Source organism: Pezoporus wallicus, unplaced genomic scaffold (assembly GCF_028554395.1).
Source record: "Pezoporus wallicus isolate ANWC-B61680 ecotype Strahan unplaced genomic scaffold, APGP_CSIRO_Pwel_v1 contig_6936, whole genome shotgun sequence".
Lineage (NCBI taxonomy): Eukaryota > Metazoa > Chordata > Aves > Psittaciformes > Psittacidae > Pezoporus > Pezoporus wallicus.
Window position 1 is genome coordinate 1 of NW_026642285.1, and position 72,089 is coordinate 72,089.

The following is a 72,089-nucleotide window of genomic DNA, read 5'->3' on the forward strand; positions in this document are numbered from 1 at the left end:
ATGGCCCCAATCTCCAATCAGGGGCCATCGGGGCCACACAGGGCTCGTGGAGGTGCCAGGGGGAGCGCAACAGCTCACGACGCTCAGACCCTGGGGACGAGGAGCAGCGGGGTGGCCAAGGTCTTTTGTCAGCAGAGAATAGGGGCAGTATCACCTCCTTGGACCTGCTGGTCATGCTCCTTCAGCTGACAACTGAATTAAGTTTATTTTGACGCTCAGATCATTGCTAATATCTCTTGAGATCAAGGTCATTGCTTTGCTTTTTCATAAAAATACACGGAAAAGCAAAGTACACCTTTTAAAACTTCCAGTACAGGAGAAGATTATAATGCCAAATGCAAGGTCCTACACCTGGGTTGGAGTAATTCCAGGCCCAGCTACAGTTTGGGCAAAGAAGATATTCAGGGCAGCCCTGTGGAGAGGGTCTTGGGGGTGTTGGTCGATGAGAAAATGAACATGAGCCAGCAGTGTGAGCCCACAGCCTAGAAAGCCTACTGTATCCTGCCCTGCATCAAAAGGAGGGTGACCAGGAGTTTGAAGGTAATCCTGCCCCTCTGGTCTGCTCTCATGTGACCTCACTTGGAGTATTGTGTGCAGTTCTGGTGTCCTCAACATATAAAGGACATGGAGCTGTTAGAACAAGTCCAGAGGAGGGCCACGAGGATGATCCTGGGCTGGAGCACCTCTCTTATGAAGATAGGCTGAGAAAGTTGGGGCTGTTCAGCCTGGAGAAGAGAAGGCTGCGTGGAGGCCTCATAGCAGCATTCCAGTATCTGAAGGGTGGCTATAAGGATTCTGGAGATGGACTCTTCATTAGGGACTGTAGTGACAGGACAAGGGGTAAGGGGTTAAAACTTAAACTGGGTAAATTTAAATTGGATATAAGGAAGAAATTCTTTCCTGTTAGGGTGGTGAGGCACTGGAATGGGTTGCCCAGGGAAGTTGTGAATGCTCCATCCCTGGCGGTGTTTCAGGCGAGGTTGAACAGAGCTTTGGGTGAGATGGTTTAGTGAGAGGTGTCTCTGCCTATGGCAGGGAGGTTGGAACTAAATGATCTTAAGTTCCTTTCCAACCCTAACGATTCTATGTCATATTGACACAGGCATCCTCAAAGAGGCGAGCAATCATTTTCCCATTGAAATATAACCCATCTGCAGCAATGACATTCATGTGGAAGAGAAGAACTAATATATCCCTTAGTGGACTGCATTTGTATTTTAAATTTCCACATCAGCCCTCCAGCACCACGACCTGGTGAGAGGTGGCAGCAGCTGGAGCAAGCCTCAGCGTTTTTGCTTCGTTGCTACCCACAAATCAAGAGCGGTCTCTTTGTTCAGTCTTTAGTTAGTGAAAATGTTTTAAACAGATTCTTTCAGCTGAGTACTTGCCTTGTTTTTCAAAGATGACACATGCTGGTCGTCAAATGGCTGATTTATAAGATTCTTCATAATTCACTAATAGGTGTATCTCACTGGTTACTTTCTACTGGAAGAGGAAGCAAGAACAGTTTTTTAAGAATGATCACACTCCTAGTATGTGTGACATTTCTTCGCAAAAAGAAAAGTTTTAATAACTGTTATCATTTTAATCAGAATTGCATGAAGAATGCAATTTAGTTCGGTAAGACCAGCTACTCACCAGTGATTTTTCAGTTGGGTCTACAATTTTTCCTATGAACGGGATGCTTTTAGTACATTGATCAACAATTAACAGCAAAAATGTATGGCTGAATTTAGTAACAGGAGAAACAGAATGAGGAAGAAAATCCGTGCCAGTGACTGCTACAGCCTCTGTGTCATTCTCATGAATCTTCAGCAGAGCCTTGTGAACAGCCTACAGTGAAATAGAGCAATAATTATTGTACGTGGAGGTCAGGGTGGGAAATGATTCATATCAGCACTAAGTTAATTCATCTACTGCCATTCACAAAAATTGCTGGTAGACCAGCAACCAGGAAGAAGGTTATAGGTCGTGGTGGTTCTTTAAGCAATGTTGTCTCAATAAGCAAGTATTTTCACATACAGTGTTCCTCACCACAAGTGTATGCAACACAGACCTTAGTGACTGCATACCTTGTGGAATTAATTGAAAGTAGAATATTCAAGCAAATTCCCAAGGAATGACAATTTCAGAGGGAAAGGAAGTTGGGCTCCAGAACTGCTCTATGTGTATCCCTAAATAGCACATGCATTACAGTTTTGCCACTAGAAATTCCACTTTGATACCTTTTTTTGTGTTGTTGTTAAATTATTTTTGGTCATTTTTAATATTTTTGTTTTACTATCCTCAATACATTAGAATTTTGTAAGTGCTGCATTCAAAATGGTTGTAAAAATGCTAGCCTTTCTCTTCACTTTGTCTGTTTCTCCTCACATTATTTTCAGTAAATGGGATGTTTTCTTCAAGTCTGGTCATTTCACATAATTAGCACTCATCAGAGCCTTCAATGGCAGAAGAAGATTTTAAGTCCTTTAAAATTACAGAAGGCACATGTTAGAAAAAGGCCACATTTTCTGCTAGATATGCTGATGCAAGGCATTCCCAGTAGAGATATCCATGGGCACTTATTTTACATACAGAAACTGGACTGTGTTTAGTTTCTGGAACAAATGCTAAGCCCATCCTAGCCTTTGCTTCAGATGGAAGACAGTATCCTTATCTCAGATCTTGGAGAAGTCTGATAGAGTTTAAAGTTTTTTTATCTGCTAAATGTTCTAGTTTAGAATATCAGTTAGCTCTAGCAACAAGTAAAATCTCACAACTTATTTTAAGGCAAGACAGTTGGGTATTGAGGAATGCACAGATCATTGTTTCTGCTGATAAACTTACTTTTGAAACCTTCACATCAGGTTTTCCTGTAATTCCAGACAGATCAGCCCAGTCAGAAAACACATTGATTACACCTGGATTCATTAACATCTTCTTTAAGTCATAGGTGGTGGAAATTGATAGTTTTGGAATATACACTTCTATCCTGCTGTTAATTAAAAAAAAATATGATAGTTATTGCAATGAAAGTTGCCTTGGACTGAAGACTCCCAACTTGCTGGTGGTTCTTCCGTGCAAAAATGTTAGTCTTTACATCTGAAAAAGATGGTAACAAACATAACATTGGAAGATGATAAGGAAGTATGGAAGGAGAAAGACATCAGCTGGGCTTTCTTGTATGATTCTGCAACACCGTCACTTGGTTGGACAGCAAACAGCAATGGTGCCAGCATGTCTAGAAATAAGGTTGCTTTATTTTTTTTCTAGCCTTGAAGGTTTTTCTTTTGGAATTCACGCCCCTCTGAGGCATCTGATTGCTACCTTGCAGTATTACTACTTTTAACACATTGTATTTAAGACAAGGAAATGGAAACACTTCACATCAAGTAGAAAATGTGTGGGGAAAAAAAGATTAAGTTTCCCAGCTCACTGAGCTCTTCCTTCATCACCAGGCAATGCTGATTTTAATTTTGGTGAAAATATCTAATCATCAAGTCTTTTGGTCTGTCCCTATATACCTATTCCATTGTTTGAATCTCCAGTCAAAGCAAAGGCTAGTAACTGTAAAATCTGATCATAGTATTCAGACTTTGGATTCTATCTACCTTGAATCATCAAACCAGAATTCTGTATTTACCATCTTACAAGTGATTTTTTCTATTGAGACACAGTGTCTTTGGTCAGGGCATCTTCCAACTCTTTCATTTTTCCTTCATCAGGCAGGATAAACGATGCTGTAACATCTCCCTTGTAAGGAATCTGCACCACCTTGCAAGAGAGCTTCCTGTCAGAGTATGCTTTATAAAATCCATCTTGAGTCATCATCTTCACTTCAGCTGAGGTCTTCTCATTCACATGGAAATAATCCTTGTGATTCCCCTTAATACTGAAAGGATTTTCCCAGTAGGCTTAAAACCAAAATAGAAAGAATGCAATTGAATGCTTGTTTCAAGGAGGATATAGTAATACGGTACAGTGATGCACGCAAGATAAACCCATATAGATGAACACATATTTGAAGATTCACACTCATATTTGAAGTATTCCAAATTTATTAAAGATCTTGTTATTTCTTATCTTTGCTGTACTGTGCTGAGTAAAAACTAAATATCCCAGGTTAAATTATGTATAGACTTGTACAACAACTTTTTATGTTGGATAAATTAAAGGAAGTAACTTCATCATATTACCTTGTATTTTATTTGAAGAAAATGAAAGCTGATCAGGATCCAGTGAGTGCCTTTCTGGTTTCAGAATATTGTTTGTAAAAGAAATTCCACAGCAGATGTCTGCCTTTTAAAAGATAGCATGGTAAGCTCCTTTTATATGCTTTTTCATATGTTCTTCATCTTGTAGCACTAAAGAAAAGCTTACATGCAAGAATAACCTGGACTTTTGGGTTCATAACTGCATTATGTTAAATGGAATAAGGCTTCAAGGGCTTTAATCTTTAAAATGTTTATTTCGTGATGTTTGTTCAACTGAATTTTCTATGATATTTTATTTTGTATTAAACCGGTTCATTCACTTAACAAATACAGAGGGATCACCGCTTGCCATTCTGTAAGTATGTTCTCTTTTTTTTAATGTTGAATAGAAAAAAAATAAAATTGGAAAATAAATAATGGAATAAACTCCACAGTAGTCTGCTTACTTTATAAGTTTCAGCTTTCCTCCTGCTTGCCCTGTAAAAATATACATTCTGTTATCATAGAGAAATGCCTCAGACCAGGGCATCTAAGATTAAGGAATCCAGTTTAACAAAGTACTTGAAATAAAATTTGTTTTACTGAAAGTTTGTCGATTTCCAAATATGTTTTTCTGGGAGGTAAATTCCAGGTATGTCCTGCATGCTGCTACTAACAAATATAATGTGTAAGAGGAAGTTAACTATTGCCACAGCAATGCATTCACAAGTTCTGTTGTGCTCTAGCAATTCCCTAAAATCTGAAGGTTGCAAATGAGTGAAATTTTATGTGTAGGAGCATAAACATATGGTAAGAAAACGTATATGTAGAAGAGGTTTCAAAGCATGAGAAATTTCAATGTTTCTTATAACTTCTAAAAATAATTCAGAAATAATGTGGAGTATTTGTTTTAGTGCAGGTGAAACTGAGGTATTGCTGTAAGTAACATCTATGTAACTTACCTTTGAAATAAATGTAGTTAACAATTACCAGTAGAGTGTTCGGATCAAGATCTGTAAGTATTTGGTTTACATTCACATGGGTTTTGTTCTTTATGTGACCATTGATCTCTTTTTTAGCTTCAGTGGAATCTTGGAAGTTACAAGAAACCACTTCTCCTTTGTACAGTTTTTTCACATCCTTCAGAAATGCTTTTAGTGGCTTCAGGTGTTTGTCCATGAACAGGGTGTTCCCTGTGCTCAGCTGCACCTGGCTGGCAGGGCAGTCCAGAAAGAGGAGGAGATGATGAAAGCCCTTCTGTATCTCCTCCTCCTGGGTGCTGCTGAGGTTAAAGGTCAGCCCTTCCCTCTGTATCCTAGAGCTAGCAGGGCAAAGGCAGTAGAGATGCTGACCGGGGAAAAGATGTTCTTGCCAGGTTTCTGGATGGCTGCTTCCCTATAAAACTTAAAGGGAAAGTCTGTGTTGCTGGGGGCTCCCTGTTGGCAGGACTCAAGAGAATCTCTCTCACAAGGATGCTCTTCCTGACAGTCAGTTACCTTGGGCTCTTCATTGTGGTGGTCGGTCTGGGTCAGGCTGTGGACAGTGATGTGAAGCGTGGATGCCAGCAAGCAGAGCAGGAGGGTGGCCTTCATCATCCTCCACAGCTACTGCGTAGAAAAAGGATGAAATGGTATTGGATGCTGGAGGTCAGCTCTGTCAACATCTCAACTTTCATTTGTATCTGCTACTATTTTCAACAACTATCTGATAATCACTGTTATCTCCTGAGCTGCTCCTTTATAATGGAAGTGTTTTTAAAATCCTTGTGCTTTTATCTATAATTCCTATGCATCTCAGCCTACCTGTGTTCTGCTTTCTCCAGCTACAAAAGTCCTTTGTTACTGCAGGAACAAACATATGGTGAAAGAAACGTGAGTATTTGTTGTGGTTTAAGCTCAGCTGTAAATCACACAGTCGCTCTCTCACTCCCCCCATTTCTTTCCCCTCTCCCGGAGGGATGGGGAGGAGAATAATCGAAAGAATGTAACTTCCATGTGTTCAAATAAGAACAGTTTAGTAACTAAGGTATAACATAAACCACTACTGTTACCACCAATAATAATAATAATGATAACGGAAACAACAAGGGAAGAGAATACAACCGCTTACCACCTGCTGACTGATAATACCCAGACCAACCCCGGCAGTGAACTAGCCCTTCTGGGTAACCCCCAGTTTACATCCTGGGCATGACATGCTGTGGTATGGAATACCTCTTTGGCTAGTTTGGGTCAGGTGTCCTGTCTCTGCTTCCTCACAGCTTCCCCTCCTCCCTGGCAGAACATGAGACTCAGAAAGTCCTTGGTCAGACTAAACATTTGAGCAGTAGTTAAAACCCTGGTGTTACCAGCACTGTTCCCAGGCCGAAACCATAGCGCTGCACCGGCTACTAAGAAGGAGAAAAAATGACTGCTACTGCTGAACCCAGGACAGTATTAAAGAAAAATATGAGTCCCAGAGAGACAGCAAGTGAAAAGACTTTTTTTTTTTTTTTTTTTTAATTTTCTGTCTCTGTGTAAATTTGTTTTACAGTGAGGCAGCTCATCAGGAGCAAATCTTAATCCTTTTATGTTTATCAGGATTATGATGTTATTAGTAATTGAATGAGGCTTATACGAAATGATAGTGCTATGTCAATGGAAAGCAATATGAGATTGCAGCACTCACAAGCAGTAGTCTTTCTCTCATTCCTGCCTCATTTTAACATATGCAAGTGACATCACAAGACAACTTGTGAAGATTTTCTGCTTCAATACTAGGTTAGATCAGAACATGTTAATTTATTTTAAATGACTGCTCATGTGACAGATGTCTTCCAGATAGATTCATCTCTGTGTGTACACCCCCTATCCTGGTGACATCACAGGTATGGGCTTGGCCCCTCTTTCCAAACTTTGTATCAGCAAGAAAGTCTACTTTCACAAGGCAAATAAACCAGAGTGGCACTGAGCAATTAGCCTGGATTATGGCACCTTGGCCATTTCTGATAACTGTGACCATTTCTTTCTTTATTGATTTCTCTTTTACTGGGTAGACCATGAACATACTTGAGTGATTTGTACTAAGATGTCTAACCTGTCAGAAAACAGGTAAGAACTATTACACCTTAAAAAATATACTAATGGCTAGAAAATCAACTCCAAATAGCATTCACCTAATGTCCTGTTGAAGCAGAACAGCCTCAAGGAAGACAATTGCGTGGATTACCTACTTACCCCCTAGTCAGGGGCAAAGGCACTGAAAGACACTGGTTTAGCAGGGCAGATGAGATGTTTATTGTGATTTCCTCCACCCTGCGTCAGCACTCTGACCACCAAGATTTGGGTGAAAAGGAGCTAGCTTGTCCTTCCGGAGCTTTGCTCTCTGATATCTGAGTAAGTAGAGACTTATGGGGGAGGTTGGCACAACAAAATTGACTTGTGAATCCTGTCTAGACCATGTTGATGTAAATAAGATGGCTTATTCACCTCAGTTTCAATTAGCTGGTTGTAAACCTTAGGGAGTATAAGTAATAGATAAAACACAGGTTTGACAGTTAGTAGTAAGAATACTTCCCTCTTTTTAATGAAATGGCTTCTAGATGTGAAAGAGCTATTTGGGATAAATCTTCAGATCAGAATTATGCTCTAGAGCTGCAATAATGTATCCCCGGAATTTGCTATTCAGTATTTCTTGACAGTAATTCTGCTGTCATTTGAGTGCTTAGAAACGAGATTTTGCCCTTCAAAGTGGATGTGATTCATGACACATGACCTAAATGCCATACAGCTGCATCAAAATCTTAAAGGTAAAGATAACTGGGTACTTACATTACATTCAGAAGAGTCTTGCTCTCTCATGGGTTGTGCTGTTTCTTCCTGCTTTACCCATAGCTGTTTTCCTCTGTTAAACATTACATGGCTTCAAATACCTATTACCGAGAACGGAAAAGCTGGATGCTGATGAAGCTGGTTTTCTTGGACATCATTATGTGTATGTTCACATCTCTCCACTCTAAAAAGAAAGCAAAGTCCATGGGGCCTAGCTAGTCATGTTATATGCCAAGGTATGCAACTCTTACGCAAATATTTATTGGAAATATCTTGTTTTGGTTTGGTTTTTTTTTGTACCAATTTGGGATTTTTTTTCTGTACCAAGGGTAGCTACTTTGCTCTATATGCTACCTGAAATAGATAATAATTCATCTGGAGATGAGTCTCATCTGGAGATACACAATTTCAGCACAGCACTAAGCTCTGAAGGTCAGAGCAAGGGAGCTGCAGCTTGTGTGTAGCTATGCTACCCAGCCGACTGAACTGCACTTAAGTCTAAACATCTCATCTTTTATTTCTGTGCAGTAGAGACCCCACTGGTCACTATTTAGAAGCCAATGAGTCCTCTTGGTCTCATCAATAAAGAGACTACCTCATTTAATTTTGTAAGAATGGTGCCTTTTAGCTGTAGTCTTGTATTCTTTCAGACACAGTGTTTTCTCACAAGCTAACAATTCTCTCTATCTCTGTCAAGGACCACCTAATTATCAAGTTCTGTGAGGAGCTTAGTGTAGTATTTAGCAATTGAAAAAGCTGTATAAAATGTGTGCCATCACTGAGTGTCCAAAAATGACACTGAACGAATCCAACTGTTGTAACATACATAAACAGTAAATCAAGGTACAGTCACAAATCTCTCAAAGAATAACAAATAACAGAAGAGAGCAACCCAGTAGCATTAACCAAGGTAGTCTCAAACAACAAGCCTCAGCCTTCTTGTAAAAATGTGTTTCAATTTTCTAGGATTATTCCAAAGGAAGGTAAGTGCTGTGAAGCTGGCTGACCAGCATTCATGGCTGGATGAGCTGTTTAGGTGTGTGGTTTGATCAGCCAGCTGGGAAAATGCCTGCTCAGTCCCTCTATGCCTCTGCTGCACCTTGCAGGACTTGTTACCATCCACTCAGGAAGGCATGGTGTAGTTCCCAGGATCCTGCAGAGCCAAGGAGTTGTGCAAGTAAAGCAGTGTAAAACATGCCTGTGCTCAGTCCCTTTCTGTGTTTCCTTAAAAGATATTTCTTTATCTACCAGGATCCATGGCCTTGGCCACACATCTAGGTTCCCTGCAGATTGTCTAAAGCCTTAGCACTTTTTTCTTCATAACACAGCTGAACTCTGTGTGCTCTTTTGGGATATAACCAAAGTTTGCAGTTAAGTAGTCTGAGTTTGTGTTTTGTTGTTTGTTTGTTTGTTTTTTTTCTCTTACTAAAGTACCAGTTGTTGCTGTCTCTTGCAAAGCTTTGTAGGTCAGGTGGAGCTTGATGGAGCAGACTGTTCTATTTTGCCAGCCACAAAACCACTTTATTTGAATTGCATTAATGTATAAGCTAGAAAGCTTAATTGCACAAATGTGGCTTTTCAGGAAAAAAAGGGATGCTTATAGTTCTCCAAAACAGTTAGGCTGTTGGCTGTTCTGTTCTACTTCATTATTCATACAGCTGAGTGGTGTTAAGCATTTACACTTCTGTTAAATATTACATGGATCAAAACAGGATCTGAGGATGCAGATAAATGCTGTTATGGCCACACAGAGCAGGTAGAAGTCTGTGACTGAAGGGACAGCTCGCTTTAATGTTTCTGCTCCTGAACAGGCATAATTGCCATAGGCTAACATGGTTTAGGGAGAAGAGGCTATGGCAGTGAGCAGCTGTTCTACCAGATGTGTCTTTAGCACTTATACCTCCTTAGCTTATTGCCAGCTAAAACATCTCCTGAGGCATGTTGTGGCCTGCCTTGCAGCTTTAGTTTCCTGACCATGCAGCTTGGACACCTGCTACAACATGCTAAACCAAGCTAACTTTCTGTTCTATTAAATCAGAGCAAAAGGGGTAATTAACATGCAACTTATTTCCCCCCCCCCCAATGAATTTGGCATCAGTTTAGAAACAGTCACACTCTGATGTTCTGAAGCTCTTTCAGAATCTGCCTCTCTTTACTTCAGCTATCAGTGTTCTCATGAGATGGTGGCCTTAAGAGTTCCATCATCCTATGAGGGAGGTTGGCAGAGGTTCTATAAGCCAACAGCTAGTCCACCACAGGGCCTGCTTCTGGAGACCATAACCTGCAAAATGTGCCTACACTGCTACTTTAATTTACGCTGTAGTTCATTCCTAAATATGTGACTGCACTCATGCTATTTTACTCTAAGTGTCTCTGGTATGAGCTGCCTAGCTTGAAGAAAATGTTTCAGCTCCAAAACATCAGTAAAGAAAGGATATGAACCCATTTTTTCATTAATTAAATCTTCGAAAGTTTCCTGTCCATGTATAGTATTAATTGATTCAGAGAAAAACTAAAATTTATGTATTTTATTGAGTTTCCTGTGTCATGTGGAAAGCAAACTTCTTACACTAGAATGGCTGGAAACGTTTTCTAAATCCATGTTTACGAACCAAAGCCAAATTGTCTTAATAATAATCTGTACTTCTTGCTTTCATTTGGCAGCTGCTTGAAAGAAAAGGTACTTGATACTTGCTGGCCAAGTCCTGTTTCTATGCATAAGCCCTGCTGGAACTTAAACAGTGTAATTTTAAAACTCCAGCTTTGAAAACTCCAGTTATGCTGGTGGAAATTTTGTCCATGGAAAAGTGCTACTGGTCCTAACCAGCTGTTGTTTAACCTTTTTTTTTTTTCTGAGTAGTAATGGTTGGCTTAAAAATGACTTTTTAAAATAGCAGCCTAAAATCTTACATTAGGCATACGAACACAGATTCTGGACGCATTAAAATGTGTCTCTCTGGCTTGCTTCATTTTTCTCATTGGCACATTTGCTAATGAAACAGTTTTGTTTTTACTTCTAATTTAAACACAGCTCATGTGCATGGTTATTCTGACCTTGTGTATTCTGTTTATGCTTTCATGGGAGACAACCATGTTGATTTTTGTAATTTATATTAAAGAAAATTCTACCCTCACATTTTTACTTGGTTATGGCTGTAAGAATTAAAGAACTGTGAACAGTTACACAGTGGTTATTCAATGAGCTGTGCCTAACAAAGTAATAAGGTTTAATTAGCACAGTCTAATCTGACAACTTGCTGCTGGCACACTATCTGTTAGTACAGCTGGCTAGTGATGCATGTATGCATTTGAGATAAAGATCTCTCCTTACAAGTTTTCTTTGCTTTTCAAGTGTTGTGTGGTTGAATTCTTGCAATTTCAAGTTGTCTTCTCATACAAACTTTGCTTCATCCCATCTAATTTAGAAACAGGTCTCAGTTAGTAATATTCTTAATTTTGAATTTTGAGAGAGGCTGGTTTTAAGCTAAACACTAGCAACGCCTATACAAAATTCATGTTTTATGTGTTTGAACATAGCAGAAGTTCAGATCACCCAAGAAATCACAATCTAGGTGTGGCCAAGATCTAAGCCAGTAACATCTCTAACATGTACCACTGTGTCAGGGTGCAAAATCCTTTAGTACAGTGCACAGCTAGGCTTCTCAAAGTATTATTAGGCATGCACAGAGATAGTCACACATTTAAGCTTACAGCATCTTCATTTATACTTTCAAAAAGATACCTTTTATTCACATGTTGATGTTCATAGTAAAAGTGCAAGATAAAAAATTACCTTACATGGATTTCCAAACCCACAACTGTAAGCAAAGTTTTCCTTATTTTTTTGTCAGATTCAGTTTGACCTACAGTCACAGTCAATGATGACCCCTGAATAGTGAAAGGACAAGAATTAAACCTATATTCAGCAAACCTGTCTGGTGGCAGCTTCTTGCCTCCCTGTGCTTCCCAGCAAAAGTCAGAAAGGCTTTGTGAACATCCTGCATCCACTCAGTAATAAAGTCTTGTTCAAATTCTGTCCAGCTGTGTTGTCCAATGGTTTCTTGCAGCAGCCTTATAATCAACCAATATGGAATAGAAATATTAAAAACTTGGGGGTTATAATCAGACAAAACATATTTCTGAAACTGTCCTTCTGTAAAACAGATTTTATTTTTATAGAGAACATAGTAAACAAGTGTGCCAGTGTGTTTTCCTCACAGGTTCTTACCCCTGTGCAACAGAACCTCAGAATAAAAATCTAGGCTGAAAGAAACCTCCAGAGATCCCCTAGTCCAGCCATCTGCTCAAAGCATGCTTACTTATATCAGGTTCCTCAGGGGCATGCCTCCAAGGAGGAGGATTTCATGATCTCTGGGCAATCTTTTCCAGTATTTAACCATCACATGGTAAAAATAAGTTCTTAGTTAGAATTTTCTACATTCAAACTTCTCATTGATCTTCTCTTCAGTTTCTGCCAGTTTCAGTGTCATGAATCTCTGTCATTGTCCAGAGATTTCTGCCCTGCCGTTTACAGACAGAGCATTGCTCAAGCAGACCTTGCTTGGCAGTAAATGAAAGAAAACCCTCATGGACCTCCTGCTCTTCTGTCTCTGTTAGGTGAGGTCTTTGTGTATCCAGTTCCACATCAATGCTTTGCTCCCCCAGGAGAGCATTGCAAAGGCACTAGAAAGGCTCAAAGGAGAGAATAAAATGTCCTTGTCCCCTTCCTCTGCCATGACCTGCTTGTAAAACCTAAATGTGACGTCAACACTGCTGGTGGCTACCTTAAGATGAGCCAGATTTCAATTACATTGCTGCTTTCCAGGAGATGTTTAGGTAATTTCCACCTGTCAGCCTGTACTATTTATGGGAGTGGCCAGTTAGTAGGTGGGAGTGAAACCTAATCACTCAGTGGACTTGGTTTTTGGCCGTCATTTGCATGATACTGAGGAATAGAATTCACATCTGAGTAAGAAAACATCATGAAAATTACCTGACTCTACATAGAATGCCATCGATATTTGTTACAGAGGTTTATTTTATGCTAGTTCAGATCTATGACTGAACTCAAAGACCAGCATGCAAGCAATGAGAAAAAAGGGGTTTAATGAATGTTTTTGAAGTAGTTTCTAAAGAAAGACTGAGACACCCACAGTGTGCCAAAAATAATTCCTCATTTTTGCCCACAGAAATGAGATACAAGGCTTTGGTCTCAGTGGTTAGCTCAGTGTTGTCAAACTCCATGAATACAGAAGCGTTTAGAGAGGCTGTTTTCCCCTTAAACTTCTCTTGACCTTTCATCCACCTTCCACCACCTAAATTCCACCTTTATCCAAAGCACACATGTCACATCCAGCTGGCTGCTTAGGAATGAAAATAGAGCTGGATTTCTTGGGAGATCATGGAAGAATACTTGGGGATCAATCTCAGTAAAAAAGAAATGGGAGATAAACATTGCCTTTACTGTTAAAAAATACAAAGATGGGACATATCAGACCCCTCTTACTGCTGCTAAACTAATTTGCTCTTTTAATTTTGCTGTGCTGAGTTAAATGAAGATGTATATCTGTGGTGCCTTCATTTGTACAGCAACACAACTGCAGAAAAGATTTTTTTTAAAGAAGCAGGAACTAAAATTATATGCTTATCCCAGCTGTGGTTTTGTCTTCCTCTTTTTCTTAATTTCTTTTTAGTGCAGAAAGTGAATTATTTCTCTAAGGAGCCTCCACATGTTACACTATCCAAAAAATGACACAAAAGTGAATCACCTCAGATTGAGTTCTGAAACTCAGATCACCTCTTTTATGATCCATAGTACTTCATTGAATGAACTGGGTGCCAATGGGTCTAAACTAAACACTGGGTTCAACTTCACTCTACCAGATCTACGGAATCAAAAGAGAGGTATCCATCAGCTCATTGAGCTTGGCAGAGAGCAGTCTTTGAACAGATTCTGAAGTGGAAATTGCTGTCAGTTAAAACAGATTTAAATACCTCTCAGAAGAGAAACTCCTTTTGCTGTCGTGCTCTAAAAATGTTACATGGCTTGGTGCAGGGAGATCCCCATGTGCTTCTGAAATAAGGAAGAAAGAGCAAGAAGTGATTGCATCACATCAGCTGCCAGCTCCTACACATGAGCTTTCCTTAGAGAAGGGAATTCAGGAAGGCTGCCCCAAAGACTCAAGGATCTGCAAAAACTAGTCAAAAGCTTAAAAAAAACCACCTTTATCTGTGTTATAAACATAGCAAAAGACAATGCAAATGTAAATTCGTTCCAGTCAACCTTTGGACTCCAAGAAGCAATAGTGCACTTGCACAGGTCTGAGCCTGTGCCCTGTGACTAACAAGCATCTGACTGAAGTAAGAGAAAATCTTCTTTCCTACAATAATTTCCTTTGATTCTCTTTCCGTTGGCATCATGTTCTGGCTTATTTATGCCAAAAGCTTTAACATCTGCTAATTAAGTTCCAGTCAAGCCTTAGAAAGACTCAAAGTCTATAATTGAGTGGTGGCCTGCCCAGACAGATAAGCTAATTAACCCCAGTGTACTGCTAGTCTGCTCTCACTCCCCTGCTTCTGTCTCATGGCAGGTTCAAGAAGGACCCCAGCTTGTACCTCTGCCTCTCACAGCACAATGGGGGCATCTTGGCCACCCTGGAAATCTCCCTCTCCCTGCCACCTGCTTTTATATACTTTTGCTTTTTTTTGCAAGGAAGCCCAGTGTTCTTCACGACATGACATATTTCTTCACAGAACCTCCAAGATAATTTCTATTTTCTCACCATTTCACAAAAACAGCTATTTTCCAAGTTCTTGCTTTGCAGAGAAGTGATTCCCTTTTATCACCACTGCCAAACCCACTTCTTTTACACAGGTGAAATAAGAAAATGTACCATAAATAACACAGGTAGCATGGTCTCTAATACAAGTGTTTTCTCATGTTCACACCACTTGCAAGATGCCCCCTTAGCCGAATTGTTCTCTTCCGCTCTTTGTTCTATTGCTTGCACTCCACACAGCATAATACAACCAGATAAGAAGTAAAAACCAATCCTGGAGACTATAAATTAGCTTCTGAGGAAGGTTTCTTCCTTTTTCTCTTTTTTCAATGAAGGCATTTAGTGGTTCAGGTGCTTTAGAAGCTGTTCTGGTAAAAATCCGAGATGCATTTTTCAATTAGCTCATAACAAACACTTACAGGTCCATTTAAACTGGACAAGTCTCATAAGAAATCTCAAAATCATCTATCCAGAGGGAACAAGATGTGAAAAATGAGGTGAAAAGCCAACAGCTCAGCTAGAGCATGGTTTGCTTATGGATCCACCCATTGCTGATGTGTGGAGACAGTGTTCTCACAGGAGAATGCATAATTAGTACATAAACTCTGAATAATCCTGAAAGATACAGCAAGGCCATGAGAGGCCCGAAGAAGCTTAAGCAAGCAAGATAAGGAGAAGCTGGAATTCACTGAGTTAATGAGAACTGTGGACTGTTGGCAAGCTTTCGAGGTCAAGTTCTCACACCTGTGCTTAACCAATTATATGTTAGTCACTAAGGGTCTTCAAGACATGTATCCAATCATAATATGCCAAATCACTGTAAGTGCATGTAAGATATAGTAAATAAGGAGTTAAGGCTTTGTAATAAATTTGGCAATCACTTGATCACATTGTTCGTCTCTGCGTTGTCCGTGACTCCCGCGTCAACAGCTGATGGTCAGTGTAACCTTATTTCTTTTCCAGCCCTTTCCCCCAGACTGAAACAGCTTATGACTGAAATTGTTTCTGACTTATGGAGCTGTTTCTGGTTTATGGCAATCATAGGTTTCTGGATATTGAAGCAGGTGGCTATTCCTGGAAAGCTGAAGTAGGTCGAGCTAGTGAGATGTTCTGACAGTTCTATAATTTCAAACTCTGAGACCATAATCTAGAAACATTTCTCAGAAGGTTCTCAGGAAAAGCATCCTGTGAACCTTTATCTGGAAGAAAGCTTCAGCCACAGTCTGGAACCAGGTAAACTTCACATGCACAGGAGGGAAGTTTTAAAGAAGTAAAAGTGTGAAAAGCATCAATACTTATAGTGATTGACTTGCCTGTGTGCATCAGCATTTAATTATCATAATACTGTACTGTCTTCGTATGTATCTTTCTAATAGGAAAGAAATTTCATTCTGTGTTTAAAACAGAAGTGACCAAACCATGTTGTGTTTGAAGAAGAAAAATACAACCCTTTGCCAAGACTTTGCAGGAGTCAAATGACCACAGACCTTCCGTTCTTCCCCACAGATATTTTTTCTCCTGGCCAAATGACAGAGCACAAGCCAGGAATCTAATATATAGCAGAATTACTGAGTAAACATTATGGCTCTCCATTTAAAAGGCCTGGAAATTTTTGTGTGAAGTGCATTCATTTTGGTCTGGTTTTTGCAGTCTCTTAGCAGCCAGTGGTATGATTAAATATACTCCCTTCCAGAAAATATTTTCTAGATCCATTCCAACAATGAAGCTGTTGATGCCTTCATACCCCCCATTCTGAGCCCAAACCATACCTCACATACGCGATTATGATGCTGGTAACTCCATCTGACATATGCCAGGGATATTCATGAGGTATGTGGGGTTACCAAGGCTCTGTGTAGGCTGCAGGAAAGCACTGCCTTGAGCAATACATCTTTCATAACGGCTTTCTGAGCCTAGGTGTTAGTGTGATTAGCAGGTGATGGACACTGGCTGTGTGGATCTCAGCCGCAGCATGTTCATAGCTGCCAAGTTTCTGGTGGCAATAGAAGCCAGGTTTTTAGCCATAAGTAATCACCAACTTCTTCAAGAGCTGAGAAATTCACATAGTATTGCCCAGAAATATCTGTTAATTACTAATTGTGAGAGAATTGCTAGACAGTCTGGATACCTAATGAAATACATGACATCTGATTTTGAGAAATCAGGCACCCCCAAGTGATGGGTATGTGACATGAATGGCACTATTTTCCCATAGGGATAACCATTTTCCTATTAATGGGAATGTGGGTGTGCTGATCAATGAAAAGCACCAGGAAAAGCATGCTGTCATTAAGGAGACACCCTTACCTCACCATCCCTGAATCATCATGGTGTCAATCCCTACAAAAACTTTATAAAACTTACTAATGTTTTTCTTTGTTGTTATGTCCTAAAAGTGGCATGCAGAAAGAGCAGTATCATACAGTACAAGAATGCAATAGGTTATTCAGTATCAAGACAATGCTAACAGTATGTGGCTATTTAGTTGTTATATGTTAGAAAACAAATTAAAAGGACCTTAATTATTATAAGAGCCTGCAATATCTCTTGTCTGATGAGAAATACTGTCTTGCAGAAACCATGACCGCCCTGGATTTGTGATAACCTTAAGGCTGACAGTTTTGGGAGTGTTGTGCAATCCTTCTGTACTTGTTATTTACCACACAAATTTGCTGCATGCTTCCAATGATGACGTTCCCTGATTGTAGTTAGAAAGAAAACCAAGTTAAGACATATGCATATGGTTGCTACTCCCTCTTTTAGACAATTCCCTACCAACTTGGTATTTTTCAGTTATCCAGATCTTTATTCAGCTTAAATTTTCTTCATCTACTTTCAAATAAATTGAGCAAAAAGGTTACCCCTCAGTGAGATCTGATTAGCAAAATGTCATTTAATTTTGGTTTGGGTTTTTTTTTCCTACTAACAAATGGAGACTATTGATCTGAGGTCCATGAAGTACAAGGAACACAGTCTTGCCTACAGAGTTGTTCGTCATTGCAAAGCTGGACTTTAGCACACTGTCCTGAATTAGCCCTGAGATTTGCCAAGGGTTTTGGAATGATTTTCTGTAGAATCTGTTTAACTGTATTGTGCTAAGACTTTTTTGTCTTATGTGTAGAGGTATGAAGCATATGTGTAGAGGTCTTTTATTTGTAGAGGTATGAAGCCAACTGTTTGTTACTAAATATTGAACAGACTAAATACAATTATGAGTAAGAAACTTCTGTTAATAATTTACATGATTTTGATGAGGGCTTTGAGAGTGAATGTCAAGTGTTAATATGGCTGGACGTTTGATATAAAAAGGTTCTTATGTTCCTTATTGGTACACTTACAGCTACAATTTACTAATGTTGATGTCAATGACTTAATTTCAAAGAAAGTAAAGATCCCCAAACTAATCAAAATAATTATATTTTAGAAATATTCAACATAACTTTCAAGTTATATTTTTCACAGGTATTTTAAGAGACTAAAGTCTAGAAATTTGCCATTTATATTTTACTTCTTCTCTAACAGTTTGAGATTCTGCTGCAAAAGTTTTAATAAATCTGTAACTTAAGCACTTTCATTGGCTTTCTATATTTTACTAAGACATACTAAGGCTGTTGATTTAAAAAAATAAAGAAAAAAATTTAATATTTACTGATTGATTTGTGTTTCTTTTCACAACTGTACAACTATTTAGTGTAGCTGATATGTTAAAATCCTCTCAGTTGTCTCGCTATAAAACAACACAATTGTAAAAAGTTAAACTCAGGAAACCTTAAAAGTGAAAAGGTAAACATATCAATTCACAATATGTTTTTACTCCATAACAGTAATCCACATCTACCATTTAGGAAGTTGACTTCTCAAACATTAGCTGCATTTTCTATGCGTCTCTATGATAGTTTAAAGCATGTTAACAGTCCCTAGGAAAGCTCTGGTCTTCCTACTGAAGAAATGCAAATTCTCCAGGGTTATAATCCCTTATTCCTCCTCTTTTCTGCTGCAGTCTGACATGTCTAGCTGGAAAGTGTAAGAGTAAACATGGCATCAGTAGGAGAAAAGAGAAATGACAGTGATGATAAATCCATAATAAGAAAACTGGTGTTATGCCATGTACTGCTTCACCATACTTTTATCTCAGGGCATTGGCAATAATAGTTGTATTAACAGGATAATACAGAGTCTTTTTGCTGCTATGGCTTCCTTGCTTAGTAGAATAAATACTATTTGTAGAGCAAAACCAACCTTCTTATCTTCATGAGGACAGCTTCCTCTGAAGAGGAAAAAGAGAGGTGAGCTAAACTAGCTGCACACATCAACCCTTTACATTGGTTGGTGTATCTTCCAGTGTCCCAGTCACTGATCCTGCAGCTTCACACCATACTTGGTTAAAAACCAAATAAATTATTGGAAATTCACTCCAGTATTAAGGGAATCTATATTTAAAGCTAGTCATTAAGGTTAGAGTATTACAGAGACAGGATTTATACCTTACACCTCCTTTTCCTTGATTCCCTTTTTCTGCTGTCCAGTACACACACCATGAGTGTACAGCAGCAGCTACATTATCTAGAGGCTTTGAGCCATCTCAAATAACCCACTGGAGCATGTCAGGAAGAGCTTCTTACAAAACTGGTAAAAAATGCTCTGACACTACAAGCTATCCCCAGCTATAGACTGGTGGAAATACCAGTGACTTTTTGGACAAAGAAAAATAGGGCTTGTTTTTTAAGGGATTAATAATGTATATAAGGATAACGGGTGAAAGATGAGCACTAGTACATAATGGTGTGCATGCACAGGTGTTTCGCTGGATCGCAGCCAGCAATGTGAATAAGTGCACGTTCTCTGGTGGATCAGTCATTTTTCAGAGGGTTTACAATTTTTCCCATGAAAAGGATGGTGTGGGTGTATTTATCCAGAATTGCCAGGAGAAAAGGCCTGTTGAATCTGATTCGAGGTGGATGAAGAAAATCTCCAGATCGCCAGGTAATCTCCTTAACCGTGGCCCCAGCTGCTTCAGTGCCATTTTCATGAACATTCAGTATGGCTTTGTGGATCACCTGCAAAGACACAAAGCCAAACAACCTCCAGATGACAACCTGGCAAGAAAAGAGCAGCCTGCCACCCTCCTTGCTCTTGCCAAAGGGAGCCCTGCCTGGAGCAAGACCCAAGAGCACCAACCTCTGCGAAGGTCATCACCAGACACTCCCCTTCCCACTGCAGCACAATCAGCTATCAGACCACTCCTGCTAGCCTCCTTCACTGCATGTGCAGGGAGTAACCCTCAAACAGCAGACAGCCAAAGAGCGATCAAGATGACTGTTGGCAAGAAACTCTGGTAGCAAAGAAACCTGGTAATTTAGCCTAGGCTTAGTTTTGCCTTTGGCAGCTTCATGTATTATTGTGAATTTACCCTACCATCTAGCTGAAAAAAAACAACTTTTTTGAAAGTACTAGAATAGCAGGAATAACAGCCTTTTGCCCTTTGTATGCAGAATTAGGGGAAATTTTACCAAAGCTAATGTGCTAGCTTTGGATAATTTTGTTTAGTAGCTAAAAGAACAGTTAATTATATATAAGTCTTCTTCCTTGTTCTCCAACTGTGTACATATAGCCTTGCAAGCATGTTTGGCTTCAGATTTAGGAAATATAGGGAATGCTTTGCCTCTAGTCTGGCAGCTGTTGATGACTGAGTGATGCTTCAGAGAGACAGGGATAAGCTTTTCATGGGATATTAATGTCAGGTTCCTTGGAATAGCTATATCCTGTGGTTACTGTGTTTCATGGGCTGACTTACTTTTGCAACCATTAGTCCAGGCTCCTCAGTAATCCCTGACAGATCAGCTTGTTCAGTGAACAGATCAATCATCCCCACTTGTTTGACTATACTTTTCACATCATATGTACCAGAAATACAAAGTTTTGGAATGTGCAGATGTATTTTCCTGTAAAAAAATACCACAAACGGGAACAAATTGTCATCTAGGTAACACTCCTCAATGGCTTCAGTATAATGACACTTCAAATTAATTTTTCTAAATGTTGAAAGTCTGCTTTCAGGGTTCAGATAGCACTTCTGATCAGGCTAGCTATCTAACGTGGAGGGTTGGAGCAAAATGAGCCTGTGTTATCCTCTGCCTCCACAGTGGGTTGGACACCACACAACTGCACCAACTCTGTGGCAAGCAGGGAGCAGTTATGTTTCTTTTTTAAAGAAATCATAACTGTCCTAAAGCTGTTTGAATATGCAACGGGGCTTGGGCCACCACAGGAGTAGCTGCAGTAATGGTGAATGAGTGAAATTCTTGCTTTTACCTATAATGGTCTCAACACCCAAACACCCAATAGCTACTTCATTATAGTTTCAAAATATCTTTATGAAACAAGGGTCTCCTATCTTCATTCTGGTGCTAAGCAACTTTTGGTTGAGCCAGAGCTTAACCCTAGGTGGATCGCAAGTTCAATGCCCTACTTGTTTGCTAGCCGCAGTTCTTTGTAACTTCCGTGCTAAGAAAGAAGTCCTGCATACAGAGGTACCATCAAGCAACCAGAGTTCAGTAGAATAATGTGGCCTTTGATGTTTTGTCTTGGTGAGATAAACTCTACTAATTTATAATATGGTCACCTTTCAGCAACAACACTTACCTGTCTCGGAGGAACTTTCCCCATTTAGATGCAGTCCTTTTCAAGAGAGCATCTTCCACTTGCTTCATCTTCCCTTTGTCAGGCAAAGCAAATAACGCTGCAGCATTTCCATTGTAAGGTATCTGAACCAGCCAACAGGACAGTTCTTCATCAAAGTAAGTTCTGTAGTAACCCTTTCGATACATCATGTCAACTTTTACAGATGTTTCCTGATCCACAAAAAAATCCTCCTGTTTTGTATATGAAGTACTGAAGGGTTTCTCCCACTGGGCTTAGGAAAAAAAGAAAAATAATTCAGCGGAATACAAAGAGGAATGGTCATGGTGAATAAAATGGGATCTAGTCCCACAGCCTTCCTTTGATTAGAGCAAATATCTTTTTCAAGCTACTGCATCCCCAGGTGTTATGCAGCTCTTTTGGTTTCTATTTCAGGTGTTTAAAGACAATTGCAGAAACATAATATTGAAAACATCATCTTTCAGTAGAGCATGAGCCTATAAAACATAAAGAATTTACCAACCTCAACAAAGATAACTGTTAAAAAAAAAAACAAAACCACTAGTCTTTCACTCAACCAGGTGAGGACACATTTATACTGATAAGGAATATACATGAGTTTATAGCAATATGTGGTATTTTCCATATACTGAACTTGTTTTCCTCCATTTAAAATATTTAATCTACATTTTCTTTCTCTTGCTTTCATTCCCTGTAATAAGCAGCAAGCATCTAAGTTACAACCTTCACACCCTTTGATATTTCTTACCTTTAAGGAAGACATAGTTAACAAGAACCATGGTGGTGAAAGGATCAAGATTTTCCACTAGTTTAGCAATTTTCCCATTTGTCTTTTCCTCAATATAACTATTGATCTGATTCTCTGCACCAGAGGAGTTAAAGCCAGTAGAAAAGACTTCAGAATCATAAAAGCTTTTGATATCATCCAGGAACTTCTGTAGTGGTTTTAGTGTCTCTTCTATAAAAAGGGCATTGCCTAGGCTCAGCTGGAGTTCAGTGTCTGAGCGGTTCAACATGTGGAGGAGCTGGCAAAAACCTTCATGTATTTCCTGCTCCTGAGTCTTTTCCAGGTTAAAGGCAAGCCCTTCCAGAATCTGCGTCAGTGTTGCTGACTTGGCACCAAGTGCCAGCATTGCAAAGGAAGCAGAGATGCTTATGGGTGAAAAGAAAATATTTTGATCAGTTGCTTCGGATGCAATCAGCTTGTAAAATAAGAATGCAAAGTCAGCATTGCTGGAAACTAGTTTACCGAAAGTAACTGGATAAACTCCTTTCCCATGAGAACTGCATTGTGGGTAATATGTCCCTTTAGGATCATCCTGCTTACTGAGATAATGAGGATGCTGACGACAGTGGGCAGCAGTATACAAACCAGCCAGCAATAAACACAAGGAGAAGATGGGCTTCATTTTCCTTTTAACTGTTTCTGGAAAACAGATAAACATAGAAAATTGGCATGGAAATGAATTTATTCATTCTGTGCATCCAGCCAAGTAAAATGAGGCTCTCAGACCATACCTGTTCTCCAAAATCACATACTTTTATATTTCACATTCTTAATACATGCCAGTGATCCCCAGAAAGAATATGCCTCCTAATACACTAGTTGTATAACCAAGTACTCTCTCAAAAGCAGTCATTTGGATCGTATTGACTTTTAAAAAATAGGGTAGGACTGAATGTTCAAAAACTTGCAAATAACTGGAAAATTATAACCTTTTTCCCAGAGTAGGTGGAGGAAATTGATTTTGCACTCAGTACTGTAGGATGGCCACTGCAGCCCTGTTAGTCTTCCTCAATTCATCAAATAATGAGAGAATGAAATGTGTTTTAAAAAAAAAAAGAGGTATAAGCACACGTCCTACTGTCTAGGACCAAAATTTCAAAGTACTTACTCTTTCTTCAAAGAGAAAATATTGGATCACTGTGGTAGCAAAGTCTATAGGCATCTTTATTGTTTCCAAAACAAATTTTTATTTAATTATGTGGAGTATCTTCTTCACTAACAGCCAGTTTTTGCTGGTTTTTGGCATGTTTTGGTTTTTTTGCATGTGAAGTATATACCTTTGTTTACATGTAAAAAGGTGTCCTTCCCAGGAAACAACATAATCCCCCCCACATATAATGTGCAAACGGTCCAAGGGCAAATTAAAAGGGTACTTACAGTGCTACAAAAAGTATCTTGCTGTGTCCATCTGGTCTTGTCTGTTCCTTCTCTTCAGTACCATTGAACAGGATTAAGCAAAGCATGCCCGTTAATCATTAAATAGATCAAATAAAAATTGCCAGAGAGGATGCGCAACAAGCAGCAATGACACTAGATACTCTGGACAGTTTGTCCAATCCAGCCACAAACTAACAGTGCTGGGTGTTGGGCTGCAGATAAGAGGGAGCAGAACAGGGACTATATCTCCTCTGGAGCAGTAACCTCTCTGTCAGGATTTCAAAAGAAGATTTGGATTTGGAAAGCCCTTCTGCTTCTGCTTCATACCTCAGTCACAGCTTTTGGTACCACCTTTAGTGGTTTGAGGTCTTTTTTTGAGGGGAGCAGGCTGCAAGTTATCAGTGAACTGTCTCTAGATTTCTTTAGAGAATATCATGTGACATTGCCACTCTAGTGAGACATTTCCAGCCAAAAGAGCTGTTCACTCATTGCTGTCGGCCATTGCTTGTCACTATTTGGGGAATTGGTGAAGTTTTCCTGGGGCTTTTTTGAAAATACACAACCACCACTACTAGGAAACCACACTTACATTGGTCAGTTCCAGAGATTGACTGCAAAGAGAGACATGAGGTCAGTGAATGTCTTGTGTCCTCAGATTAGTCTTCTGAATCGTAAGCAACTGAAAGGGACCTCAGCAGCACACAGACAAGGCTGCCTATCCACCTTTCAGCAAGTGCTAAAGAAGACATGCTGGCATCACTGGATGAATAGTCAGGGTTGAATACTGTATATAGACACATTGCTCAAGGACAAACTAAGGCAGGAAATGAAATTTTTAACAGACCTGGTTGCCCCTGTAGGACCCATCTCCATTATGTTGGATGGTTTTGTCATTCAACTTAGCAGTTACAGTGCCATTTCCATAATGTAGGTGTGAAATATGCCGTCTCCATTCCATTGATTCCACTTTGCCAGAATACCCCAAGAGGCTGATGGCAACCACCAGATTTTGAAGGGTAGTATCCATAATCCGTAAGTCACTGAACCATTGCCCAGTAACTACAAGTGCATTATGAACTGTCAAAAAGTAGCCAGCAACGCATGTGACCACTCGCATATTATAGCTTATAAAACAGTGAATAAGATGTACAAGATGAAAATGAGGAACTTGAGTATTTCCAGTTCAGCTAGCTCTGTAAACTTATACCAATTATCCTAAATTTTCATTAACAGAGATCACATCGTTTATTAGCAGTGAGGCAAAATGAAGATAAATGGAGTGATCACCTGAAGAATTATTCCTTTTTAATTGCAGATGCATACAAGCACGCAAATAGCAACACAGATGTTCTTAGCTCATACTGGCATTGCAGTAACATAGAGATTTTCAACCTATGGTCCGAGTTCATTACCTGTAGGGGAACTGAAAAGCAATCATGAAACACAAGCCAGCATATATCCCCTTGCATTCATTCCTTCCACCACTGCATTTATCCTTGAAGCACCAAAACAAAGCTGTCCCTGTAAGATTGCATCCTGTTGAGTGTCGCAGGTATCTGTTCAAGGAGGATCAATAAACTGTACGCAAGTTGATGCTTACCCATACCTAAATTTCCATCAAGAAAAAAGTCATTGGGAAGGCACCACAGCCTGCTGGAAATGCTCCCCTGCCGTAATCAAAGCTGCAGAGAAGAAATGGTTGCATCTCTGAGGATTAAGCAACCATTTTACAGAGTGGAAGAAGAGAAGCTGGGGATGAAAGCTGGTGGGTAAGTGCTGGGAGAAGGCAATGAGAAGAAAAGGGAGGGCAGATGCTAGCAGAGGTCAGAAACAAATGGGCCATTATAATATATATGCAGTCCCAGAATTGACACGAGAGGCCTGTCTCTACAGCTGTGTCATTAAATCACTGGCAGTACATGTCATGCCTATTCCCGTTATAACAGGCATTTTTATCACAGCAAGGCTGGACAATATTAATTCTGGTATTTCCTGAAGACTGAACATTTGGCCTTAAAACCATAAACTTAAACAGGGGAACTTTAGGCTGGGTACAAGAAGGAAATTCTTTCCTGTTAGGGTGGTGAGGCACTGGAATAGGTTGCCCAGGGAGGTTGTGAATGCTCCATCCCTGGCAGTGTTCAAGGCCAGGTTGGACGAGGCCTTGGGTGATATGATTTAGCGTAAGGTGTCCCTGCCCATGGCAGGGGGTTGGAACTAGATGATCTTAAGGTCCTTTCCAACCCTAATGATTCTATGATTCTATAATACTCTGCTAATGTTCTTTGGGAAATAACATACAACTTTTTACCCTTAGTCTCAATATGTTACAAGAACCTCACACTTGCAATGAAATGCTGTGGTATATCTTACCTTTAAAGAAAAACAGATATACATAACCTCTGCTGAGAATCAAAGTTCTTTCTACTTTACTTACTAATCCTCGTTATTTTCTTTGCTTTCTAACCCCAAGTATATTTACTGGCCTCACAGATTCTGGAAGTTGGGCTGTTTCAGGCTACTTTTTGATGCTATCTAAACCATATAAAGCAGGAATTTTGTATGTTGCTTGCAATAACAAAAACACATTTATTGCAGTCTATATCTTGGAGAGCATAGTGGGACTATAACTTACAGCTTGACATCACAGGATAGCAATTCGGTGATGCCATGTTGCCCCGCAAGTGGCTAACCCATCAAGAGGACTTCCTTTCCCAGGTTCCATTGTGCCACAAAAAAAAGGTATATAAAAGATAATGCACATAACTCCTTCCTTACTCTCCAAGAGAGCAAATGCTTATTCTTTTCTGTTTTCTGGGGTTTCTTGCTTTTACAGTTATACATTTGTTTCCTTTTGTAATATAGTTTTCTACTTTGCCAAGATACCAGAGGGAGAGAATACATAAATAAAAAATTCCCTACTAATTAAAAATTTCAGTGTTCTGGAAGAATGGAGCATACTTTCTCACTAATGTTAAACTTTGTTATTTTAATACTGACAATTAGCATACATTTTCCTAGAATGACACCAACTGGTTGTGTTAACAGTAAGTTCCAAAGGACTGTTATGGTTTAACTCCAGTTAGCAATCAAGCCCTACACAGCTGCTCATTCACTCCCCCAAGGCAGGATGGGAAGAGAATCAGAAAAGTGAAAGTGAGAAAACTCCTGAGTTGAGATAAAGACAGTTTAATAGGTAAAGCAAGAGCTGCATGTGCAAGCAAAGCAAAACAAGGAATTCATTGACTACATCCCATGGGCAGGCAGGTGTTCAGCCATCTCCAGAAAAGCAGGGCTCCATCATGTGTAACTGTCACTTGGGAAGATAAATGCTATATCACTTCAAATGTCTCCATCTTTCTTCTTCCAACAGCTTTATATGCTGAGCATGACATGGGTCAGCTGTGGTCAGCTGTCCCAGCTGTGTCCCCTCCAAACTGCTTGTGCACCCCCAGCCCACTTGCTGGTGGGGTGCAGTGAGAGGAAGAAAAGGCCTTGACTCTGTGTAAGCCCTGCTCAGCAATAATGAAAAATCTCTGCATTATCAACTGTGTTTCTCCACATTATCATCTGTGTTTTCAGCACAAATCCTAAACATAGATCCACAGTAGCCACTATGAAGAAAATTAACTCTATCACAGCCAAAATCAAGGGGCAACCTAGAAGATACTTCTTATTTTCCATTAACTCTAGTTTCCATTTTAACCTGCACTTCTCCATCAGGGAATCCAGATAAGCTTATTCCTTCACGCAGGTTTTGCTTCATCTGTCTTCAAGAAATCCATTCTTCATGTACAAATCTTGACAATTTTATTTTAAATATAAAAGTAGAGGAAAAGTGCACAAGATGTATTGTAATCCAGAAGGATTTTGTAGCTTGGATATGGCCTGCTCATGTGTTAGATTTGTTACTTACTGCTGAACCATACACAGGAGAATGTAATCTGCCAGATGTTCTTATCAAATACAAACTTCAAAAGGAATACAATGCAAATTATGAAGATACTAATTGGTTTTGGACTGTATTGGTGAAGAATTTCACCACCTTCTCAGAAAAGAGCATTAATATAGATGAGAGACTCTGACAGAAGGGAGAACTATAGGAATACATAGCAAAAAGCAGTGGCCTAAGTGACACACATGCCCCTCTCTGCAAGCTCCCAAGCATGTGACTCCTGAGAGCCCCAAGCTAGGTCAGGTTTCAAACTGTCCCACATGAGATGTTCAACACCTCAGAATGAGAGCACACTGATGGGGACCTGCATTTAGGAGTCTGAAGGCAATACTGGAAAGGGAACTGCGTCTTCTTCCCCTCAAGCTCAAAGCAAGGCTATTGTCCCATGGTTGTCTCATATGGCTACATAGTCAAGCAGTAAGGACACACTTGTCAAGGCAGGACACACCATTTTCCTTTTGAATGCAGCAGTACTAATCTTTTGTTTACTGACCAGGTGACTGGAGCACTGTATCACTTGATCTGGGTACAAGATCCTCAAGTCTTACAAACTATTCTGCCTGAGAGAATCAGACTCAAATCATCCACTTGGCAGAGGAATTAATTCATGCTGCAAGAGGATGATGAGAAAATGTAGGGAAAGGCAATTCCCAGCCTTCCTTCTGAGGATTTTCTGCTTAAAAAATCAAATAAGATACAAAAAACTACTTAGGTGAGATGTGCGGATAATTGTGTGTGTTTTCATCTACCTGCAGAAGACATTTATGTATATAAGCATACACACCCCTATAGGTATTCAGGATCCTGGACAAAGATCAACTAGTCTAATGTGTTAATCTAATAATGCAAGCAAAAGCCTGTGAGATAGGAAATTTAGGCTTCCCTCTGAGGACAGTTCAAGTAGAATAAGAAACAAAGGCCCTAGGAAGTGTTTTTTAATATGATACCTGATTGCACAAGGTGTGCAAGTGTTATTAGTTCTAGTCATATGAGCAGTGTGTGAGTAGTTCCGCTAAAGATAATCATTATCTGTGCTAAATCAGGACCTGTGGCAATAATTAATGCATTATGATTTGAACTGAAAAGAACCTGAAGAAATGTTATCTTGAATTAATTATGATGTTTTGATAACATAACAATAACTTCAAAACTCTTTTTAAGAGCTTTGAAGAATCATATCATTACTAGATTGTATATACTATTGTTTTAAAACACTTTTTGCTAAAAGCTAAAAAAAAAATTAGCTTTTTTACATCCTGATATGAAGTGATGTGAAAATATTTTAAGTTCACTTACAAAGATTTTGTTGAAAAAAAAACCTGAAAAATCACTTTCAAATGTAAATGAAAGGGAAAAAAAAAAAAGGATGTTAAAAGTGAGGCAATGAAATAAGTTGATCAGGCTGTAAATACCCTGGTTGAGTGATGTCAACTCTTTCAGAGAATCTGTGATTGGAAAAGAATATGCCATTAGTTATCACTATTTTATTATTATGCTATTTTTAGTTAAATGTGGACTCCTTCCAGCAAATTGTGATGAGGTAAAAACTCCTGCCTTTACCTGATCTTGAAATCTGATGGTTTAGAATTTTGCTCCCTTACAAGCAAACTGTCCTACCATCAACACATGAAATTTTCATAGTACAAACATTCATGAACTTCCCACACACACAAATGGGACTCCTAGAAAAAAAACAACTAAAAACCTAAAACTGACTCAGAGGAAACATGGCAGCACTCACTGCATTCTGGTACAGACAATACAAAACAAAGTTTCTGTAAAAAGTGGAGTTAACAAAGCCTAATTTACTAAGGATTTATGGCTTTCCTAACCACAATAGCCACAGTTTTACTCCCCAGCCTCCATGATGACTCCAACCAGGCAGGATAGCAGGACTGGGGCCAGGGCTAAAGCTAGGGCAGAGTCTTGGACTCCCTGACATGTGCTCATTGCCTGCTGCAATGAAATTTCAAGCAGCTGAGTCCTGCCTGCCTTCCCCACAGCAGGGATCACAAAGCTGTATTTCATCGATTTTCACAGTGTAACAGAATGGGTTTTCAATCTTCTACCTCAGCTAAGTGTGACTGAAATTTGCCAATAAGCTGCAATGTTATGGGAGGTAACTAAGAGAAGGCAAGTGGCGACAAACATGAAAATGTGATGTTGTTTCCTTTTGAAATCTGGTTGGTTGCTTTATTTTCTTTGTGCATGAGGTTATATGAGTCACACTTTCTAAGTTTTCACAGTTCATGGAACTCCATTTCTCATTAGCTACCATGAATCTTTTCATCATCCTTACATTTTCTTGAGAAAAAAAAATCCAACAATTTATTATAGGTTACCTTTTAATAATGCTGTATCTCCATTTTTACCACCATTAGCTTTTCTTGTACATCCTCTTCAGGTGAGCCTGTAGACAGTCCAACGCTCAGTGGAGTGATTTAGCAGTACAGGATGAATGAAGAATAGGTTCTGTAAATATTACAACTGTTTCATAACATTTTATAACCAGACTGGATGTTCCAGATCACCATATATTTCAGTTGAGGTTCTGTGTCATTCGTTAATAGGTACCATTGGAGGAGAGAAATTTAAAAATCAATTTCTAAAAGCATAACGCTCCTGAGTCCAAGCTTTACTCTAGTCACATGATAAAACCTACCAAAGAGCTATGATAAAATCGATGTGGGTGAATATTCAGTTAGCAAATCCTGCAAGGCTATATAAAACCATAGGTTGTAAAAGGCATTTGCTTAGATGAAGTAACAGTGACTGGGAAGCATTTTGGTCTAGAATCTACCTTGGTAAAGCAGAGAGGCTATACCTCCATATGTAATCAATACTGAACAGAGCATCTCAGCAATCCTTCAAACTTAAATTATTGCCTGATTCTGAGTGAGAGTCTTTAAGCCTTAAACTAGAATCCTGAAGAAACACTTTGGAAAGGGTTTTGCAAATGTGGGCAATGAATTACAGAACTGGAAAATGATGAAATAATGAATCTTTGACCTGCTGTTCATTGTATGCTTTGGACTGAAAGTGGTTTGCTTACAAAAGAAATGCAGCTGACCTAAGCTTCCACTGCTTTACACTCAGTACAAAAGCTACAGTTATGGATAGATAGCACTAAGCATTAACTTTAACCATGCAGAAATACATTTCTAAGACAGAAGGCACTTGTTTATAGGTTAGATTTATCTTGGGTCAGTGCCTCTGTAATGGAAGGACACAACACATTGCTTTCTGCAGCCCATGGTAGGGAGTCTGTCCGTTGCACCTGGATAAACAAAGTTTTTTCTGACCTTTCCTATTTTATTAGCTCACATCTTCCCTTAATAAGAAAAGCTTAAAGTTGGAAGTGCAAGAGGTGGTTGAGAACTCAAGAACTTTTATTCAGTCTCCTTGGGGCTCAACACTTTCCCCAGAAAGTGCTCTCAGCCCAGGTCTGCCTTGCAGTGGAAGCACAAGGAGGAGAAGCATGAAGAGCAAGTACAAGCTCCTTACCCTCCATCATCTTCACAGCTTTGTAAACACAAGACCCAATCCCTTCTTCCCTGTGTAAAAAAAAAAAAACAAAACAAAAGCATCTACACTCCACTGAAAGATGCATATAGGTTGGAGGAACCCCTTTACTCTTTGCAGTAAGTTTCCATTCTCAGACTCTTCCCACCTGCCCCTAACCAGACACCCTGCTTTCATACCCAGGTCTTGCCTTTCCTCACTCCATCAGTGATCTGGGCTCCCAGAAAGAAGAGTTCCTTAGCAGTGATTACTCCTGTGAAATATGTAAGACACAAAATGAAATAGGAAAACAAAATATTGAGTGTCTACCCAGCAAGCTTACGGTTTATAGACTGCATTATGGGTGAAGATATGCCTTTGAAAAAATGCCTGATTGATCATCTGGAATGTATGTGTGCCAAGAACACATGAGGAACAAGTTCTGGGCTGCTACACCTATGGGGTGGCAAGATCACCCTGCAGTGTTTCCCTCCACATACACTGTCTGCTGTGGGCAGACCCACCTGTTTTAATTGGCTTCAAACCTGACTCTTACATGCTTTGTGTGATGTTCTGTAGCTCTGGCATTAGATGTTGAACAGTGAATGTTGTCTCCATTCACTCAGTCTGTGCCACAAATAATTTTTGCCCTCTTTATGCCTTCTAAGTTGCCTCTTCTCCAGGCTGAAGATCTGTGGGCTGTTTCAGACCTTTGGTTAACCTTACCACCTGGTTGTAAAGATTTTCCAGTTCTCATTTTTCCTTTCTGTTATAGGAACAAAATTACATACTTGAATCCACCTTGGATGATCCAGGCATTTAGACAGTGGCACAATATTCTTATCTGATGTGTTTTTTTTTCTTACCCAGTAACTTCGAAGACTTAATATTCCTCCTTCCCCAATACTGAGTCGATCTGTATAAGAGCGACCTACCATAACACCAAACCCTTTCAAGTACACCATTTCACCAAACCTGCTGCTAAAACTTAACAAGAAAATCAAAATGCCCACTGACACAGGAACAACAAACCAGAAAGCTACTGTTCTGGTTTCAAAAGAAGATAGAACTTGTCATGTCCATTCCTTGATTTTACCAGAAGATGGTGGCACAGAGCTCCTTTTCTCATAATCCCTGTAACTTGAGGATCCATGCTTACAGTTCTACCTGCAGAAAGCAGTGTAACAGAAACACGCTAAAATCTTTGCTTCTTGCAAGGATCTTACTACTCATAGCTGGTATACTGAAACAACATTTTACTAGCAGAATTTGCTCTACAGTCTTTTTATCTCTTGATGCATCTTCTTATGCAAACAACTTTTAGAGTGACAAGTTCACTGGGGAAAAAAAGTTCTCATTTTAAAATGAAGTTGCCTACACAGAGAAACCACTTGGTATTACTATTTAAATTTAAATTAATGCCTTAACATTATCTTCCTGCTGCAGACATGGCCTTAAACAGGCACAAAGACAATCCCTTATACAGATACTTAAGAATTACAAAGTATTTTCTTCCCAAAGCTAGATAGAAAGTATTAGGGCTAAAATTTGCAAAGTCTTACAATTTGTTATTATTCAATAGGTTAATATTGCTTGCTACAGTGAAGAAGCAAAAGGTAGATCAGCTAGCTGAATGAATATATTAAATATAATTAAATTTATTATATTATTCCATTGCTTGTATCCATTTTCTTAAACAAGACTTTGATACTGTAAACCTTTGGGATGTTGAGGATTCTGACAGGTCCCCAGGATGGTTTAATGCAACAATTCTTTCCTGTTTCAATGGTGCAAAAAGAAGAGAATGTTTGATTGCCCTTAGCCTTTGAATCTCATATTCTGGCAGGTCAGCGCAATCCCACTTCTGTCAATGGCTAACAGTATAATGCATCGATGGACACTTCAGTATCTAGGCTGTACCTACACAAGCTTTCTGTTATGATTGCTGCACCATCTGTCCCATCATGACAGCCTAGAAGCAGCTAGAAGCTCTGGAACATATTTACTTCTATTTGATGACTCTTCTCACCCTTACCGCAACTATGAATACGTCAAGACTATGACACACAGCACAATGACAGGCATAAGCATGAGGTAGTAATCTATGGCTGGGGCAACTGAGGCCCAAAATGTCTTAAAATTTAACCTGTAAGGTTTACCAGAGGGATATAGCTCAGACTTAGAAGGTACAAGAACAGAAAATAAATTCAAGTTGCACATTCCAGTATCTGTCCCTTTAATACATGAGGAATGGTATGGCCTTTTTGATGGTTGAGGTATCTGTATCTGTGTGAACAGCATGAAGTCTAGGCGTACACCCACTTTTGCATTCATATGCATTTTAGGACCCGCTTTTCATTACATCTTTCATCTTTCCTGCACACAGATGTTTTCTGTTGCTCTGAGATTCTTTCCTGGCTGCAACCAAAGTCCCTATGACGACTGCAACACTTAGTGAATTACCTTATTCTGTGTTGTTTTTTCCTTTCAAATATGTTCCTTCAGCAGAGGACCACATCTTCCATGTGGTCTGTGTTTCCTACATGAGACATAGTAAACAATATAGCAACTTTTCCTTAACAAGGTATTTGCACAAGTCTTCTTCAGACCTTCCATATAAGCATCACATTGCTGTTAGCAGAAGTTTTCCAACCACAAAGGATGCCTTCTTGTTAAGTATCAAATAATAATATTTTGTTTCCAGATGTCTTATGAAAAGAAGCTGAATGCAGTCAAAAATAAGAGAAGTAAAGACTCATTTGTATAAGTCAGGCTAATTTGCTTGTAATTAATTCATCTGCAGGGATAGGATTGAACTAAAAAGCTACTTTTGTCTTGAAATTCTCTTTTGCAAGAAGCTAGTAAAGTCATTTGTAGCAACATCAGTGCTGAGCTGAGTTTGTGTAATGGACATTAGTCTCACTCACGGACATTTACATGAAATGAATGAATTGCAGTTTTCTTTAAAACTGTTAGTGTGAGGAAAGCACAATTACCAAGTTATTTAAAAATGGGTTCTCTGTTATACATGGGACTGGGAACTTAATAATGACTATTTCCACATGAGTCTTTGCTAGCTAACAGTTTACAAGGAATGGATGATATCATGCATGTGCTCAGTTTAAATATAATCAAAGCAACCCCATATGGGTAAGAACAGAGGTGCACTACTCAACAGGGAATATTAGATGGATGGGTAAGATATGGAGGATGTGTTGCAGGACATGGAGATACATAGCCCATGGTGGTCTTTATGTTCCCTACCTCCTTGAGAATTTGCACTCATTCTAGTTCCCACCACAGTGAATATTTAGTTTTTGGGGAAACATTTGCATTTAAAAATGTTTGTGCTTCTCTTGCACTTTTTTCTGATGGGAAACCCTAGTGCCTCTTTACTTTGGAGACAAGACTTGAATTCTGGATGTAGGAAGTAATACTGCAATGAGATTTTTAATACCTTCAAAAGCTGCTTAGACTCATGTCAAAAATGTGCTGGGTTGTGATGTACTGAAACTGCTTTGTAGATACCATACAGGTACTACTGGTTCTCAGAATCCACAGACAAAAAGCACCCTGCCAGGAACTCTCAGAATCATCTGATTTTTAAGAGCTTAAAATGAGAGTCAGTAGAGGGGGAAGAGTCTGCTGCTTTTGTTGTACTGATTTTACTGAAACAGCATAGGGTTGTCTTATAACTGGATGAATTCCTGTTTCCTTGAAATAGTAACAGCAAACAAGGACTGAACAAATGACATAGCTGTGGGTAGAAGGCTGTGCCTATTCAAGAGCTAGTTCTCCAGATACCAGGGTTGAGGCTGAAATCACATAGCTGAGAATAAGGAAGTCCAAAGTGCTGGTAGCATCAGAATAGCATGGTTTATGTGAGCATCTGGTGTTTCTGTAATTATTTGATTACTTTATGCCTTTCTGGCATATAGTCAGATCCTTTCCTTACTGGTGAAAGCTGAAACGCATTGGACACATACTGTATGAGCCCTGCAATCCCTTGCTTCATGGCCTGTGAGAACATATTGCATGGACCCTGCCACGGGGCAAAGCAAACAGAGCTTTACTGACAAAAGATATCCCATCGGTAAACAGTGTCCCAGTGGACCATGAACAAGGCCAGATAGAACAACCTTATTGTCTTCCACATGGCTCAGAGGCTGCCAGGAAAAGTCTGGCACTTGGCTCTGCTAGGGCACAGCAAGACTTACTTTCAGAGACACAGTCCAGTTTGTCCATCTTCCCTCACAGGGGTTCTCAGCTGAAATATGCTCTCTTTACATAAGTTCTTTTCGTAATAGTTTCCTGTAAGCATGTCAGGTCATGGCCCACAGCAGGTCATGATGTTTATGGACGTTTATGACAGTGGGACCCATACACCATTGTAAGCTGCATTATTGCCTTCGGCTGTCACTGCAGGAAAGTGAGGTGGACAGCACTCAGCAGGGTATACAGAAGCTCTAATTATCTTTTAGGGCTAGTTTGGATCCAGCTGTCTCATAGACTGAGAGAATGCACGTGTGGGATTAATTTGTCCTAATAAGGTCTGATTTTGTTGTAGTGGGAGATTAAAGGGTGTTAATAGAATAACCTAAAGATGAATGAAAGACATGTAAAATACATGTATTTACCACAGATAGGATGAATACTCAGTCGATAAATGAAAATTTTTGCTGATGTCTATTATAATCCTTCCTTTCCTTCTCTACCATTGATACAACTAGATAGCATGAAGAATAATGTTCCCTATCGCACATTGAAACAGGCAGAATCAACAAGAACAAATGATGCAAGGCAGACCGACACAATCAAGTTTTTTTGGAATTAAAACAAAATACCTGTCTTCTCACAAAATCTTTGCAGGATTGTCCAGTTTCTAAAGAATATTATTAGGACTATGCTGGGAGTAGCACCAGCTAGCTATGTTCGGTCTGCAGGCTCTATGGATCTCTATACTGTAAACTGTAGGTATTTTTCTGCCTTTCACATATGTATGGCACAAGGTTAATTTACTTCCTGTCCCTCCCACATCCTCCCTTTCTACAGAGATTTGGGACGATCCATCTTCCCTCTCCAGGTCCCTGCCATGGCTTAGGCAAATCTATTGGCGTGGGGTGTGAAGTTGCTTAACTGGAGGACAACTGTGGTGATGATACCACACATCTTGGTAGATACCTCCAAAACCCATCCAGCATTCAGAGATGGCCTGTTTGATACTTTTATCAGAATCAGTCACTCCTCACACTCCATTGTGAAACTCCCAGTGTATCTCTCCTCCTGCAGTTCCTTGACTCCACTCTCAAAAGCGAAGGCCTAGGAGGTAGATGGGGCAGGAAGTTGCTCCATGTGTTATTTCCCAAAGCATCTACTCTGTCCTAGCAACTGTAAGATTTTTCTTAACCTCTTTCCCTTTAGCAACATTCTGAGAACCTGTTTTTCTGTCACCACACTCTGATAAAAATCTCACCATGCTACCTTCTAATCAGTACTGCGCAGATTTATCAGGGTGAGATCTCGATGGAGCCGTTCCCAGCTTTTGTTGAGTTTGTACAACCACTATAGAGCAGGCTGCCTCACACCATAGCAAGTTATCATTGATCTCAACTCTGTAAAAGCTGCTGCTTTGTTCAAAGGTGTGGTATCTCCCAGTCCACTGAGTGATGGTATCTTGCTTCTGCAGAAGCAATAGCTTAGGGCTTCCACTGAGTTCTTGCTGCTTGGAGCAAAAGAAACCCATACAAAGCAGTAGTCTCTGAGTCCCCTTGAGTCAGAAGCATACCCCCTGTAAACCAAACCTATGCTGCAAGTACTGATGGGTCTCAGTAAAGCACATCTGTGCATGGTGGACCAAGTTTGAAAGGTCAGAGAGACAGAGAGATGTCAGGGATGGGGAGCTTGTTTCTTGATATGGGGCTTGCATCACTTTTGAAGTGCTCATAGCACATTGCCAGGATCACTGTAGAAATTAGCAATGTACATTCAGGAGCATCATCTTCCCAGAGATGGGGACTAAACCCCACTTGTAAAAAAACTCATCCAGGTTCAATATGCAATGATACAAGTCAAAGCAGTGCAGTGACAGAGCAACTGCCAAAGCAGAAGTCAGCTTCTTCTTGAGACAGAAGTTACACAATGAAGTTCAGCAAGGCTGAGCAGTATGCCCCAGTGCTCCAGTGCAGCAAGAGTGGGTGTTCTGCAGACCTACATCAGCAAGAGAGTGTTTATGTATTTCTTGAAAAAAAGGTTTTACCCAAGTAGGCACAAAAGAAGGGCATGCAAAGAATCACCATCTCCGTATGAGGAAAGTTACACTGATATAGCTACCTTTGAAACATATTTTAAAGGCACCCTACTATGTTAATAAGAGTGAATTAAAGTTTTTGTTGATTTTAAAATATATATAGAATTACAGTAAAAGACTGGAGTCAGTCCTTAAGTGGTGGATTTAGAATCATAGAATCATAGAATAGTTAGGGTTGGAAAGGACCTTAAGATCATCTAGTTCCAGCCCCCCTGCCATGGGCAGGGACACCTCACACTAAACCATCTCACCCAAGGCCTCGTCCAACCTGGTCTTGAACACAGCCAGGGATGGAGCATTCACAGCTTCCCTGGGCAACCCATTCCCGTGCCTCACCACCCTCACAGTAAAGAGCTTCTTCCTTATATCTAATATAGACTTCCCCTGTTTAAGTTTGAACCTGTTGCCCCTTGTCCTGTCACTACAGTCCCTAATGAAGAGTCCCTCCCTAGCATCCCTATAGGCCCCCTTCAGATACTGGAAAGCTGCTATGAGGTCTCCACGCAGCTTTCTCTTCCCCAGGCTGAACAGCCCCAACTTTCTCAGCCTATCATACAGGAGGTGCTCCAGTCCCCTGATCATCCTCATGGCCCTCCCCTGGACTTGTTCCAGCAATTCCATGTCCTTTTTATGTTGAGGACACCAGAACTGTACACAGTACTCCAGGTGAGGTCTCATGAGAGCAGAGTTGAGGGGCATGATCACCTCCTTCTACCTGCTCGTCATGCTCTTTTTGATGCAGCCCAGGATACGGTTGGCTTTCTGAGCTGCGAGTGCACAATGCTTATTTGATTCATCAAGCATGGCAATAATTCATGGGTGACATGATCTCACAATTTTTTGACAGTTTATGCTTAACGTCACTGTCTCTCACAGTCTTTCGCTGACCCTGTGAACATCAAAAAGACTTTTACAGTGACTGCTACAGCAGAACAAGTCTATTGTCTCAGGAACTTTCTCTTTTTTTGTCAATATTTTTCAAGATGTCCTAGACAAAGGATTGGAACATGTGAGAAAGAACAGGTTGGTTAAGGGTAAACAATAACAGCCTAGGCAGCAAAAAGCCATGAAAGGAATAAAGTACTCTGAAGGGACCAGCTCAGATGAGTACTGGTCATCAGCAAGTCATGGAAAAGACATACTAGAATTGCAAGGGACTTATTACTGGTTGGGATAAAGCTCTTGGTGAATAACCCATAATTGAAAGCAATTTGGACAAAACTGCTTGTAAAAATAACAGACTTTACAAAATAAAGTGTCTTCCAATGAAAATATAGAAAATATATTCAATTAGGGAAAATGTTACATTTAAAAACTGCCAGTTGTTTTTTTTTGTCACATTCTTTTTCCTTATTCATTTATAAGGAAAATATAAGGGATAAGGGAATTCCTCATTTACTTCTGAATATCCCTTAGTCAGAGAGTAGTTAGTAGCACTAACTAGCCTGCTTGTGCAAACCCTGTAGCCATTGCAGTATGACAAATAATTCAGCAATCACTTCTTAGTAAGATCAACAATTTTCCCCAGGAAAAGTGTGGTATGGGTTTCTTTGTCAGAAATCAAGGTAAAGAAGGGCCTGTTAAATTTGATGGTAACAGAAGGATGGAGAACTCTGGTAAGGATTACAGCTGTTGCTCCTGCAGCCTCAGTTCCAGCCTCATCAACTTCCAGCAGGGCCTTGTGAACTGCCTGCAAGAAAAAGAAGCAAACGTTGTGGTGTATTTATGAGACATCAAGCAGGAGGTGAAGATAAACTCTCTTCTTATGGATTATTTAGGAGAAAAGTGCTAAAATCTAGTGGACCAAACTTTCTTGTATAGTTTGGAGATAGGCAGTCTCTAGCAGCCCACAACAGGAGTGTTTTCCATGTTAGGACTTAATGGGGAGGAACAAAACCAAAACCAGACACACTGTAAATTCAGCCTCACCGGTGCTGAATAGAGGGGAATAATAACAGTCCATTTCTCTGTTATTCCAATGAGATTAATGGAAGACTGCTATTTAAATGCCGATGCAGACGCAATATTTGTCATCTTTGCCACATTAACTTAATCGTAACTTAAAGTGACATGGTGAAAATCTGCTACTACAAACTGGAAGTTTCCTGGGAACTCTGAGAATATTAAAAAAATGGGTATTAATCAATACAAATATCATGATATACTAGTCATATATAACTTACTTGACACAATCTCATGTAAACAACCGTATTCCAGTGCCAAGAAAAAGTTTAAAATCTTGCCCAGCTTTTCCATGTACTCAATATCCAGCCTTTTAATAACAATATTAAATAATATAAAGGTGGGAAAGCAGGCCCTCTCTGTATAAAGGCACAAGTATTCCAGTGCCAAGAAAAAGTTTAAAATCTTGCCCAGCTTTTCCATGTACTCAATATCCAGCCTTTTAATAACAATATTAAATAATATAAAGGTGGGAAAGCAGGCCCTCTCTGTATAAAGGCACAATTACTAAGCAAGCCCCAATATGCCCTCGTGAATTTTACTTATAACTTCAGTAGGACAGGGAGGCAAAGCAAGTCTTTAAAAACCCCAGATCCAGAGCAACCAACCATGGCCCCATCACCAGCTCTGTTGACTTACTTCTGAAACCTGGAGATTATGGCTGCTACTAATTCCAGACAGATCAGCATTACCAGAGAACACTTCAGTAATGCCCATTTCCTTGAACAGCTTTTTAAGATCATAAGACCCACTAACAGAAATCTTTGGTAACTGCAGATCTAATCTCCTGTTGAACAAAGAAAACAAAACAGCAGTGAAGCATTGCAGCATTGTATTTCAGGTACCAGACTTGATAGTATGTAATACAGCGACACTTGAAAGCATTCTTTTGCTTGCTAATTTGTTTGATGACAGCATTTGTACTCCCTGAGCAATTCTGGCATCCAGAGAGATGTGCCTTCTTTTTGCACCTACATTCTGTTCTCAATTTTGGAAAGAGAAACTAATTTCATTTTTTCATTCCAGTGCCATATACACAACTAGCAGAGTGTTGTGGCTAGAGGGCTCTAGAGAGTAAGCAGACCAACTGTGGAAAGGCTAAATGAAGGGAAAAGAATGATAAAGACCCAGTGAAGCAAATTAATTATGTTATCACCATGAAAGGAGATATATGGCAGCCAAAAGGTAGCCAAGGAAGTCTTGAGGTAGCTGTTACAATGCTATGTCCCTTCTGTCAGGTCAGAAAGCTTGCAGTTTCTTACCAATTATGCTCTGCTCTGACTTGTCTTGGGAATCAGTTAAAGCCCTGCTTTATGAAATGAGGACATTACATCCAGGAGGAAGCAATCTCTGATTAATGCTTTCTCTTAAAAATAATAATGTGTCCTCAAATATAGTAACCCATCTACCTAGAGTTACCTGGTCACGAGTTTGTTATCCCATTTGCGAACAGTTTCCTTGGACAGAAGCATCTTCCACTTGCTTCATCTTTCCATCATCAGGCAGAATAAACAATGCTCGTTCAGTGCCCTGGTAAGGCAGCTCTTCCACCTTACAAGAGAGATTCTTGTCATAGTAACTGTCATAGTTACTGTCAAGCTGCATCATGTTGACTCTAAGAGATGCATTTGTGCTCACAAAAATATCATCCTCATGTGTATGCAAAGGATCAAAATACTTTGTCCAGTCAGCTAATGGAGGAAAAGAGAAGATGTTGGATTCAAACACATGAAGCTCATAAAAAATGGCTGATATAAATCAGACCAACTTAAATGTAGAATGCTGGGGGGCTGGTCATGGGAAAACAGGGCTGCTAAATCACTTCAATCTCCTGCATAAAAAAAAAAAAAATAAAGCATTTTAGCTGTGCAGTATGTTCAGCATATTTAATGTGAGGATATCCTGTCTTGCTGAAAAAATACCAAAGGTTGATGAGGACCAATTGAGAGAGTCCTGCTTCTACTGTAGCCATATGTTTCCATCACTTGTGTCTTTTATGTTATTCAAATTCAGCCACTTAAACATCCAGCCACAGGATCTTGTTATGCCTTTCCTGTCAGTCTGTACCCCGTGCAAGCTGACTGCACTCAACCTGGTGAAGAATTAACCAGCAGAATAAAGGATCCTAACACCCAAGCAGGGCTGTGTCCCAAGTTTCCATGCAGTTTACCTAGTAAATCCACCATAATACTGGGGACCCTGTAAGTGCAAGAATATCAGTCCACTAAGTTTGACTGGCACATACAGTCATCACAGAGATATTTGAAACATGCCTAGTCATTATGTCCTCAGACCAGCAAGACTACATGCAGTGGATCACTGTCTTTGAGGCAGTCTTTTAGAGAGGACTTCTTTGTCCACAGCTTTCAGGCAAACTGAGCCAAAATCGAGCAACCAATATTATTTATCAACAATCAGATACTCTGCTTTTGGCTAGATCAGTCCTTCACTTTGAAGGTCCTGCAAAGTTTAACTCTTTCCTAAATATTCACTCTCCTAATAAATCATCATGAGCTCCCTACGATTTTTGTTTTGCATCAGAATCATCTATTGGAATATTATGTTAAATATTTTACCTTTAAAATAAATGTATTTTACAAGAACCAATACAGTACTTGGATCAAGATGACCAATTAAACTAGGAATTCTCCCCCTGGTCTTCTTCTCTACATATTTGTTGATGTGTTTCTTAGCTTCTTCTGGTTTATGGAAATTGCTAGAAAAAAAATCTGCCTCATAAAACTGTTTGGTATTTTGTAAAAATGTCTCCTGTGGTTCATACCCAGTAGCTGTAAAAAGGGCATTCCCTATATTTAATGTAATGTTAGCATCAGTACAGTTCAGTACTGCTAAAACTCTATAAAAACTTTCATGTATATAATGTATGCGAGTCTCAGTCAGATCATCAAAGCCCAGGCCTTCAAAAATCTGGGACAGGGTGGTTGACTTAGCACCAATAGCCAGCATGGTAAAAGCAGTGGAGATGCTCATGGGAGAAAAGAAAATATTTTTATCAGCTTCTTTTGATATAGCCTGATTGTAAATTCTAAACACAAAATCTGCATACTTAGAGCTTTTCTTGTCACAGTTATGTATTAATAAATCTTCTGTTCCACCATTCAGATTAGTGTTATTGACGTTATGGCAAATGTCTTCATGGTGGCAATGGGTTACAGCACAAAGAAGAGCAAGGAGTAAACACAGGCACTGGAGATACTTCATCTTTTTTTCAAATTATTCTTTCACAAAATAAACAGTCATTAGATGAGCAGATGGTAATGATGAGTTTGTTAGTAAGAAATAATGAATAGTTTGCTAGCATAAATAATATATAGTGCAACTGTAAAAATACAATGCATATGGAATATTTAAAGTTTCCATGGACACAACATCAAATGTCATTGATAAATTTAGCCAAATTATACATTAAAATGTCAGACATAATAAAATCGTAATATTCCATTCTAACTGCCCTAAAAAGGCAAATCTTTTCTCCATTGGCAATGGAATTATAGAGCCAAAGTCCATCCTGTTCTCAATTAACAATGACATTATCTTCTTGGATTATTGCCTTCTACAAGGTACATCAAAACAAGTTACCATGAGGTAAGACAGGTGTAGGTTTCAAAGACATCAAATACTCCACATCACCTGCCCAAATACAGTTTGGTAAATATGAGTAAATGCGAGGATCACATTTCTCACTGAAAGTGGGATAAATTCCCTCACTTTCATCAGGCCAGCAGCACATGGACAGATGGCTGTCATGGACTACCCAGGGCTTGTTAAATTCACACCCCTGTTTACTTCCTGGTTACTTACTCACATGGCCAGCCATTGGCCACTGCTTATAAATGATAGACGAAAGGCATCTACATAAACTTCATGAAAAACTGCAAGGCAGAAGTCTGGAGCACCCTGTGCCATAGCAGCACAGCACTCAGAAGTGAGTGTAAAGACACGTGGGAAGCACCAGTTTGTACCAGATAATGAGGTGCCTGTATGGACCCTCCTTTTGGGGAGCCGCAACAAGTGTTTGTAACTTGTTAAGAGGTGGTTTTCCCCTCACCGTGGATTAACCTGTGTGGGATGTGTGGCTTCCTCTAGGGATTCAGGAAGTACCTGGACTCAAGAGGAAAAAAGGAGCACAGATCATGTTTGGAAATCAACGGACACTCAGATTAATCCCATTCGAGATGACAAGTTTCTCCATTGTTAGTTCTCCTAATGATAACATGATGTAGTTCACATAAGCCACCTGCCCTCCACAGGAGCAGGAACAAGTCTCTGGTTTATTGAATTCAGTTCCCTGGTATTCTGGGGAGGCTTTTCACACAAATCCTCTTCAGAAATGTAGCAAGCTATCCATGCTGTCTAACCCTAAGCTTTTTGCCCTTGCAGCTTCTGCATAAAAACATTTCTAGAACTTTTCTACCGTAATGGTTGCTGGTTTTCTGGTTTCCAGCCCATACAGCTATGAATGCATTTTCCCATGTCCTGCCAAGGGGAAGTTCTCTTGGTCCCATATTCCTTTCTGGATGTGAAAGATGACAGTATCCACTATCTAAACAAGATTTAGAGTTTCTGAGGGCAGCCCAAGTTCCAGGATTCTTAGTGATTAACCAGTTGCTTAATTTTTCTATTGATATGGTGGTCTTGTTTTTGTAGCAAACATATGCATTAGTTGTGTGTTCTAATATTTGTTAGGATCTGAGTGCGTTGAGTATGGTAATGTTAAATTTTCGTTTCCTTAAACCAAAAGACATAGTATGGCACTAGATGAGGATTTAGCTCTCTTTACATCTCTCTAGGACAGAACTCTCCCTGTTCCTTCCAGTTAAGCCCGCCAAACCCTTACGTACTGTGAACAAATGAAGTGACGGTGTAGTACAGGGAGTGTTTCAAAAGTACTTCCCATTTAACATTTCATAGACTGTTTTTTTCTAGGTATCTGAGATATTGCACACTTTAATGAAAAAGAGGATAGTTTTTATCTGTCCATGACTACTTCTTGTTTCTAAACAAAACTAAAACTGAATTTCAAAGAATTTCTGAAGCAAAGAGTATGTTTTTTTTCTGCAACAAGCTCATATTAGGCACGGCTCTGTTTTTAACTTCTACAGTAACAAATCAGTTAAAAATTTCTCTTAGTATCACAGTGCTCTACAGAAATAGTGAAGAAGCACTTCTACCGGAAGCTGGAAAACACTGAATAGTGTCATTGAGTTTTCCCTACATATTTTTCCCATTCTTTAAAGAAATGTTAATCACATTAATGTCAACATTTTAAAACTAGACAATTTCAGCCACAATTTTTTTTTTTTTTTGTTACCATTTAAAAGTGGAAGAAACTGGAAAGACTTTATTAAATCTGGGCTATATTTTTAATATGAAAATTGGAAATTCAGAAAATAAATCCCTACCAAGTGACAGATTAGTTTTTCTATGGGATTAAGGGGGGCAATTAAATTTAAATTGTGGCCTTCCACCTACCCCCTACACTTAACCCCAGCCCTAATTAGACAGCCTGGCCTTAGCAATTCAGTAGCTTTATACATTAAGTCATCAGAAGGGTTTATAAATTGGCCCAAGTTGTTCAGTCACTAGTGGGATTATGCTAATTTTGAGTGACTGTGAAGGCTGTTTCCAACCTAAAAGATGATTTCATCAGTATTCTGCTTTAACAACTACTTAATAAGTCCCCGTGACTTCAAAGGTTATTTTATTCTAATTTCAGGCTAAGCATATTCCCCCAGAATAGCAGGTCCCACTGGTCCCTTGCATGCTTGCTTGATTAATGTTTCATTGCAACATCTGCATACAAACAGCCACAAGCGTACAAATGAAATTAACCTAACATGAAGATTCCACTGACCGCAGAAAGCATCATTTTCAAGTCTCAAAGAAAAATCCATATGTAGTGCTTACAAAATCAGAAGCCCTGCTGCTGACCTTCAGCTGACCATGCTCTTCTCCAAACTGTTACTTATACTGCTACATCATCTTCTTCTTAATTTACACTGTTAAACATTAAATGGCCTGATAAAAATTAGAACCAACAAAAAAAAAAAAGAAAGGAGGAAACAGAACAAATATTGATGAAATAGGATTTCTGAGGATCATCTCTGCAATTCAGCCAATGTAGCTTACAATTTTCAGTCATTTGAATAGTAGCTGTGACTTTCTGCTTCCAATGACCATGTAGAGGAGCTCAATGCAAAACATTGTGTAATTAGGACCTTACTCTAAAAGAGGAGGTTGTAACTGGAACTATTGGAAACAGATGTTAACTCTTGGTGTCAGAAGTCAGACTTTCTGTGCTATGTTGAAACACACATGGAGCTGACAACCACACATCAGAGCAGCTAAGCATTCTGCCAGAGTCTGACCAGAGCCTGATCCTCAGCTTGAATATGGACTCTGAACTAATTTGTCTGAACCTTCTCAATCTGACCGTAATTTCATGCCATTGAAAGGATATGTAATAGACATGTTTCCCTGATGGGTTTCCTACTCTGACTGATGTGGTCCCTTCATATGTCTCAGTTCTATGTGCATCTGAGTTACTGCTTTGGCCAGTTGGTAGGAATACAAGTAGCAAACTGTTTTCTCTACCTCCACATATGCACATACCGCCTGTGTACATGCACTTCTTCTCCTTGTCTGTCTCACATGTATTTAAACTGTTGGAATGAAAAAATTAGTACCCATTTCTATTAACTTCTTCCAATAGAAATAAAATGCTGGTGGATCAAGCTGACTGAATTTTTCCAGGTAACAGCAAAAACCATGACTAAGAGATGACATGAAATACATTTCCTCATATGTGACGACTCTTCTTCCTTTGTACTTGTTTACTCACATGTGTAATTTTGTCATTACAAACAGATAAACATGGAGACAGAACATAGATAAACCTTATCTTGACACTGCCCTTCTTTGTTTTCCTCAGTTCTTTCCCCTTTCCTTTTTACTTGTTCCTTCTAATTCTGGCTATGAAAGGTCACAAACACTGAGATTATTTTACTCATTGAAGTTGAGGTGAATGACATTCACCTAATGGTGGTCAAGGACAAATTGTGTTACAAAATGGTTATAAGCCTCTTGGTTTTTTTTCCACTTGTGAGGCCTTTTAATTACTGTTTTGTTTTTAATAATGTTAAGCTACACTTTAACAAGGCATTTCCCTAGCATTTCATTATAGAAGCAGCAATAAGGTGCTACGCCAGCTTTTAAACTAAAACAGCGAACAGATGCATGCATGCCATGCGTACCACACATTACCTCTTACAGTCCCGCCTCTCTACTGACCACAATTTAAACTCTAAAACTATGTTAGCAAACCACATTAACTATATTCATACTGATCATTCATCTACTGAACTAGATCTTGCTTCTCTACTACTTATTTTTAATAGAAGTCCAGAATACTGAAATAACAAAACAGGGTCTATGTTACCCAAATCTCTGTTACTGCTGTGTGCTTCATGTAGGTCAGTGTCTATACCACATCCCAAGTCACATTTTTACTTTTTTAGAATAGACCTGTATAATATTTCACACATTTACCAACACCTTGCAAACAGCTTCCTGCTAGTTTGTTTTGTTTTAAATAAATTATTCCAAAGCATGTTTAATCTTAATTAACCAGTGGCTGATATATGCAATGACAACAGAGCAATTCAACTTGTCCAGTGGTGTTTTTTTTTTGTGCTTCCACACCTTAGGTAAGGAATTCTAGTTTTCATGTCAATTTAGCAACAATAATAGCTGTTCTGGGATTAGGGCTCACAGACATACAGGTTGCTACAAATAAAAAAGCCTTCATCCCTATAGATCTATTATATCACAAGTAACACAAATATTTGTAAGTATAAAGGACATAGACCTCAAATATATTGAAATAGCAACAATATGAAGGAAACAGAGTGTGGAATTAAGAAGGAAATGGACACTGTCTTCCCCTCCTTTCATCCCTGATACTTACATAGTGACGAGAACATTCATACGGAGGGGAAAGTTTTACTTGCAGAACTCATTTTAGTTTGAATTAGCATGAAATAAATAGGGAGCAAGAACTAAAATAAATTAAAAAAAAATATAGCAGGTGTATTACATGTAAGGAGCACCAATAACAGTTAAACCTACTGCTGCTTCAGAAAAGTGCAGATTGGCAGGTATGACACAGGACTGACAGCAGACTTGAGCCCTCCTGAAAAAGGGGCAGGATAATAGGTTGTTCTAACACTAAAACCTTTATTTAGCACTCAGAATGTTTCAAAAGAAAGTGTGTTTTCTACAGTTTATTCATGTAACATCTTACCAGGGAGTTTCTCTCCAGACTCGAGTGTTTCTGTAATACTAATATTAGTAACAAAATAGCTTTTGGAGATTTTCATATCAGTGATTTCCAATACAGGTCTTGTGAAAGACTAGTGTGCCTTCCATTTCCTTTTCCTTCTAACCACACAAATAGTTGACAAAATAACCATGTTGCAATCTTTTTGACTACAAAGATCTCCGATAATATTTTCCATTGCCCAAATACCGTTAAGGATTCTGGAATGACCAGGATCTGTGACTGCCTGAAGAGAGAACCACAAAATTTAGGATAGATTGGTAGCTTTGTTGAGTATCTCAGCTTTGACTTTGGAAACATCACTAACACTGTCTGACAGGCTTCAGGTTTTTTGTCTGTAAGACACATCTAACTTCCTCATTAAGATAAGGTGATGTGAAAACAAAAAGTTACTTTCAATGACCTTGAGCATCATTTCAGTTCTTTATTGAGTTTAATGAAGACAAGATTATTTTTTATTTATTTGATACCATAACAACTCCCTCAGTAATAGTGATACACAATTTGAAAATCTGTGGTCTGCAGGATGCAGCTTTATACCACTTCAAAATGAAATTGGAAATGTTCCTCAGTTGCAAGCTTCCATGAAAAGTCCTCTGGACTCTGCAGAAAGTGTCTTCTTTCCTGGTGTGCTTAGCTCCTGTATCCAAGAGGTGTTAGCTGCGTAGGTACATTACCGCATGGGGAGAGGTGATTAAGCACACATATATTCTGAGTATTAATAATCTGCATGCTCCACATGACAATGCCCAAGCCAACCCTTTTACCAGAATATTTTGTTTTCATGACTAGAAAATGCAAACATCTGTTGCCAGTACTTATAACACAAGAATCTTGAACAGGAAAATAGAGAAGGATAAGATAATTGTGGTCACTAAAATATTTTTCTTCACCCACCAGTTTCACCAGCAGTGATCATTTCACCTGACCCTCTTCATCTACTGCCAGTCCAGTGTTGTGATTTTGATATCACACTATTTACCAAAACTAAGGCATCTGAATCCTGCTCTGACTGCTAAAACAAAGAAAGGAAGGATGATCATCCTCAGTGGATAGCTATGAGCAGACAGGAAGCTAAGTTTATATGAAGTGAACCTGTGACTGAGCTGGGAAGGAAAACAGAAACTCCCAAGTCCCAGCCCAATGCTGTGTAACTACTGGCCCATCCTTCTTTCTTAATAATGTTCTTGCGTTAAAGAAAAAAAGAAATATATTAATCAATTAATTATGGGTTTCCTGCAGCAATATAGTACTTAAAATTGTAATAAATGTGTGTCTATACAACATGAAAACGTAGTTAATAAGAACCATCCCAATGAGTAATTCAAGACTTAAGCAACTAACATTATTTTGAAAGCCTTCATTAAAAAGTTCTTCTTCACCTTCCCATTTGGTCCACTGACCCTGCTATCTGGGACCATCTCATGTGAATTACTTCCTTTACCTCCTCTGTACTGAGCGATACCAAATCAAGTGCCTACCTTTAATCACACATCTGATCCAGTAAGGCTGATCAAAGTCGATTGAAGTAAACAGTAGTGACATTATTGTGTGACTCAGCAGCTCAGCTGCCCAAGCACACAATATAGATTTTGGCTAATGCTCAAAGAAAGGACCCAGAAAGTGGTCTTGCAAGCCACAAAGGCAATTTACCTTACTACTCCTTGCCAGACTCTCTACTTATACAAAACAGCTCTGTTGAAAATGAGGGTTCAAACACAGGACTCCACCAGGGAACAAATACAGAAGGGATGCAGGTCTCAATTTTATTTTGAATGGTTATAGTGTAGGTTAAGCTTTGCTCTCACCACTGCTTTTAACTATGCTGGGAGAAGACTTAGGCCAACTGCATGACTTTTAAAAGTCCTATCCTAGATCAATATACAGACAAGTAAAAAAGCCATTTTCCTATGTAATTAGCCATTACACAAGCATCTCAAATTTGTTAGTTTTAACAGAAAACTGTTGGAATTGCTACTATGTCAGTACAGATCAAGACTTCCTTATCCCAAACTAGGAAATACTCTGTCTAGTTCCTCCTACGTAGTGATAACTGCTCTGACATCCTTTTCCTGCCTTTCTTCACATCACCCACTGTCACATGCCGACCACTCTCATCTCCTCGGTACACCATGCCTTTACCTCCTACTCCCTCCATCAGCTTGGAGAGCAATGACAAATACAGCCTGTTGAAGAATCATGGAGAAAGGCATTCCTAAAGGAGTCACAGCAAGATCCTTCATCAGAAGTCAACCTCTGGGGACCAGGGAAAACCCAGGCTGATTTTCACAGAATACCGAGGTGTCTTCTTCCATAGAGCAGCAAAGCATTATGGCACTCCTAGGGCTGGGGTCAGCCATAGAGAGCAAAAAGCTTAATCAGGTCATAGGAACTTCTAGGGGGCAATGTCCTGATTTCAGGTTCATTGATCAGCCAGTGAGAGTTGGGTGGTTTTTTTTTTCTTTGATGATGCAATGTTTTTAAATGAATGCCTTTGGTAGAACTTAGGTGGGTGGAGATTAAGAAAACCAGTTTGAGCTGGTCTCCAGCCTTTGTGAATGCTCCAGCTCTCATACTAATGATGATTGAATTAATGTCTTAACAAACACGTTTGTTTTTCTAATTCGCCTCCACATTCATAATTGCTATAAATCCAAACCCAACACCCAAATATTAAAGCACAGACATTTAGCATCCCATGTTCTTTGGAACTATTGAGATCCCTCCTGAGGTAAACTGTGAAGCATAATGCTTCTCACCAGAAAGAGAATCCTGCAAGCCAGGAATGAATCTGAGAAGAATCAGCCTCCAAAGGAGGCATTTTTTTACCAGCACATTCTAACTGCATTTCCCTTCGTAGTTTACTCTAAACCCAGTTCTTTCAGCTACTGCTCCATGAGCACTCAGTGTAGACCCAAAGTTATGAAGTCCATGAGTCCTTTGGGTTGGGGGTGCTTACTTCATCTTTGATGATAGCAGGCTTATAGCTGAGCTACAACTTCAGCACTGCATTACTTACAAACTACTTCACAAATGTTCACTTCATTTTTTTTCTGCATCTGAAGAACTTTCATAGATCATGCAAATATCTAGATTCTTCCTGTAGCCCTTATTGTCCCCCTTAAAAATCCTTTCTCAGAAAAAAACTTCTTGGAAATTTTCTGACAGAGAAATTTCCATGTAAGAAAGCAGATTAGAGAAATCAAAGTATTTTCAGGAATGTGTTAGCTTTGTCATTTTCAAACAGAAACCATGAAAACATTCCACATTAACTTTTATTTTATAAGATGCTATCAAATGATAAACTTTTCTACCATTTGCCAATAAAATGGAAGAAAATTTCAAAACCATTTTCCAGAAAATTGTCAAGATTTTAGATTTTTCTCACAACTTCAGAAAACTCAGTGTCTTGAAATTTCTCTTGGGAGGTGAATATCATTTACTGGCTGTGAAGACAATACCAACATGGGACTATGGACATTACCTAAAGGCTATTGTAGAAAAAGACTAACTGGAAAGAAAGTAATTTTTACAATAATGTTTAGATCATGCACTTATTTCTTTAATTCATGGTGGAAAAAACTTCTACATCAGTTGTAGGGGACCTGGACATCGAGGAAGTAATTATTTTGCTACTCAAATTTTTATTTTAAGCTGCCTTTTTCCATAGACTAAACCCAGATTTGTCATATACTGTAAGGTGATAAATGTAGAAGAAGAATAGTTTAGAACTGGCATACTGAGAGCTAATTCACATTAAAAAAAAAATAAAAAATAAAAATTTTGTATGACTGTCATGGGAAAAACTGGCTAGTAATGAGATATAGCAACTGAAAAACAAAATATATTCAATAGAGAAATGAAAGAAAAAAAAGCCAGAAACATTAAATAAGAGCTATGATAAATCTGATTAGAGTCTTCATGAAGGTTCACTGGTAAGTAGCTAGGCATTCTTGTGATTGTAAGAAGCATGATCAATTACTGTAAAAAGACCAAAACTGCAAATAAACACACAAATGCAAATTCACCTACTTTAATAATTCAAAGCATGATTAAAGACCCTTGCAAACCAACCAAAAGAACATACTTCTTTTTTTATAATGAATGCTCTTAAACTACTGAGTCATGTAGGTCGACTGATTTTTTAGATACTTCCCACTGAACCACTGAGCTGATAGATGTTAATTGAGGAAATAAAAATGCTTTTAGCTGCCAGTCCCATATTTTTGTTTTAGACACCCTCAGGCATAGAAAAAGGAAATAAAACACTTAGGCTTTGGCTCTGAGTTGGGCCCATAGATTCACAGTAAACGTAGAGAAAACATTATCTTATAAGCTGTATAAAACTAACACTCTTAGCTTAAACTGAAGATTCATCTAGTTCAGTATCCAGAGCTGCCTATAGTGTACACAGTGTGGGCATACCATGGCACAGTGAAAGGAAACACTGATATTTCCTTTCTCTCTCTTCCTTTCTTCGTATCTTCCATTGCTTGGTTTCCTTTTTCACTAGCACTGAGCATGGAGATGACATATTCAAGTGTCCTAACCAGCACCATTGCAAAATCTCTATTCTGAGTAGCAATGCCTAACCTAAGACCCCACAACACCGTATATAAAGCTAGGGCTTCTTTCATCCTATTATTTCCTTTGTATTTGTTGGCAGTGATTTTCTTTTGCCATTTTATCAGAGTACCATGAGATCCTTACCTATAAACAAGATAGAACCACCAGAAAAATGTGTCACCTTGCAGTTCACTAAAGCCCCACCTAATCTCTTTCTGTGAATAATGCATGCATGAACTTATTGCTTATAAAGGGTTTTCTCTCCATACTCATTTAGGGGGGTTTGAGATCCTTTGTTGAGGACTCTTACCTTTTTTGTGAACTACGTGACATATATCAGTCAAACCATGACAATCTTCACACATACTAACTCTTTAGAAGAATCATTTTGTAAAGTATTCTGGCTACAGCTGTAAAAAAAAAAACAAACAAACAATAAAAAATGCTTCTATAATTTAACAATAAAAGGAGGGCTACGGAAAAACAGTGACAAAGGATGAGGAAAAGGATGAGGTACTTAATGCTTTCTTTGTCTCAGTCTTTAACATTAAAAACACTGGTACTCGAGGTAGCCAGACCCCTGAGCTGGAAGATGGTGATGGGAAGCAGGATGGAGCCCCCATAATCCAAGGGAAATGGTCAGCGACCTGCTACACCACTTAGACACACACAAGCCTGTAGGGCCCAATTGGGTCCACCCAAGGGTCTAAGGGAGCTGGCAGAAGTGTTCACCAGCCACTTTCCATCATTTATCAGCAGCCCTGCCTAACCAAGGAGGTACCAGTTGACTGGAGGCTATCAAATGTGATGCCCATCTACAACAACGGCCAGAAGAAGGATCCGGGGAGCTACAGACCTGTCAGTCTGACCTTAGTGCTGGAGAAGGTTATGGAGCAGATCACCTTGAGTGCCATCACATGGGACGTACAGGACAAGAAGGTGATCAGGCCCAGTGAGCACGGGTTTGTGAAAGGCAAGTCCTGCTTGACTTACCTAATCTCCTCCTCTGACAAGGTGACCCACTTAGTGGATGAGGGAAAAGCTGTGTAAGTTGTCTACCTAGACTTCAGTAAAGCCTTTGACACCATTTTGCACAGCATTCTCTTGGAGAAACTGGCTGCTCATGGCTTGGAGAGGTGTACTGTTCACTGGGTAAACAACTGGCTGGATGGCCAGGCACAAAGCATGGTGGTAAATGGAGTTAAATCCAATTGGTGGCTGGTCACAAAGGGTGTTCCCCTGTGCTCAGTGTTGGGGCCAGCTTTCTTTAATATCTTTATCAATGGTATGGACGAGGGGATTGAGTGCAGCCTCAGTCAGTTTGCAGACAGCACCAAGTTGGGTGGGAATGTTGATCTGCTTGAGGGTAGGAAGGCTTTGCAGAAGGATCAGGACAGGCTGGATCGATGGGCCAAGGCCAACTGTATGGGGTCTAACAAGGCAATGTGCCATGTTCTGCACCTGGGTCACAACAACACCATGCAATGCTACAGACTTCAGGAAGAGTGGCTGGAAAGCTGCTTGGGGGAAAAGAACTTGGGGGTGTTGGTCAAGAACTGGATTAAGATGAGCCAGGAGTGTGCCCAGGTGGCCAAGAAAGCCAATAGCATCCTGGCTGTATCAGATACAGTGTGGCCAGCAGGAGTAAGGAAGTGATCATCTATCCCCCTGTACAATTCTTACAAGGAGTGGCTGAAGGAACTTGGTTGTTTAGCCTGGAGCAAAGGAGGCTGAAGGGGGACCTTATCACTGTCTACAGCTACCTGAAATGAGAAGAGTGGCTGGAAAGCTGCTCAGCCGAAAAGGACAGGGGTGTGTTGGTCAAGAGCTGGATGAAGATGAGCCAGCTTGCTCCCAGGTGACCAAGAAAGCCAACAGCATCCAGGCCTGTGCCAGAAATAGCGCATCCAGCAGGACCAGGAAAATGATTGTCCCCCTGTACTTGGCATTGGTGAGGCTGCACCTCAAATACTGTGTTCAGTTCTGGGCCACTCACTACAAGAGAGAGATATTGAGGTGCTGGAGAGTATCCAAAGAAGGTCAGCAAAGCTGGTGAAAGGTCTGGAGCAGAGTTGCTGAAGGAACTTGGGTTGTTTAGTCTGGAGAAGAGAAGGCTCAGGGGGGACCTTATCACTCTCTATAAGTACCTGAGAAGAGTTTGTAGCAAGGTGGGTGTTGGTTTCTTCTCCCAGCTAACTAGCAGGACAAGAGGAAAGGGCCTCAAGTAACACTAGGGGAGGTTTAGATTGGATTAGTGGAAAAAATTCTTCACCAAAAGGTTTATAGAGCATTGGAACAGGCTTCCCAGGGAAGTGGCTGAGTCACCATCCTGGAGGTATTTAAAAGACCTGTAGATGTGGCACTTAGAGATATGGTTTAGTGGTGGGACTTTATGATCTTTAGCGTCATTTCCAACCTCAACGATTCTATTATTCTATGTTGGTCTTTTGGTCTTTTTCATTCTTATCCATACAACTACAAATTCTACAGTTTCCAAAATACCAAAGCTGGGCTGACTGTTCTGCAATTCACTGCGTGCTTGTCTGCATCTTTTTTAGAATCTTACGTTACATTTGTCGCTTCTTCTTTCTCTGGTACAGAGACCTGTCTAACTGATGCATCACAGTTGAAAACTTAGTATTTTTCTTCTTGAGACAGCTAAGAGCTCTCGCATACATTCAAACAGTCCTGGCAATTTGTTTTATTGTTTGTGTTGTTTTGTTGTTTGTTTTTTTTTTTTAAAAGCCTTCTATAGTTACCTTTGAAGTAGATGCTCAGGCTCAACCACTGCAGAAGAATTAAACATGGACTGAGCTTTCCTGTTTTGCTAGTTTCCCCCCGAGCACTTCTTTTACATTTTGAACATTTACGGTTCTCTCAGGCTATTTGGCAAATACCTTTCTGAGGGATCTGAAGAAGAATATATTATTATATGCTATTACGCTGTAAGGTTCTTTTTTTTCTCAGAGTTGTCCTTTTCCTTTCTTATTACAGTTTTAGATTTAATATTGTGGGGTTGCTCTGTTTAAATATGCCGATTTCTTTTTTCCTTTTTAACTTAGTTCTTTTGGATTTACATCCAAATGCATCATTATGCATTTTTACAGGAAAGCTAACTGCAAGACCTAGCTATTTCAGAAAACTGTTTGTGACCTAGCAAGATCTGCAGTGCCTCTAGATCAATATAAATTAGGAAGATTTGTAAGAACCGGTAAAAAAGTACCCTCTGTCAAGGTTTGCTATGGATCCAATGATGTAATCAAGGCCAAATGAAACCAAATTGACCGTATCTGCTTTTCATTTTGGAAAATACTAAATTTATTCCTATTGCTCAACATGAATACCGCACAGATGAGTCTTCAGCAATTTTCATTTGGAAGTGGGTTCCTCTACAAAAATTTGACAGCCTCTAAGCACTTTTCTGGTTTTCTTCTCATAATCTATTTTAAAAGTATGATCTAGATGGTCCGTATTTTGTTTCTGGAATGGCAGCAGCCACACATGCTAGGACTGGTAACATAGCTATTAGAGGGAGTGAAGAGAGAGCTTTTTAGAAGAGAGGCAAGACACACACATGAAGCTACACACTTAATACAGTAGGAGTAGCACATTGTCTGCAGCCTTTGAAATAAACTTTTCTGCATTAAAGAAATGCCTAACTTTCCCAGGAAGTTCTCCTCCTAACAGAAATAACCTACTGTATGCTTAACAGGGATTTACTCAGGCCAAAGGCAGAGGGCTTTCTGAAGCTTACAGGCATTACTGTGCTGATGTAATGTATGTGAGAAGTATATTAATAATTGTTTGTTTACAGCTGTGAAAAAAACATTCTTGAATGATACTTAAGTCTTAACTCTGAATTACAGAAATAAATAGCAATATTAGAAACTTTTTAATGTCATGTTTATTCATTGTAGTTCTTCTACTATAGTGCATTTGTCTGCATGTTTCAAGGCTATACAAAGACTGGTGTTAATTTTTAATACGTATGAACAGACTAACCCACTTTAGTCAATAATTTACCCCTCCTGCAACCAGAGATCAGATATATACCATGAACACGAGCAAAGAAATAAAATAATGATAGAAGTTGTGAAAACAGAAGAAAAAAAATAGGAAAGTAAACAAGAAAAAATAAATAAGCATGTGCATTATGGATGTGACTTAGTATTTTGTACCTTAATAGTAAAAACAGATCTTTATAATATTGTGGCTATACTAACCATGAAGCGGTTGAGAAACAGAGTACCAATGCTGTATTACTGGACAGTCTGGGAACAGAAGGGGTTACATCAAGAGACACAGGTGTCACTGATGCAGTATAGGTGTTACTGGTAGGGTGCTTGATCCTACAGTCAATACTGGAATGGTGCTTACTACCATGGGTAATCTCCCAGGGCCAGATGATGATGGTACAGGCACTGGCACCAGGGGGGAAATGGTTTATGTTTCTTGCTGCTCGGGGACTTCTAGGAGCTGGTTTAGGTGCAGGCATAGGCTAGAAGTAGTCTTCTGGCTGCTCTGTGCTGTCTGTGTGATTCACAAAGGTTGGCGCCAGGGCACTTCACTGAACTGCAGAGATATCATCTACCTCTTAACTTCTTAGACGCAATTCTTTGACATGGAACATTTGCACTGAAATGAGTCTGGCCTATAAACCCCAACAGAAACAGTGGGCAGGCCAGTATACATCTGCAGGGGAAAAACACACCTTCTTTGTGACCCCTTTGCAGCAGCCTAACTGGACGACAGCTGAAAGGCAAGTATGTTATAGACTCACTGGACAACTATGGTACTATGCAAGGTAGTAAGCATAATGCATGTTAAGATCTATGACAGATATAAACTTCATGTTGGTAGGAAAATGGGTACAAGTAGTAGAGTGCCGTAACTTGTACTCATTTGTCAGTCAACTCAAAAAAAAAAGGTGAGAGGGCAGCCATGAGGGAAGAAGCAGGCTTACACAGCCCTCTCCACCCACATGCTCCTCATCTTCCCTGCTAGAAGATGTATATGTGCTGTCAGTATCACACAGGCCTATTTTGTCCCAGATCTAATGACAGTTCTGCCTGAATGCAACCTTCTTAAAAAAAAAAAAAAGAATTAAAAAAAAACCAAGGCCCAAACAAATATGCAACTATGACAACTTAAACTGATGAAGAGTCTCATCTACAAAAAAACAGTGAATAACATCAGTTAAGAGATGGAGAGCCCTCGGTAGCCATGCCATACTCATCAGGTCAAACACTTGATTTAACAGTGGTGATCACTGCATACTTAATATGTACATAAACTTAATCTTTTTTCAGAGGGTTCACAATTTTTCCCATGAATAATATATTGCTTTCCAAAGTTATGACCATTAGGAAGGGCCTGTTGAACACAATGGTAGCCGGAACAGACATAGGCACTATTTCCATGCCTGTGGCTGCTGCCGCTTCAGTGCCAGTCTCATCCACCTTTACCACAGCCTTATGAATAGCCTGTGAAGAAACAGACATGTTACAAGTCAAGGCAGTACAAGACTAGGCAGCTAAATAACACTTGTGCTAAAAGTACCTGAAGAAGTTACTGGTAAGAAGCAAGCACTAGATGTGAGTCCACTGCACAAAGACAGAAAAATTTGAAAAAAAATCAGCAAGCTGCCTGCAGCATAGCTTTCGTAGCACCAAAGAGGAGAAGTTCAACCCTGGTGGAGGGGCAAGCCCCTGCTAGTGAAAACTTCTGCTTTGTTTTTCTTATTCCCTGCTCCCACTCATGCAGATATGTATAGACTGAAGGTTAAGAGAGCACAACCATATTTGACTGTCTATTAGAAGTTCATATAGTTGAAGAATTAACATGCAGATTAGCACAATGAATAGTATCCTGAAATTATGTTTCCCATGTTTCTTAATGTCTTGGAAGACACGGAAGCAAAGGAGAAGTATGAGAAATGGAGGGCTAGAGCAGAGAAACATATGTTTTACCTGGCAAAATAAAGACATTCACAGACCCTAATTCATTAACTACCACCTGAGGTCATAAGGCTAGTTGTTTTGTTCATATTAGGTAATGAAATTTTCACTGACTGTCAGCTTTAAACTCTAGGTTTATCGAAGTGTGACTTATCTGTAGCTTTTGCCTGGGCCTGGCATTAATGAGAGTTTGCTCATGGGCTTGAAGCCAAATGTTTTTAATAACTGCATTTTCTTTTCCCCCAAAGAGTTTAAAAGCAAGCATTGTTTTTCCTCTCCCCTCCATAAAATACAAGTAGTGATACATCCTACAGCTCCCTACTTGCCCCCAGGCAGGCTAAAGAAGGTAGACACAAACAGAAGCAGCAATATAATGACTGTAACAACGCGCTGCAGGAGGGTACCGAGGTGTGGACATGTGATGATTTGGTCATGTCTGTTTTATAAGGTTGCCCCATGCAGATCAAAAAGGCCTCCTAGATTATAAAATTACAGACTTGAAACCTCCTTCAGCTCAATTGCACTGGCAGAGCAAGCAACATGGGCAAAATACTCCGTATGGCAACAGCTGCCTTTTCATATGACGCAAAGCCTCTTTACATGAGTTTAGCATCATGAATAGTTGTAAAGGAAATGATGCAAGTATCAGTAAACATGGGTTCATAAAACAAAAAGCAGTATGACTTACCTGGGAAATTCTGTGCTGGGGCTGCCCAGTGATCCCAGACAGGTCAGCCTTATCAGTGAATACATCCATGATACCCATTTTATATAAGATATCTTTCAGGTTGTATGTCCCATAAAGAGTGAATTTTGGAAGATACACATTTGCTGAGCTGCCAGAAAAGAAGCAGAAGAATATGGTGAAACTTTTGATCAGGTTTCATGGTATAACACAGACTCCCGAGATACAAACCCATTTTGCTTTCTCCCCAAAAATATTTTGCTTGTAGGTTCTCTCTAGCCTGCATGGGAGATGCATAGTGACATTAATTTGGGGAGAAGAAAAGGTTTACATGTTGGCAAGCTGGTTGAGAGGATAGCTCGTAAGTTGCTGGCTGTCAGTCTGCAGTAAGACAACACATGAAGAATGAGATTGACCTAGTGATCATTCAGCTCAACAGAATAGCTATACCTCCCTAAGGGTCTTCATCTGACATTTTCAGAAGTTAGAGATATTTTGTGCATTCTGCAGGAAGCTCCTTCATCATGCCCCATTACTGAGGATGCAGAGGAATCTTCTTGTGAAAAAGTGTTTCTTTTAGGTGTCTCACGCTGGGCACAAAAACTCCAACACATCCAAGTTCACTGGCTACTTTTGAAAGAAAAAAAAAAAGAAAAGAAAAAGGTAGGCCTTGTGTGTTTATCATGTAAATCTGGACAGAGATGTATGGGTGATGAAGTAGAAAACAGAAACACATTGACAGAATACAGCATATAGTTAGTCAATAGATAATATCTTTTCTATGCCAAGACCTATGTCTGATTTACTAATTATTTTTGGGGGTGGGAGAAAGGGACTAGTTTGCTGCTTTCCATAAAATTAATCAAAATTCTATATTTCTGACACATTCCTCCCTAGCTCTTTCAGTAAGGATCTAACCATTCCTTTTCAAAGGTTAAAATCAACATTTACAACTAGATGCAGTATGAGATGAAAGTTAATGATAATGCTGACAGAAAGTATTGTTTTCTGGTAAGAAAACAGGAGAACTTAATGAAGGAGTCCAAAGAGCAAGTCATCTAGTGGACAAGTGGGAAGGCAAGGCCACATACCTTCAGCGTAGCACAGCATCAAATGCCAAGCCTGGCTGGTACGAAAAAATGAAAGTGCTAGTAGATTGATAACAGGTGGGTGATCTAGTACTTCTGTCTAATTTCTGACTGTGCTGATTGCTGTTTCAAGGAGGATGCATTGAATCATCTGCCTTGCTATTAAATAAAGACACTCATTCACAAGCCCCCACTTGCTTTCAACATGCAGGAAAGGGAAAGCCATAGGCACACAATAACAATGCAAACGCAATAGTGCAGCAAGCACTGGGATACACTTTTCAGAAGAGAAAGTGATGCTTTCTCCAGAGTTCAGCCATTAAATAGATCTCAGCTGCCTGTACTGGCAACACTTTGACACTATTCCATGTTCAGCTACCAACAGTTGTAAAAATGTTCCTCTCAATGCCTCTGCAACTGTGTCAATTTCAGTTTGCAGACAGAGAAACAGGGACAACACAGATTGCCCAGTCCTTAAATAATTCCATATCCTACATCAAACCCATCCATTAAGACCTCCCAGAGACTCCAAATAATAGCAAAGGCATCAGTTGTCCTGAAAACTTAAAGAAGTTTGCATTATTAGTTTGCAAGAGAAAACAGCCGTGATGAAAAACAGGGAACTGCATGTCTTTGACGGTGATGCCTGTATATAAGATTTATATCTCACATTCATGGCTTTTAGGTAGATTATTCCAGTTTGGGGAGGGGGGGAGAGTATGGAGAGAGGAAATATAAATCCTTCCAATCACCATCTTATTTCTCCTACTGTGATTTTAGTCACAAACCATGTGGCTGTTCACAGAAGTTTCAAAACTGTGAAGGTGCACAGAGAATTGCATACATTTTTTTTGTCCTTTTTAATGAAAAAAATAGATTATTTTAATAAGATTTAGCACTGAATCAGAGTTAAGAGCATGACACTTTTCTGTGTAAGGATGTCATTTTTGTCTTGAGAATTGTTCGTCTAAAATATGATTTTCAAATATGTATGTAGGAAGGTTTTTAACATGACACATCAAATTCATGAATGAACACAAAGACTTGATTTTGTAAACATGTTTTGCCTATGCTTTTATACATATTTTGTCCCATCAAATGCTACCACTACACATGATACTGAATAGAAAGTCTAAAGTTGTTTTTATAAAGCATATAACCTTTCTCTCTTCTAGTCTCAAAGTTACCTTGAAGCAAGTGTAGCTTATTCCAATTTTGCCAAAGTCTTCAGAGAGCCTGAATACAGTGGCTCTGTTATGTGTCATATATATATATGCCTTTATACCCTTGTAATTGAGCTTTGTCCTCACAATTCCCAAAAGTTGTTATTTCAGCATGAAACGTGCAATTATGGGTAACTCCCATAGACAGAAAGGAAGCAAGAGACAAGAAAAAGGGCTGAAGGAAAGTGATAGGAATTTACCTATAAACAGGAAAAAGCAGAAGACATCTTCCCAAAAATTTAAGAAGTTTTAAGACAGAAACCTGAAAGCTATGGAGAGTTGAAGATGGAAAAAAAATGTGGAAACAGCAAAAGTCCTAAAGCTGTGAAGGTTTTCACTTGTACTGAATGTGTAAACAGAGGGACACTGGAGAGCCAGATTTCAACTTTGGTTGGTGGCAATTCTTCTTTAGATTAAAACAGAATTAAAAATAGTATCCTGAATTTGTGTCATAGCCCAGCACATTGGAATCGATGTGTTTCCTTGCCTACCATCTGAAACAAGAACTGCAGAATTTTACCTTTTTGAGACTAATGTCCTCCACCTTGACATACGTTCACAAGACAATCGTTTCTCCAGCTTCTTCATTTTTCCCTGATCAGGCAGAACAAAAAATGCCGAAGCACCACCTTTGTAATCCATTTGCACCACAGTGGAAGACAGCTGTTCGTCATAGCCATGCTTGAACTGGCCCATTCCAAACATCATTGGGACTTCAACAGCCTTGTTCCCATCCACATAGAATTTGTTCTTCTTAGTGTATTTTGTATCAAAAGGCTTTTCCCATTGAGCTTGAAATATAAGAGACAGAGTTACAGGATATTTTGAGGACATGAAACCATATGACTTATCACCATAGGGCACTTTCATAGATGACAGAAACTGGCACAGGTGGATGAGCTTCAAAGACAAACCAGTTTGCAACAAACACTTGACTTATTGAATACTCAGAATAACTCAATAGCAATACACAGTAGGTAGACTGTGATGTAAAACAATCAGAACTTACAGAAGATTGCAATAGTTTTTATTTAGATGAGAAACCAAGTGTTCTAGTGTGCTCTTTTCCTTCATGACAACAATTTTAAGGAGCCTATAAAGCCCTCTTATGATGCAGCCGTTAAATGAGAGCTCAGAAGAAGAAAGATTATCTCTTTTCTTTATTCCCACACCAAAATAGACTTGTGAAGAGTGATATGAGGGATGAATTCTCCAGAGAAATGAAGGAATTCAGGTTATTTGCAGGAAGGAGGGGTTTATATCTCTCTAATTCATGTCCAATAAATTCATATATAACTTAAGTCTATCAGACTGCTGGGTTAAAAAACAAACCTAACCACCAAGAGAAACCTTTTGAACTATCATGCTTACAATATTAAATTTTCAAAAACTCCTTTCTAGTCATAGTGAAACAAACTGTCTACACTGAAAATCTGAGAGATTCTTAACCTCAGCAGAAAGGAATATCTAAGCCAAATTCTAGCCATCAACCTCATCTGTTTCAGAGGCTGAGCGAATTAAAAAATTAGGAAAACTTGGGGAATGGGGACTGTTTGGTTGGTTTTTAAGAAAGCGATGTTACTCTGTAGTAAATTTTGCTTTCTAGAACAAACCTAACCTTTTATCAAATGTAGTGGGTAAAAGTAGAGCCATAATGCTCAGTAAAATAAGTGCTATCAAGGAAACCATGAAACAAGATACAACACCTTTTGATTTCAGATTTCTATTTGAACAATGATTAGTAGGCAGCTTGGTACAAATGGAAGAAATATCATCTGCTGTTTTCACCATCTGTGAAATAGACATAAGCAGTACTTATTTGATATTTAGAAAGAGTGAAATTAGATTTGGATAGTGCATGTCTTGGGCTCCAAAAATAAATTAACAACTAACAATAACCTGGAGATGGGAAAAAATGCATGGTTTATTTTTCTTCATTAACAGTGATGTATTCTATCACCACATGTATAATAAGCAGGACTTCTGCCTTGATATGCTTAAGAAAATAAAAAATAACAAATAACAATGAATCACAGAAACATGAAGGACACAAGATTTGAAACACTCAAACAACCTTGATTTAGTGCTCAACCCAGTTCAGAAAGAACTTTGCTTGATTAAAAATTGAATAGGATGTTAGGATTTAGCACACAGGTTAGACAGAGATGATATTCCTTAATCCTTTTCTCCAGTTTCAAATGAATTCTTATTTCTTCCCTCTCCTGTCTCTTAGCAGACTACCTTCTAGGGATGAAACCTTTCTCAAATGCTTCACAGTTTTTAAGTTGAAAAAAAAAACAACCTCAAAGTATGATACTTTGTGGTGACCAGGTTGGCTAGGACATGATAAGGGACTGATGTGTATCACAGTGGAATAGCATGCCCACTGGCTGATGGACAGTAATATATTGCCAAATTTTGCCCTTAGGGAAGGACTTCTAAGCTACGCTACACCGCAAAAAAGGGGTAGGAGAGTCACTAGTACTGTGCAAGGAAGGTTGTAATGCCCAGAGAGTGGACAAGAGCCTAGAAGTATAGACTGGTTATAGAGGTACTTGAGCTTTAATAATCCTCTCCAGGTTAATTCCAGCCTCCAGATCAAGTAATGTTAACCTACTGTCAATGTCAAGATAAAAATCATTTTTATACTATTTCTATTATTGTTATTCTTTATTCTATTTTCTTTAAAACTGAAGAGCTAAAACTGAATCTCCCCCATCTTTTGGAGCAGCTGGGAAATCATTTCAGTCATAAAACAAGCTTATCTTTAGAACATGTAAAAGTTATTTGTAATACAAAGTTATCTTTCTTGCTCAGGGAGGTTGTGAATGCTCCATCCATGGCGGTCTTCAAGGCCAGGCTGGACAAAGCCTTGGGTGGCATGGTTTAGTGTGAGGTGTCCCTGCCCATGGCAGGGCGGTTGGAACTAGATTATCTTAAGGTCCTTTCCAACCGTAACTATTCTACGATTCTATGATTTTAATACAAGGTTTCTCAAGCTTCTGACCTCATTGTGCTACTAAATGTATTGCTCCTTCTTCAAACATGTTTCAGTCAAAGAAAAATCAACAGCTATTTTGCCTGGTTTGAAAGATGTGCCTGATGCTAAATAAAAACCTACTTTGAAAACACTATTTGAGACAAACAGTATGTGTTCAAGGGAATTAAGAAACATCAATCCTCTATATTTCAAACAGTTTCATTTAGCTGTGATCAGATCTTGAGATCTTAATGCAAGGAGCATAAACACATATAAAAAGCAAAACAAAACAAAAATATGGCTGTGAATTACTTTCAGGGGAAGCCTCATACTGGGGAGGACCACAGAAGTATCCAGGATAACAGTTTTTTAAAAAATAGTACCTCTTTTAAAAGAGTAGCATTTCTGCTACACCATCTCTGTTTCAATTAAAAAGCTTAATGATATTTTTATCAGATAAACTACAGAATATTATTTTTCTGACTATGATTTCTTTGGTTTTATAATACAATAAAATAAGAGAGAGAAGGTTTGAAAGAAGATGTAGTATCTGATTACGTCTGATTGAGCCTTACAGCCTTGTTTCTCCTCTTCTTGTTAGATAAGCAGTCTGAAAAGCTCAGAGAGGATCTGTAGTCTGTATATAAGCCAACTGCATAAATTAATTTAGAAAAAAAAGCTTATTGTCCCTAGGCTTCTATCTAATATTGGTGAGTCCATCTCTTCACTGAAAAATAGTAAAAAATCTGAATCAAAAAAAAAAAAAAAGGTTGAAACTTTGTGCCTCTAGACACACAAGGACAACAGCCATACTACTGATAAGGGCACAGTTAGTAAAAAAGAAAACATGGAAAACATGAGTGTGAAACTAAATCTACTGTTACATATTTAGCTTTGGATAAATGAACATAGTAATAGCAAAACTATTGAGTAAACATATTTTCTTTCAAGTAAGATGCTAAGTTTCATTTTAACAGTGTTCTTTTAATTTAATTTAATTCCAAACTAGGCCTAGATATTTTACTTCGTAATGCCTTCTTCAAAGTAAATTTCACTTAATCCTCATCAGGAAAGAAATATGTGTATTGAAATATATAGGAAAATTTGCATTAAATTTTGCTCAGAATGATCATCACTGTCAAGCAGAACATAATTTCCAAAAGCTTTGTTCATAATTAAGTGTAAAGGAGGACCAAAAGGAAAACAAGATATGAGTCCCTCTGCAAAACAATGTTGTAAAAACACGTGAAGTCCAAGGCTGATCTCAGGAAATATTATATTAAGTAGGAGAGTATGGTATATATATCTTACCGTTAAAATAAATATAGCTAATAAGGAGAATTTCAGTAAGTGGATCGAGGTTATTTATAAGGTCCTTGATTTTCCCATTGGTTCTTGCTGCTACATATTCGTTGATCTTTACCTGGGCTTGATCAGCCCTCTTGAAGTTCATAGGATAAGCTTCTCCTTCATAGAAGTTTCTGAGATTACTTAAAAATTTATCTTGTGGCTTCAGTCTGTCAAGTACAAACAGGACATTTCCCATATTCAGCTGTAACCCCTCATTCTTTCTGTTTACCATGTTCATGAGTTGGCGATAACCTTCATGTATTTCATTTTCAGAAATCTCGCGTGGGTTAAAGCTAAGGACCCTAAGAATCTGTGACAGTGTGTCTGATCTGGCACCCAGAGTCAGCATTGCAAAGGCAGTAGAGATGCTCAAAGGAGAGAAGAAAACATTTCCACTGTTTTGTCGAGAGGAAATCTCTTTGTAGAAACAACATGCAAACTGACAAACACTGTTCCCTACAATGAGCTGTGGCTTATTTCGGTTTTCTTGACCTCTTTGATTTTGGTTTCTTACACCTTGGTGATTAGGCTCATAACAATAACTGTTGGAATGAATCCAGACAATTAAAAGACATAGGAAAAATAACGTCTTCATGTTTCTATGGATCTGTAAAAGAAGAAAACAAAAATGACATTTGGCTAAAAAATCATTTCACCTTGTTCTTAGCATTAAGTCAATCTGTCCATTGTACAGAGCTAGCTCGGTACCCATGATTCCAAGCCATTCGAATTCAGGAATATCAGCTTTCTATTTCAAGGAAGCAGACTCTGGAAAATTACTCAACCTACTGAAGAAGTTATGAAAGAATAAAAATTAAAGTCAAAGAGTGATGAAGTAATACCAAAGACGCCCTCATTAAGGTTAGGCGACAATTCCTTTGAAACTGTTCTGTATCCAGTGTTCTGTTTTCAGTATGGCTTTAAGTGATAAAAGCTGTAAGCAAAAAAGTACAGGTCTACAGAGCAGAAAGTAAGGGATCAAGTCAAGACTACTCAGTTATATTTAGGAAGATGAAAAGTCAAAGCAGAAGAAAGGCACAATATTACTCCTTTGTGAGAAGTAAAATATTATACATTTTTGACTGAGCTGTGTGTAAATGTATAGGCAGGGACCAGAGAGAAAATAAATACATTTGTTAATGAGCAAGTGATGAACTATTTCAGTGCTTAAATAAAGTTTGAACAATTGAGAACCATACAAAAAAAAAACAACAAAACAAACAAACAAAAAAAAAAAACAAATCAAACAAACTTCCACGTACCTAACAGAAGAGAGAAATATGCTTTGAGCAATTAGGAAGATGTCAAAACCCTGGAAATACAGTGCTGGTCACTAAGGAAGGGAAAATCAGCATCCATGTAGAACAGTGAATGGAAACAAGTATGCCTGTTGCATGTGAAGGCATGTCCAGCTCAGTGACTGAACCAAATATCATAAAAATAATAATAAAAAAGAGGAAACTTTGGAACAATCATGGTGGTTATCATCAGAAAGCTAGCAAAAAAGTGGTTTTGGCAGAAAAAGCTGCAATGGTAAAAAGATGGATGAGTGAATTCTGGAGGAATAAAGATACTAAAAGACATGGATAGAACAGGAAAACCTTTTCTAGAGCAGCATGGAAACCATTCATTTCACATCTGTGGCAATACTTTTAACTCTATAAATTAACAATGCACCACACTTGGTCCAACAACTTTTGTCAACAGACAGAAGAAAAAAAGATGTGGAGTATCTGGAAATCCAAAACATCTTCCTGTGGTACATAATCACTTTATCTACAGAATCTTTTATAAATTATTCTTTAGAGGAATATGTAAGGATTTTCAAAGGGGAAAAATACTTTAGGTTTCTGACTTGTAGCGAGAAATGGTATTCAGACTCTGCCCTGTAAAATCATTGAATCCTTACCAGCACCCACCATGACCCCATATTTGTGTTCGCTTTCCAGTGTCTTTGTTCTCTAAAATCCACTGAACTCAGAACGTTGATCTCTGATTTAATAATATATGCTATATACATATATATTATATATATACTATAAATATTCCTTAATTCACACCTCATTAATATTATAGTTATAGCAATACTACAATCTCTTGGGGGGAGCTAAGCTCCATGACAAACCACTTTCAGACAATTCACTTTCATATCTAGAACATATTTAAATTTGACCTCTTTGATTTGCTTGTGATTTGCTCCACCATCACTCTTACTCTACTTCATTTAGCCTTTAACTCTATCCACAGTTTTTTTTCAAACTCTCTAGAAGCTTTAGAGAGCAATCCTCAAGTCCCTACTTCCATTTCATTTCATTTCATTTCATTTCTTATCATGCTGTGTATTTATTTTCGTCCATTTACTTCATTTAACTCTAAATCATTCAGAGATGCAGTTTTCCTAAAGAGTTATACTATAAAAACATGCCTATCTTACAGAGGACTTACCTATTTTAAAAAACCCCAAAGCATAACAAAACAATAAAAAAGCTTCAAACTGTAACTTGAATACGAATGTGGTAATTTCTCAACCAATTATTCAAAACTGTTTTCCTACATATAATGTTTGACAATTTTTCCACAGGAAAAAAAAATGCATTACTTACAAAAAGTCAAAAGGGTCCTGTTGTATTCACCAGGTCTGCACAGGTCCTTGCTCAGTTGTTTATGCTGCTGAACACAAAGCAGGGTATCCTCTAGTAAAGGTTAAGATCATCTAAGGGCTGTGACTCACACGTTGTAATTTTAGAGATTAGGTAGTGCAAACAATGTTGAAACTAGTTTTACTGGACACCTAACTTTGCTGAATATATGTTTCACACGTGACTTCTTATTATTCATGACTATCTGATCACCCTGGTTAGATTCAAAGCAACTTTCCTCAAAATGAATCTACTGTTTCTTAATGTCAAACATTCATACACAGCTGCCCAAATCTACTATCTTATAAACAAAAGAGTCATCAGAGGTAGTAACTACAAAGAAATACCTTGAACATAATTTTCAGTGACTATAACATTGTTGCCACTAAGGCAGGAGGACAAGGCTTGATGCACTGGGACAATCTGAATTTTTGTGACATAGTCTTCTTGTCTTCTGTATATCCATGCCTGGTCTTGATTATCTCCAGATGAAGCCAGTGATGATTCGAAAAGATGTACGGCTTAAAACACCATTTTGTTAAATTAACAAATGCTGCTGTAAATGTGCCTGACTATCCACTCCCACACAGGGAAGCTGCTGGCAACAAGAGCTGTGATAGCAACTGCTGGGCCACTTGCATGACCCTGTGCCTGGGAAGAAGGAATGTGGCTGGGATGCCATTCCACAAAGGTGATCCCAGTTACAAGCATGGCCTGGGGACAGGGGGCAGAAGCCTAAGAACATGGGTGTTAAATAGAGCAAGTCTTTAGACCAGCTTACTGTCTTGTGACCTGGGACACAGGGAGCAGGCCCCTCTGATCATGTGCCAAGTTCAGCTGGGTCAGATTGGACAGCCTGGTATCCTGTGCTCCACTCATTACAGTAAACTCCTGCAACTCTAGGGGCAAGCTGATGGGCACAGCATGACAGAAACATTGAAGAAGGAAACCCTGGAGACCATATACACCAACCCCTTGCTCAAAGCAGTGTCAGTTACAGCGAGTTGCTCACAATAGTGTCCAGCTGGGTTTTGACTTCTTCCACAATAGATGGAGACTCCACAATGTGTCGGGGCAACCTGTTTCAGTGTTCGATGACACTTCACTACAATAGGTTTTTTCTCTACATTTAAATGGAATTTCTTGTTTTTTTAATTTGTACTCATTCCCCCTTGTACTGTCACTGGATGTCATTGAGAAGAAGCAATCTCTTTCTTTCCTCCTCCCATCAGAAATCAGATACTTATACACACTGGTAAGATACCCACAGGCCTTTTCTCCTCTGGGCTAACCAGTTCCAGCTCTCTCAGCTTCTTCTCAATATCCTAGCTGTTACAAACCCTCAATCACTTTTATGGCACTTTACTGGAGTCAACCTACTATGCCCCAGTCCTTCTTGCTCTGAAGAGCACAGCACTGGACGCAACCCTTCAGATGCATAGAGCAGGGATGAGTAGACGGGAAGGATCGCTTGTCTTGACCTGCTGGTGATACTCTTCTTAATGCAGCTCAAGATGTTGGCTGCATATTCTGCAAAAGCTTACTGCTGAGTAACTTGGTAACTTGGTGTTGAGCAGAAATCCCATACCCCCAAGTACAGCATCTCATGTCTCCATTTCTAAAATTAAGATAATTTCTCTCATTTTCTCTTCAAATTGCAAGGATTTTGGGGGAGGGACCAGCCCTTCCTATACACAAACTAGATGGAATGTTGATCTCCATGCTGCGTATAAGCCCAGTTGAAACACTAACCACAACAATAACACAGCAACATTTTCTGGGAGGCAAAGTTGCAACCAGTGAAAGTTGTTGATGATTACAACCTATCAAGCGACTCACTAGATTGAAAGAAAACTCTCTTAAACAAGTTGCTTATGAACTAAAGCGTGAGAAATAGAAGGCTTTGAGGCAGTATGCTGGACTCACACATGGTATGCTCTTCACACATGGCTTCACCTGAAAGAGTATTTGAGATACTATTTTCACTGTTTCTTCTATACGAGCCAAGAATCTCTCTTAGAGCTAACTTTAAATAATGGGCTGCAGTTTTCATGGTACATAAAAACTGATTTCTGATGAAGGAAGGAAGAAAGCCCAATTAAATACAGACGCCATACTAATGAGAAGGTGATGGATGAATGACTAAGCTAGACTTGAACACACCTAGACCACACCTCGGGACACTTGCTGGAGAAAGCCTGCTACTGAACATGCAAAAGCCTGCCCTGCAATTGGAAAGAAAGCAGAGAAAATCAATACAGGATCAATTTATATTAATAATGTAAAACTCTGGACAGCAGTATCAAAGCAAGTCCAAACTTGTTTTTCATGTGTTGCCAGCATCAAGCTGTAAGAGGAAGGTATAGAAAAAGGTAACAGCTCTTGACCCAACTGTTTAATTTCTGTATGTGATGAAAAAGTTTCAATAACTATAAACAATCTATAACTATAAGCAGAATACTGATTTACAAAGATTTCAGCCATTGTGTTTAGATTTGAAGACTGGGATATTTCAGAGTAATATTGAATGTGTTGAAGATATGACATGGATAGTGAACAGGAAATTCCCTTGCATACACTGGGGACTTTTCTAAAACAGAGAAAGCTTGCAACAGAGCTGGCACTGAATTGTTTGTATGTGCTTAATCCCCAGCTGGCAAAATTCAGTGTAAATACATCTGCTTTGAGCAAAGAGGTTCAAAAAGGTTTATTTATGAAAGGTTCCTCTTTCTGCTATATCCAGTAACCACTGGTGGCACGAGCAGGGAATTCTACTGCATAAACAAGGCCCCAGAGCCTCTCCTTAGCCTGTGCTAAACCACAGATACCAGGTGTGTATATACCTTCAAAGAGATGGAAGAAACTCTTAATTTGTTGTCCCATTGAAACTAAAGCACTTCCTCATAACTATAATTAAAAAGGGAGGCAACAGGAACTGGAAAATGAATTTATATTAAGTTGTACTTTTCAGGAGCTGGCAGTACTTTCTCCAGAAAGTATAATATGGGAGACTGTTCAGCCTATGTAACCTGTGAAGTGTGATCCATCTGATTTAGGACATCTATTTCCCTGCAGAAACAAAAATACATCCTTTCATAAATGATTCAAATCCTGACGGATTTCTCAAAAACTATGGCTCAGTAGGTAGGGTGCTGTTAGAGATGATCTACAGAGACAGAAAGCACCCCAAGGCAGCTCTGTCTAGTTATGGGACTTTTCACAATCCCTTTAGTCCCAGGATTTCCTATCAGTAAATCCATTTCGCTATATAAAAAACAGGTTGAAGAATTCAGCAAACTATCAATGACTGAGATAGCTTGGAGTGGACTGGCACCCCCAGAAAACATACAGCTATGTTCTTTATGGTTCTGAAACTATCTGAAGCATTTCTCCCCCTGGGAACATCACCCTGACAGCTTCTTTTGTGATTGAATCTCACTGGCATGCAGTGTTTGAGGCAAATAGAATAAATTTGCCTGTATTAATCTCTCTTAAAAATATTATAGGGAAACAAAAAAAACAAGTGATTGACAAACACCACCACCCCCACCCCCTAAAGGCTGAACTATTCTCTTCCTTCAATGTCTCATTTTTATTTCCAAAGATCTTTCTCAGTCTCTCAATCCTTTCTCATCACTCAATGGAAAAGACAGCAGCCCACACATTTATGTCCCTAAGCATCCCTATCCATGATTCCCTTAACTTTCAGTCTTCTTCTCCTGAACCCCCAGATTTAAATTCACACTTTTCCTGCATTCACTCTTGAAGGACCTGTGCTAGTCACAAGCAAATAAACACACCTTACGTTTTCACATTTCCCAGATGATACACTTTGTGATGCTTTACCTATCGCTGAAAATGCATGGCTGTAGGTAAACACAAGCAACTGTTTTGTTTACAAATTTTTTCTTGAATTAGATCACTATTCTC

At 39.1% G+C, this 72,089-nt stretch overlaps 4 protein-coding genes across 4 annotated transcripts; all 4 read right to left on the reverse strand.

Annotated features, from left to right (window-relative positions):
* Positions 1-1,638: 1,638 nt before the first annotated feature.
* On the reverse strand, positions 1,639-5,884 carry LOC130609435 (alpha-1-antitrypsin-like; the record flags this gene model as incomplete). Its single annotated transcript, XM_057428403.1, is given in 5 exon segments — positions 1,639-1,833; positions 2,830-2,977; positions 3,626-3,896; positions 5,138-5,479; positions 5,482-5,884. Coding segments are annotated over 5 exon segments (1,245 nt in total), but the record flags the coding sequence as incomplete, so codon positions are not given.
* Positions 5,885-19,590: 13,706 nt separating this feature from the next.
* LOC130609430 (alpha-1-antitrypsin-like) lies at positions 19,591-23,739 on the reverse strand. Its single transcript, XM_057428398.1, has 5 exons — positions 23,588-23,739; positions 22,172-22,849; positions 21,406-21,676; positions 20,558-20,705; positions 19,591-19,820 (listed from the first exon to the last, which is right to left on the reverse strand). The coding sequence occupies exons 2-5, from the start codon at positions 22,830-22,832 to the stop codon at positions 19,614-19,616; spliced, it is 1,287 nt and encodes a 428-aa protein (XP_057284381.1). The 5' UTR covers positions 22,833-22,849; positions 23,588-23,739; the 3' UTR covers positions 19,591-19,613.
* A 15,085-nt stretch (positions 23,740-38,824) lies between these two features.
* LOC130609432 (plasma serine protease inhibitor-like) lies at positions 38,825-45,397 on the reverse strand. Its single transcript, XM_057428400.1, is given in 6 exon segments — positions 38,825-39,040; positions 39,952-40,099; positions 40,732-40,769; positions 40,771-41,003; positions 41,889-42,551; positions 45,241-45,397. Coding segments are annotated over 5 exon segments (1,260 nt in total). The 5' UTR covers positions 42,535-42,551; positions 45,241-45,397; the 3' UTR covers positions 38,825-38,845.
* Positions 45,398-56,118: 10,721 nt separating this feature from the next.
* On the reverse strand, positions 56,119-68,191 carry LOC130609434 (alpha-1-antiproteinase F-like). The gene is made up of 5 exons (XM_057428402.1): positions 68,124-68,191; positions 65,482-66,127; positions 61,711-61,981; positions 58,883-59,030; positions 56,119-57,720 (listed from the first exon to the last, which is right to left on the reverse strand). Exons 2-5 carry the CDS (start codon positions 66,113-66,115, stop codon positions 57,532-57,534), a joined length of 1,242 nt encoding a protein of 413 aa, XP_057284385.1. The 5' UTR covers positions 66,116-66,127; positions 68,124-68,191; the 3' UTR covers positions 56,119-57,531.
* Between the last annotated feature and the right edge of the window lie 3,898 nt (positions 68,192-72,089).

Coding starts and splice junctions, on each gene's coding strand:
- LOC130609430 (XM_057428398.1), bottom strand. CDS start 22,832: ATGAAGCCCATCTTCTCCTTGTGTTTATTGCTGGCTGGTTTGTATACT. Junction 20,706..21,405: donor GGAAAGTTCCTCCGAGACAG/GTAAGTGTTGTT, acceptor ATTTTTTTACAG/GAAAATACATCTGCACATTC. Junction 19,821..20,557: donor CTGGACTAATGGTTGCAAAA/GTAAGTCAGCCC, acceptor GTGTCTTTGCAG/GTGATCCACAAAGCCATACT.
- LOC130609434 (XM_057428402.1), bottom strand. CDS start 66,115: ATGAAGACGTTATTTTTCCTATGTCTTTTAATTGTCTGGATTCATTCC. Junction 59,031..61,710: donor AGGACATTAGTCTCAAAAAG/GTAAAATTCTGC, acceptor CTTTTCTGGCAG/CTCAGCAAATGTGTATCTTC. Junction 57,721..58,882: donor CCCAGCACAGAATTTCCCAG/GTAAGTCATACT, acceptor GTTTCTTCACAG/GCTATTCATAAGGCTGTGGT.